The sequence below is a fragment of the Lolium rigidum genome, chromosome 6, assembly GCF_022539505.1.
Source record: "Lolium rigidum isolate FL_2022 chromosome 6, APGP_CSIRO_Lrig_0.1, whole genome shotgun sequence".
NCBI lineage: Eukaryota > Viridiplantae > Streptophyta > Magnoliopsida > Poales > Poaceae > Lolium > Lolium rigidum.
The window spans coordinates 29468894-29538916 of NC_061513.1; the positions used below are offsets into that span (position 1 = coordinate 29468894).

At 45.4% G+C, this 70023-nt stretch overlaps 6 protein-coding genes across 6 annotated transcripts; all 6 read right to left on the reverse strand.

The window, feature by feature from the left end:
- Nucleotides 1-4209: 4209 nt before the first annotated feature.
- LOC124662365 (probable glucomannan 4-beta-mannosyltransferase 6) lies at nucleotides 4210-8706 on the reverse strand. The gene is made up of 9 exons (XM_047200212.1): nucleotides 8697-8706; nucleotides 8216-8613; nucleotides 7962-8060; nucleotides 7595-7847; nucleotides 7350-7460; nucleotides 7122-7258; nucleotides 6928-7041; nucleotides 4797-5182; nucleotides 4210-4369 (listed from the first exon to the last, which is right to left on the reverse strand). Exons 1-9 carry the CDS (start codon nucleotides 8704-8706, stop codon nucleotides 4210-4212), a joined length of 1668 nt encoding a protein of 555 aa, XP_047056168.1.
- Nucleotides 8707-22509: 13803 nt separating this feature from the next.
- Nucleotides 22510-23343, reverse strand: LOC124668028 (glutathione transferase GST 23-like). The gene is made up of 2 exons (XM_047205232.1): nucleotides 23023-23343; nucleotides 22510-22934 (listed from the first exon to the last, which is right to left on the reverse strand). Exons 1-2 carry the CDS (start codon nucleotides 23338-23340, stop codon nucleotides 22557-22559), a joined length of 696 nt encoding a protein of 231 aa, XP_047061188.1. The 5' UTR covers nucleotides 23341-23343; the 3' UTR covers nucleotides 22510-22556.
- A 2650-nt stretch (nucleotides 23344-25993) lies between these two features.
- LOC124667988 (glutathione transferase GST 23-like) lies at nucleotides 25994-26903 on the reverse strand. Its single transcript, XM_047205201.1, has 2 exons — nucleotides 26583-26903; nucleotides 25994-26482 (listed from the first exon to the last, which is right to left on the reverse strand). Exons 1-2 carry the CDS (start codon nucleotides 26898-26900, stop codon nucleotides 26105-26107), a joined length of 696 nt encoding a protein of 231 aa, XP_047061157.1. The 5' UTR covers nucleotides 26901-26903; the 3' UTR covers nucleotides 25994-26104.
- Nucleotides 26904-56397: 29494 nt separating this feature from the next.
- Nucleotides 56398-57373, reverse strand: LOC124668149 (glutathione transferase GST 23-like). The gene is made up of 2 exons (XM_047205336.1): nucleotides 57053-57373; nucleotides 56398-56936 (listed from the first exon to the last, which is right to left on the reverse strand). The coding sequence occupies exons 1-2, from the start codon at nucleotides 57371-57373 to the stop codon at nucleotides 56559-56561; spliced, it is 699 nt and encodes a 232-aa protein (XP_047061292.1). The 3' UTR covers nucleotides 56398-56558.
- A 2468-nt stretch (nucleotides 57374-59841) lies between these two features.
- On the reverse strand, nucleotides 59842-60725 carry LOC124667199 (glutathione transferase GST 23-like). Its single transcript, XM_047204512.1, has 2 exons — nucleotides 60411-60725; nucleotides 59842-60325 (listed from the first exon to the last, which is right to left on the reverse strand). The coding sequence occupies exons 1-2, from the start codon at nucleotides 60723-60725 to the stop codon at nucleotides 59948-59950; spliced, it is 693 nt and encodes a 230-aa protein (XP_047060468.1). The 3' UTR covers nucleotides 59842-59947.
- A 10-nt stretch (nucleotides 60726-60735) lies between these two features.
- Nucleotides 60736-66450, reverse strand: LOC124662366 (rRNA 2'-O-methyltransferase fibrillarin-like). Its single transcript, XM_047200213.1, has 4 exons — nucleotides 66280-66450; nucleotides 64880-65129; nucleotides 63588-63650; nucleotides 60736-60921 (listed from the first exon to the last, which is right to left on the reverse strand). The coding sequence occupies exons 1-4, from the start codon at nucleotides 66448-66450 to the stop codon at nucleotides 60890-60892; spliced, it is 516 nt and encodes a 171-aa protein (XP_047056169.1). The 3' UTR covers nucleotides 60736-60889.
- Nucleotides 66451-70023: the final 3573 nt, after the last annotated feature.

Consider the following 70023-nt stretch of genomic DNA (forward strand, 5'->3'; position numbering starts at 1 on the left):
GGGGATGGCGGGACTCCTCCCTGTCGCCATGAAACTCCTTCAAAAACCCGTCACCAGGGGAGGCCGGAGGTGGCGAGATGGTCTCCGTCATCCACCGACAGCTCGAGCGGCACCGACAACCATGCCCGCGCAACACGACAAAAATAGGGCCGGCGCCCGGCCCATATCTAGGAGCTAGCGACAGCCATTCTATCTCTGTTGCATCGCCATGCTGCGCTGCCGAGTGCTCCCTTCGCCACGACGCTGCAATGTGCGGGGCTTAGGAGTTTCAGCTTAGGAAACGCGAAAGACCACCTGGTGAGCTGTTGTTGGTCGCTGTTTTGGGCTTAGGAGTTTCAGCTTAGGAAACGCGAAAGACCACCTGGTGAGCTGTTGTTGGTCGCTGTTTTGGTAATTGCAATCAGGCTGACGGATGCTCGCGGAATTAGACAAATATTAAATACGAAAAATCGAGTTATACTATAGGCATGCCTTTTGGTAGATTGAATGGAAAGGAAAGTTGTGTAGGAAAAATTCATCCTTAAATCATATCAATTATGTGCGGTGTGTTCCTATGCAGAGTGATGATCAACACACATTTTGCACACAGCTATCATTCACGTTTTTCGTCATGCTCCTGAGCTGGTTGTTACGCATGTCTACCTTTTCATTATCCACATAGTTTTATTTTCTGGATTTTGTATGACTCCGATATCTCTTAGAAAAGTTTATTGGTCCCTCGATCTAGTTCACGTTACGCTAATATTCTACATGCATATTCAGGTAGCACATGCTGGAGACCAGTCCATTTCTCAATATCGTTGGAGTTTGGAGCACGCAAAACTAGTGGAAAAGAATCTCACCACCCTATTATACTAAACATTTTTTTCTTATTATAGATTACTTACTAATAAAATTTATTAGTTTCATCGATGCAATCTTGGTTGCTATTATTCTATTGTATCTACGGCACAAACATCATGCAACTCAAAATCGACTAATATCGAATTCAAATGTATGCCATTGCAAATACATACATTACAATAGAACTATATTCATAAACATTGTGTCAATTTTTAGTTTTAGTTAAGGACATTTCAATAAACTATACTGTTTCTAAGAATACCAACCCTTAATTCAGATGACAACATCACATTCACCTATGATATAGTTTGTGCAAATGGATTTGCACGCTGTGTTTTTATGTGCATATGACCATTTTTCATATGCTTAAATGTAATAGTAATCTCCTTACAACGCATAGCCTAATAAATATCATAATAGAGGTTTCTAAAGTAGGAGTGTGGAGCTTTTTTATAAGTTAGAATTCTAGAATGCGTGAGATACCAACAAAGTATGTTGTCATCAGATTCATCTCTTACCCTCGATAGTTTGTATCAGTCTTTTTCACGATGGTCAAATAGTTGCTCGTTCCCTTTCAGAAGTCATTGAGGGTCAACAGGTATAGGTTCTATGTAAATAGTCACGTCAAGTTTTAAAGTTTTGCAGAGCTCGATCGCAGCGCCGTGCTGGACTATTTGGTGTGTGCTGGTTTCAGCCGAGTTATATGGTTATGGATTGGTGGAAGTTGATTTTATTTTGATGCTTGTATGCATGTTGTATATAAATTTATGGCCTTGCATCGTGCGCTCTCTCCGTGCCTTCAGCCCGTACTCTGGCTCTTGCGCCTCCGCACCACTGCTACCAGTGAGGCCGCTGTGGTTGTGAATGGCGCGGAGTGGGTTTCCTTGATTAACAGATCAAGGTATGGTGCACAATTTCATTGAATTGCATCTGTTTAGTCGATCAATCGGAACATATTTCCTAAATCGACTAGTCTGCGCGTCATAATATTTGAAATACATTTCTTCGTTGTATTTGTGTATGCATCTTCAATGATGGTTTCCACTTACTATTTGGTCTTGTACTAGTTCACCCACTCGCTCCCAATTACCTTTGGGCTGGCCTTGTGCATCCGTTTCCGCTTCCATGGACCAGAAACAGCAGTCCCGACACTAGGACTTAGCACCGGCGCGGGCATCAATATCTTCTGAGCGGCAGATGTAGCGCGATAGATAGTCTACAATGCTGCCCTGGCAGGCGTAGAAGTTTTCCTTGGTCCACTCTTCCCGCCACAGATCGTAGGCGCTAATTCTTGGTTTGCAGTGTGCCCCCTCGCCTATTTCTGTACACTCGTATATTGTGTCAGCACAGATGGATGCGGACAGCCCGGCGTGCACCGATAGGGCATGACCACTGCCGGCGCCAAAGTGACAGACAAACAAGGCTCGACCATGCAGCCCGATCATGGGCACCATCTTCCCCTCGTCGAGATCCACCAGGTACACATCGTACTTCTTTGGATAGTTTAAACCATAGTTCTGGCGGACCAAAATCATTTGGCCATCATTATCCACAAGGTTCACCTTGACCGCCATCATTATCGTACCTCTTTTGTATGGGCAACAGAAGTCTTTGTCCACCTTGACCGCCATCGCTAGCTGTGGCCGCTTCTTGGCGTCGGTGATGTCCACCACCATGAGGCCCATATCGGTGAAGCAATAGAAGCGATTGGCAAAGTATAATGTTGAGTAAGTGCGATACATGTATTGAGAACATCGGCTCCACCTCTCATCATTGGGCTTGGCGACGGCTAGCTCATGGTACTGGAAGTGAAGCGCTAGCGTTGAGCTGTCAGCAAGGCCGGCGCTGAACGCCTGTAATTCCTTCAACTTGATTGATCCACTGCTTGATATCCACGTGCTATTCTTGTTATTGGGCGAACATAACAATGAGGTGGCGTTGGGGAGGGTGGTGAGCTGCCGGGTGAGAGGGTTCAGGAGGCGGACGGCGCCCGTGCCCTTTTGGCATAGCAGGATAAGGCCGTCAAAGGTGTGCCCGAACACAAACTGGTACCGGAGCCCAGGGATGTCCACCCGTATGCGCTCCCCAGTCAAGACGTTCATAAAATCGCGGCGCTTGACTTGGGTCGCAAAGACCTCGGGGAGCATAATCCACCGTCGGGGGTGGAACCGGCGGTCCAAGATGTCCACGCGCGGGGATAGGGTGGAACGCCGCCATGAGGCGCACACAGCACGGAAGCGTAGGTAGGTAGCGACATCATCTGCGAGGATGCGCTCGATGATCAAGCCGGCTGGCCCGGCCGTGAGGTTGGCCCAGTCCCTCCTGAAAGCCACAACGAATCATCTCCTGTCAGTCTTGATATCGATGAGAGACTTTGTTTTTTTCAGGGAATACTGAAAGAATGATGGAGCGAGTAGAAACAGAAACCTAAATTCCTAGTGCGTACCAATTGGTGTGGGTGGCGGAGGGCGCGTCCGGCGGCGGCGGGTCGGCGAGCTCAGTGCGTGCGCGCTTTGCACGGCGGCAGACTGCTCCTACGACCGTGCTGCAAGGTGCTGCCGCCGCCATTGTTGTGCTGCAACAATTTGGCGCGGGGCTGGGTCGTAGGGTTGTATTGGACTAGGGTTTTGCGTCGTGGGTTTCGGCTGAGTTATGTGGTGGTGAGCTGCTCAAGATTAAGGAGTAGGAGTACTATATCTTGCAGGATACGGAAACGAACTCTTCAACAACTCTAGTCCGAACTCCGGAAAGAGTTCTGTGCTATGGAAAACGACTGTGCTATCGATGTTTTTTGTTAAGTTTTTTTTAAGAAAAAAAATCCTGTGGGCGACGAGAACAGTTGTACCGTGAGATTTTCCTGAAAACCGGCTCAGCCGCTCGATCAGGGCTACTTCACCCGCACCAACATAAGCATAGGGCTCTGAAATTAACGCTGTTGAGACATCTACCTAAAAAAAATGCTGTTGAGACATCAAGTTGGCTGTTTGAATGTGAATGTGAAATGTGCCTATATTGTCGGTCCGTATTTTTTCCAACATTCCTTGTCTATTTGGGGGATATCTGGACATTTGTCTCGGGAATAAATACCATGCATGGTCCCATGGGTAGGGGTGTGTCTGCTCGACGAGGAGAACGCGGTGGAGGAGGTGGTGCGGCAGTCACACTGGACAAGGGCTGTATGATGTCCTTCTTGACGCCGAAGAGGGGCATGTTTATGTGTCCACAGCAAAGGCCATGGCGGCACAGAAATAGTGCGCATGTGTACCGTGTGTGCCTTGCACAGAAACATCCGGAATAAAAACATTTGTAATCACTTGGCCTAACATGCATATTTTGGGTGAAATTGCTCGATCTTGCAAAATTTAATCAGCTACAGGCACTGACGCCCAATATCTCAAATCCGATCATGAAGTACATAATCGACTGGGGCAGCGCGAACAGGTAGAAATAACCGTGCCCGTACAAGAAGTCATAGCATCCGGACACGAGGAGCAACGCGCCCATCAACAGCTCCATGCCATGGAACCTGTAAAAAACCAGCTACTATTACATATCAAATACTCCGTATACAATATAAATAGTATGCATCTCTTTGATGTAGAGACCGCATCTCTATCTTCTTCTTTTTTATTTTATTTTTCCTCAAAACATGTTCGTGGGCTCGTATAAATTGTACAACTTCAAAATTGTCATTTGGGTCGTGGAGGTGAATTAGTGATTTAGTTCATGTTAAGCGTAGGTTCTCAATCTATTCTGGTTAATTTGGAACCAGTAGAAGCTGCTAATTGTACTTTCACGTCCTTATGAACGATGATTTTAAAAGTTCCAACACCTTGTAAGACGGTACATACGAATAATTAGAGAATGGAGAACATGTAATGCACTTTATTCTGACATTAGTGCATTTTTTTCATATGTATTCCCAGAGCCAGAATCTGAGAAGAACTAATTACCTTTGTTTGAGGTAATCACCCGGTGTAACGGATTTCACTTTTTGGCCAACATTCCCCGACTTGTGCGTGACGATCCACTCGTTGGCCCTGCCAGCCTCGAAAAGCCCGATGAGGATGGCCTTAAACCTGTGCAACGCCATGGCATTCTCGAACGTCATCCATGGTACGACTAGATGGAGAGAGCGTTGTGGAATCCCAACTGAGTTAAGGAGTGTTGTGACCGTGGGGATGTAGATCATCTCCCATGTTGGGATGGCAACCTGTGGGAACAAGAGCTTGGCCGGGAGTAGCACGCTGAAAAAGAAGAAGGTGAAGAAGGTCGACACGATCCTCCGTGCAACGAAGAAGTCGTAAACGATGTAAAACTTCTTCCAGATTGAAACTTCCTGTATTAAAATTTGAAACGGCTAGGAATTAATACATCAAATATGCAAAAAAGAGAGAGAAATATAGAACACTAGAAGGTCTAAGAGGGACCTTTATAAAAACATTCATAGTACAACTTAACACAAGTACCCAGTAAGAAAAAGGAAATTGCAGTATGGTCCATATGTTTACAGAAAGGACCCCATACTCCGGATAAAAAATGTAACAAGGTTCAACTCCACGAATTTAGGCACGACCGATTGGACCGTTTCCAACGTCGCCACAGATGCGCCACTTTGGACATAGGGACTGCCACAACATCACCACCAGCGCAAGAACACACCAGCAGTAGGAGTTATAGATGCCTCGTTAAAACCACATTGCTGCCTTCCAAAATGCAACCCAAGGAAGAGGAAGAAGATAAGACTAGATCTCCAACGGATCACCTTTCAACTAGAAGAGTCAGCGAGGAGGCATTGTTGTGGATATACTTCATGGGTATGCCAACGAAAAAGACCAATTTTGGCAAGCCCAGGTGGCCCACATATGGTGGATGGGCCTATGATCCAACCGGGCAACCCAATTGTTGATTGACCAAGACAGGGAGTCCAGTATCAGCAGCTCTAGCCGGATCCAGTACCGCCATAACAGGTCGGATCCGTACCGACGTAGGTTAGCCGGATCATTACGTGTATGACAAGTTGTACCAATTAGGTTAGTACTAGTAGAGTCCAACCTGGACTACTCCTTGTAAACCCTAGATCCGGACGTCTTTATAATCTGGATCCCGGGAGCCCTTTAGGCAGAACCAATCCTCTCATTGCAATCACGCACCTATTGCCCTTATAGAAAATTATATTAGCACGTAGGGTTTCGCCACCGTTGCGAGATCTGAAGCTGGTTAACATGTGTCTTGCAGTCCCGAAAGCTCCCCGCGTTACACCCACCTCTCTCTCTACACGCCGTGAGGTACCCTCCATGGGAGACTCGTCATTCGCACAACGACAGGCATAGGCCGACCATCAACATGTAGGCATCGGAGCATGGCCTAGCGCACCCCCAATGATGAGTACCATATATGGCAGCAAATCCAAAATGGAATCCGATATCTGAGGAGCTTATTAAGGGAGATCTGTTACCAGCTCTACCTCTGGCGACCTTCCTACCAATATAGAAGCAGATTGGAAATGCCGTGCATGTGCACTAGGGAACATGGTCAAGACGACACTAAGCGGGACCCAACTGTTGCCCGACCACCTCACCCATCCCCACCCCGATGGAAGAGGGGGGGGGGGGGTAGAGAGGAGGGGGAGACGAGTTACAGGAGCACTGGTGCGTGACTCCCAATACAACAGAACAAGATATAATGTGAAGCGGGACAAAGTAATTGCCATATTAACACAATTTAATGTGGAGTCTTCACAATTTAAGCTTACGGGAACACTTATTTTATACGATTTTACATATATGTAGAACCCTTCAACAAAGTGATACATGGAGCCCGGGAAAAAATTGCGCTCTCTTCGTTTATTCTTGTGGTACAAAAAGAGGCAAAATCACTGTTCATGTATATGTGATGATGATGATTATTGCATTTTTTTTCTTTTGTTATGTTTGGATTTGAGCGGTTGTGTATGTTAGTCATGCAGAAGCCGGTGTAATATTTTCAAAATAACAAAACATCCCTTATCGAAAATATGTAACGATGATGATGTAAAGTTGAAAAAGAAAATTATAAAAAAAAAAGTTGAAAAAGAAGTGTGACCTTAGCGGCGAGGATTTCCCAGAACATTTTCTTGAAGAGGAGAGCGGGCCCGCAGGACCAGCGGTGCTGCTGGGACCGGTATGCCTTGAGAGAGCTGGGCAGCTCGCTCTTGACCTGAAACACACAGTCCGATCTCTAATTAAACCTTAAACTAGTGATCAAATGCTAGTTGCCTGCTTGATCACGGTTGTTACCTTGACGGCGCCAACGTAAACAAATTCCCAGCCGAGGAGCGCTGCTCTGAGTGCCAAGTCCATATCCTCCGCCGTCGTCCGATCATCCCATCCGCCGGATTCCTCGATCGCCTGCCTTCTCCATACTCCGGCACTACCTGATTATTGCTTACGCGTGCACATGAGTACTACTCCAATAACAATCTTAGACGGGGATCAGTTACTATCTGAACTTATCTGAATATATACCGTTGTAGCCGAAGAAGCTGCAGAGTGAGGACCCTGCCTGCTGCTCCACCTTGAAATGGTAGTCCATGGACATCTCCTGCATCCTCGTCAGCAAACACTCGTCCGCGTTCACTACATCGATCAGAGCAGCTTATATTACCACTTCTCGTCAGCAACTACATTGCACCCCAACAGCAACAGTACGTGTAAACTGAATTCAGCCGTTGCACGTACGTACATAGCCGCCGCGGTCGATGTAAACGTACCGAACTCCCAGCGCGTCTGCACGAGCGCGAGGCGGGGGTCGCGGAGGAGGAGAGGGACGGTGTCGGCGAGGAACTCCGGCGCCGGCTGGAAGTCGGCGTCGAAGATGGCGACGAACTCGCAGCTGCGGGCGTAGCCGTGCCGCATCCCCTCCGTCAGGTTGCCGGCCTTGTAGCCCGCCCTGTCGTTGCGGGCCTCGTACCTGACGTCCACCCCGCTGCATGCCCAGCGCTCGCATTCCGCCCTCACCAGCTCCTGCATGAACGCCACGCCGGCCGTGTAAACTTGAAGCGGATCATGCATGCAAATATACCTGAAGTGGCAATTTGAGGAGTGCATAGATCGATCTGATCTGGGCGTATATGTCACCTTGATGGTGGCGTCGGTGGAGTCGTCGAGGACCTGCACAATTAATCGGTCTGCCGGCCACGTGAGCCTGCAGGCTGCACCTATTGATAGCTGGTACACCTGTTTCCCCCCATAGATTTGTCAGTCGCCATGCATCCTAGTAGATTAACTGCTTCTAACCTACCAGCATCTTCAAAGTCTAGCTAACTCGATCACTCTCGAACTCAAGCATATGCAGATCGAAATGCATTCCATGAAAACGTAGCATTGCGTACCTCTCTCTCGTTGTACATGGGGATCTGGACGAGCACCATGGGAAATGACGCAGAGCCGCCGCCGCCAGCCTCCTCGTCCAGCAGGACGGCCGGGTCGACGCCCCTTCGCACGCTCCTCCCCGCCTTCCGCGGACGCCGCCGGCGCCTTCCGAACACGTTGGCGACGCCGGCGACCGTCCCGAGGAAGACCTTCTCGGCGAGCACCATCACCGACATGACCATGCACAGCGTCACCGCGCCTCTGAGAAGCGGCACGGCGAGGAAGCTCCACGCCCGGAGCAGCTGCTCCAGCACGGAGTACACCACGGGGGAGAATGAGACAACTATCCGGTTCACCTCGAGCGCGAACGCGTCGCCGGCGGATGCGAGCAACGCCGCCGCCTGGTGATGCTCACCACCTGCATTAGCTCTGTCATGGATGGTCGCGAGGGTAGCAATGAAATGTCGGCTAGATGTAGTATGCTTGATCGATCGATGTTACCTTGTTGCATGGCTGCGGTCTCGGAAATTGGGATGGAGATATTGCTCGCTGTAGCACTGCCACTTCGCCGGTTGAGGAAGAGCCTAGTGTTGAAGCCGCTTCGTCAGTGCTGAACTTGAACTGCTGATCCGACTTGGACGAGCATGTCTCTTTCTTTTTGGAGTGAAGACGAGCATCGCTCTCATGAAGCTCCAAAACAGCAAAACGGCAGAGATGCTGGCGGGCCCTTGTTGTCTCTTTGCAGGCCCATGTTGCATTATGGCGGTGAAATAGCTGATCCAGACGAAAAATGAAATCGTTTAATTCCAAACATACGGCTGGATATTACTCAAATTCACAGTGAGAGTGAAGAAGTTCACACTATTTGTTTATTTTTCTGTTTTTCTGAATCTTGCATGGGATCATCACGTGTTTCATACTTTCATGGACTAAATTAGCCTCCGTTTATGCTTTCCACTCGATCCCGTGGCTGGCCGTCCGTCGTGCACGGTCATGGAGAGTTGACAATGTCAGCCCCGGATCTGTGATCAGCTGAATTGAGCCCACTCAGGCGCCACCCACGGGTAACGATAGATGCATGGAAATGGGAAAACCAGATCTGCGGCCGCTGCTGACACTGAACGTCCAGTCAAGCAAGGGCTTTGCATTAGCAAAAGCTCTCCTAGAAATAATGTCCGCGCAAGAACTGGCGACCATTTTGTCTTAACGGGGAATGGTCCCCAAGGGCCTGAAAACTGCATTCACTAAAGGGGAGGTAAATAGCATATTAAGAAAAATTTGGTGGGGAAGTAAGAAAAGGAAACGGAAGACTGCCTGGGTGTCGTGGGAAGATATGACGCAACCAAAGAACATGGGGTCGGGACATTGAGCTTTTTAATCTAGCATTGTTGGCTAAGCAAGCTTGACGCATTACCTAGGATCCTAAAAGCTTGGGTTCATCGCCATCCCAAGTTTGGAGAGCGATCTTTGAAGGGAGGAACACTCGTTCTCTAGTTATGATCAAATGGATTGGGAATGGAGAGAACACGAACATTTGGGATGTTAATTGAATCCCAAGAGATTATAACGAGGACCGCAAGGAAGGAAAAGTACATCATAGCCCTGAAAATTAACGAACAAGACCCTACAAAGAAATATGGCAAAGCAATTGGGTCCTTCGTCTTGACCGTTGCAACTACTCGACCGCTAGGCTTGGGCGCCGCCAGGGACGCAACCACTTGGTGCATCGTAGTCTTAGCGCAGAGTGGCATCTTCGGTCTAGGATAACACTTGAGCAAAGCATCCGACGTTGAAGAATCCGATTGTCAACTGCAGTTTTCGGTGGCCTATTTTTCAGATCTCGTACGGACCTTAGACGTGAATCATTGTTCTTTTCCAAAGAGGCCACAAATATTTATTTTTAATATAGCATTGGCTAGGATTTGAACCCAGGATTTTGTAGCTCTAATACCATGTGAAACTGCATGATTTAGCTAGTTCAACCATAAGACCAGTCTAATGGAAGAAACTACACAATTATATTCAACAACCAGCACGCAATAGGTATTCCGCAATAGGTATTCCTTAGGGACACAACCTAAACGCTACTACATCCGCTGATCCGTGGCCATGGAGGTGCCTGGAAGGAGGCAAAAGCTCGAAATCCTCCCGATGTGGAGGCCCACCGAGCTTATTTAGGGTGGCACTGGCGACCATGGTGATGCCGGCATACACACTACTAATTAATCTTTTTCTTTTGAGAGAAAGCCGTTCGCATGCTTTATTAATTCTCAAGATAGTTACATCTTATGTGATCCTAGAAAATAAGAAGGTAGGGGATCATCATCGCAAATACAGTCAATACGATCATATAGTGGTAGTCGTAACCCGTAGACACCATGGTTAGCTCTATAGTTCTTAGTTTAGTTTAGCTTAATACTTCTTAGTTTAGTTGAGTTACATAGTTATTGTCTTCGTTCTGCATGTTTTTTTCTCTACGAGCGAAAGGGAAAACGTGTTGATATAATCCAGGCAAAACTAATTAATTAGGCTATGCATGTATTACTCTGAAAAAATTAGCTGATGAAATTCATGATATGCCTGTCGATTTTGTATTATTTTGTGAAACGCTATTTTGAAAAATAGCGTGCTAGCACGTTATAACTTGCATATCATTTCGAGAAGGACCACCCTATTTTATTTAGCGCCCTATTTTTTTGGCCTTAGAGCAAGAACATCAATCGCCATGAGAGTGCACACCTTATTATTAGATGTCACATTTCTTATTTTTTAATAATATAAAATAAATCATGAACATTGGTTACGCTATATGTTATGTACCTGCAAAAAATGTGTCAAAATATGACCATATGCGACATGTGCAAAAAAAAAAGACATAAGTGAATAGTGTTCTATACTATTGAGACATCAATTGTTCTTTTTGTGTAAGTCACATATTGTCATATTTTTGGACGAAACTTCACAGATGCACAAGATACAACAAAATCTAGATCCATGATTTCATTTTAGATTTTTTAAAAACATCTAAATGTGACATAAAAATAGGGTGCACCCCTAACTAGTTGTGGATTGTAGTTTCTCGTTAAAATTGCCTTGGTCCACACAGGTGCATCAATGGTTTATGGAAATGTGAGGCGCGCAATTCCAGACAATTGTTAAGAGGCTGGAGTGCCGGTCTAGTAAAGGAGAACATGGTCTTGAAAGAAAACTACTTTCTGAAGTTGGGAACTTGGACCTCTTGGTTGATGGTGAAGGTCTAGATGAGGAAGGTTGGGCCATTAGATACCACATGAAGACCAACTTGTTATGCTCGACAAGTTCTGCGGGGAGCATTGGCGGCAGAGGATCCGGGTACAATTGACACTTAAGGGGGACGCATGCACGACGTACTTCCATGCCATTGCCAATGGCCGTCATCAAAAGTGCTCAATCCCACGTATTATGACTGAACATGAGGAGGTCGAAGATCAGTAGGATCTCATGGAGCATACTTACCAGTTTACCAGGGGCTTGTGGGATCCCAAGGAGAGGATAGGGTTTTCTCCTTGACTCTGAACCTATGGGAGGAGGACAAGAAAGTCTCCCCTAAGGAGAATCTTTCACTGGAGGTCAACTTCACTATGGAGGAACTAGACAAGGTCCTCCTTAGTATGAAACCTAACCCGGCGCCAAGCCCGAACAAACTCCCGGTGCTATTCTTCAAATGCTCCTAGGAGATCCTACAAGGGCATATCCTCCAATTGCTCAATGATCATCCGAGGGAGGGTGGATATTACACGACTGAACTTTGGCATCATCTCGCCAATTCTCAGAAATAAGGTGGCAGACTAAATCACATAGTTTAATCCTATTGCACTCATCAACGTCATCTTAAAATTTGTGGCCAAGCTAATGTGATCGGTCTTGCACCGCTTGAACATAGGACTATAGACCGTAGCGAAACTGCTTTTATTAAGGGTTCTTGCCTTGCATAAGATTGCACATGAGCTTCGAGCAAGGAAGCTAGGGGGCTTGCTGCTCAAGCTTAATTTCGATAAAGCATATGATCGGGTGAACTGGTAGTTCGTTCAAGAAATTTTGCAGCGTAAAGGTTTCTCGTGCATGATGGTACATCGTCTGATGCAGTTGGTCATGGGAGACCAGATTGCCATCAATGTCAATGGAGAAGTGGGGCCCTTCTTTCGAAACGTGAGGGGAGAGCGTCCAAGAGGCCAACTATCCCCCACCCTCTTCGACTTTTTGGTCGACGGCCTGGCTGCAATGCTATCTAGAGCCACTGATGCTGGCCACATCAAGGGGGTGGTATCTCATCTCATTCCAGGGGAAGTGCCTCACCAGCAATACACATATGGCACGATGATTCTGGTTGAGCCAACTGATTTGGGAATCGCGAACCTCAAGCTCCTTCTACTTTGCTTCGAGAACATGTCAGTAAATTTTGACAAAAGCGAAGTGGTCATAACCTAGGTTTCGACAATTGATAAAAGGCGGGTGGCAAATATGCTAAACTGCAAATTAGCCATGCTACCCAAGAAGTATGTGGGTTTACCACTGACTGACGGTCCGCTTAGGCTACCGGACCGGGGCTTTCTTCCTAAAAAAGGTTGGTCATAGGGTCAAACCATAGCAGAGCCTTACCCTTGCCTCGGCATGGAGATTCAAGCTGACAAATCGGTGAGTCCAGTCTACCCATGTTCGTAATGGGAGTCTACCTCCTGCACGATTCAACATACTACCTCATGGACATCTCGATTCCGCTTCTATTGGGAAGGAGTTGGGAACCAGAAGAAATACCACATGGTGGATTGGGCTACGCTTTGTAAGACCAAGGAACTCGGGGGTTTGGGGATCCTCAATACCAAAACTATGAATGTAGCACTGATGCTCGAATGGATATGGAAGTTGTTTTCAAAACGCAGAGAGACTGTGGGCTGATCTTATCCGTGCAAACTGCGAAGTACCTCGAGGTATGTGACATATTCTCCAAGAAAGTGCCAGCGCGCGGCTCCCAACCCTAGAATGCCTTACAGAAAATTAAATGGCATTTCCAATTAGGGGCCAAGTATAGGGTTCATAATGGTAATTTGATCATTTTCTGGCTGGATTGGTGGTCGGGGTCGGCGCCTCTGCAAGCAAGATTTCCCATGCCTCTTTAGTTGTTGCGATGAACCCTTTATCTTGGTGCATGGCATTAGAGTGGTGGGGGAGATTCCAGGAGAACGACGTATTCTCTTCCGCGGATGGTTTGGTCTGGCGGATGTGGCAAGAGCGACGTGGTGTCTTGGTCATTAGTGTCCTCGGGGGCCTTTACCACATGGTCCGTTTACCTTAGCCTATAGCGAGAGGCGGTTGTCACACACTTCAAGGAAGTATGGCGGACTAGGGTACCACTCAAAACTAAGGTCTTATTGTGGCAATTCTTGAAGGTAAATTGTCGTCCTGTGAGCACGTAGCCAAGCGGCGAGACCCCAGAAATGGGCTTTTCTCTTTATGCGGTGAACCTGAGGATTGCTATCATATCTTCTTCACCTGCCACTTGGCGGGATACATGTGGCCTAGAGTTAGGCAACTTCTACGGTGCAATTGGAACCCAGCTGGGGCTGGTTACTTTATTGCTATCTCCAAAGGCTTTTCGGGCTCCCTTCCTAGACTAGTTTGGTTTACCTCTGCGACTTTTTGTTGGACCCTTTGGAACATCTGTAATAAACGGACTATAGAAGGAAAGATGATTGGTAACCCGACTAATTTTTTTTCTTCCAAATATCGGTTCATATGTAGTGTTGGAAGGTTCGGGTTAGGCAGAGGGATCGAAACCTACTAAACGAGATCAGGAGGCTGCATGCGCGACGTAGAGCCTGAGCCGAGCTTCTTTATTTGACCCACTTCAGGGCTTGCTAGCTATATATTATGTGTCTTATCCATCTTAGCTCCCTTGTACTTTAGGTGCTCTTTACGCTTGGTACGACGGATTAATATTTGTGAATTTGTTCTAGGGATTTATCATGTGTGAGTGTGTTGGTGTTTGTATCAGATTATGTCTGCTGCAGTTTGGGCTTTATATATAAAGCGAGGCCAAGAGACCTCATGTTTAAAATGAGAGAAATTGTTGTGTTGTCCACGCCATCCGTCATTGATCCGTATGGAGAAGAACCACCACCACTCTCGCCGTGCTACCGTAGAACGGCGACGCTATGACGCCGGCGGCCCCGCCACTCCTTGGCCCTAGGGCTTCGTCCTAGGCCGACTCCTTCAAGTGAGGGGTGGGAAGAGGAGGATTGGAGGTACTTGCGGCGGCGGCTTTTTTTAGGGTCCCACCCCCATCGCCCCTTGCGAGCGAGCGAGAGGAACGAGCGTTAGCCTAGACTGGTCATTCGACTTTGACATAATTGCCTCTCCTTCCTATTTTATAGTTTATAAATTTTATGCTAGTCATAAAACTTGCAATTTTTATAGATTTTAAACCATAAGTTTGAACCGCCTAAATATTTGAGTTCTTATTAAAGGGAGCTACAAAATAAGATCAATATTTTTTGATAATTTCAAAAATCAATTTTGAAAACTTAGTTAAACATGGTGAAACTTGTTAATTTTTTTCTTTGAAGCAATTATTTACTCGTTTTAAGCTTGGTTTATCCAAGTTAGAAAAATATTTGGTAATTCTCTAATAGTTTAGTTTGGAGAGACGATTTTTGTCTTTAGCTTTAATGATTTTTTTTGTGCATCATCATATTTGAAATGTTTAGGCCGGCGTAAGCCCGCCATAGTCCGGTAAAAGAAATCATGTTTGAATGTGTTTCAACATTGAAATTTCGAATTTTGTGAAGTAAACTTTGTAAGGATTAGGTAAGATATCATTCAGAGAAACACATAAATTTAAACTGATTGCTAATCTGTCGATTTAAACACATCTCCTTCCTCGTCGTGAAATGTGGGAGCAGCTCCTCCCTGTCCGTCAAGCAAGGGCGGAGCCCATTGGCCAACCCTGATGCACAGGAATACGGGTCGAACTTTTTTTTAGTAGTACTTACCATCTCCAAAGGGCCGGTGCATCGGGCTGGCCTTTGTGTCGTGCATCAGGGTCGGGCTGGAAAAAAATCCTATGAAACCAGGTCTATCATCTCAGCAGGATAGACCCACCCCGATGGATGACACCTGGCCACTCTAATCTAAAAGCACGCATGTCTCACTTACCGGCTCCTTCCCATCCTATAATTATGGTAATCGTAATCGTGATTTGCAGCCTTTGTTTTCTCTGAGTGGCCTCCAGACGAGAGAATATACAACGTGTAGAGTTTGTTTTCCTCCAGACGTGCTACACCAGGATTCGTAAAAACAAAAAACGTGCTACCACAGGATAGACCACACATACATCTGGCCGGCAAATATGCAAAAAAAAAAACGTGCGCGATGGCACTGCCATGCAAAGAATTGCATAGTACAAAGTTTCACCACTAGTAGAAACAAGGGCTTTGATTTTTTGCTCCAAAGAGCTTTTGCGCCGGATTTGGTACGTGCAGTCTAGACGTCCATAGGACCAGCCGCGACATTAGCACCGGTTCATGCTGGACCTTTTGCACCGGTTCGTAACCGGTGCAATAGGTCTACACTTTTGTACCGGTTCGCACGAACCGGTCCAAAAGTTTTTTCTGCTCCCCACGCACCTCCATACACCCCCCTCCCCCCGTGGATCGCCTGGTTTAACACTGTAAAATAGAAAAACAATGATAGAAAATTCAAAAAATAAAATCTTTTGAGATTCCTGTATGTTATGCAACCTAGTATTAGGGAAAATTAACAAATTTGAATTTTCACATTTATTGCAATAAATGTTTGAAAAATGGTAAAACCCCATTAACTTTTGCATACGACGTCGAAAAAAACGTATAATATATCAAAATCATCGTGGGAAAAAGTTACATCCGAATTCACCTGGGTTTACCCGGTTAGCTAATTTTTAGATTCTAAAAATTCCAAATGAAAATATGAAAGCAGGAAGATTTTAGCTTTTTTCCAGAAATTTAGGATTTTATATATTTTTTTGTTTTCTTAAATTAAAATTAATAATTGCATCCTGCATAAAGATTGTTATTACTTTTAGCAAATTATAAGATTTTCAAATTTTTAGGTTTTAGGTTTGGCAAAAAAAATTTAAAAATTTAAAAATTGAAAATAATTAAAAATAATAGAAATTATAAATTTAATGTTTATTTATTTATTCAAGATTATTCTTACAACATTACTTTGGTTTATTAAAATAATTATTTGAAATTCGAACAATAAAGAAATATGACATCGACCGACATGTTAATAGGATTGATATGATACTAGTATCAGATACATGCGGGATGGAAAGGAACTTGGAAGTTAAGCGTGCTAGTGTTAGAGTAGTGGGGGGATGAGTGACCGTGCGGGAAGTTTGAGCACGAGTAAGTAATTGGACTAGAGATAAGGGTAGATAGAGACTAAACTTGTGAAATAACTAAAATATTAGAAATTCTGAAAAAAAGAAAAAAAAGGGAGTAGAAAATAATTCGAATTTTTTTTTACGGTAGCGGGGTTCTACCGCGGCAGCGTTTTGGGGCGTTTTTCTGCCGCGGCAGACCCTTTAGCACCGGTTCGTAACCGGTGCTAAAGGTCCTCCCGCTCGGACGCCCGGCAGCCGCCACGTGGTGCACCCTTTAGCACCGGTTCAGACTGAACCGGTGCAAAAGGGGGGCTTTTGCACCGGATTGTTTGCACCGGTTGGGCATCCGGTGCATATAGCCCTTACCAACTCCACTAGTGCGCGATCAGCCTAATCCACAAATTTGATCGCTATATGTTTACCTACTGACATTAATATGTTAAGTTGTCCACATAATTATTTTCCCAAAGCATCGATGATGTTGTGCCAACATAAGCCTATTTCAAAAATTAATAATGGAGGACTGAAATCTTAGTCCGTATATAAAAGTAATTAGACAATAACGATGTGATCTACTCTGATTGATATTTTCTATAAAGAGAGAACATGCGGTTAATACTCCCCCTGTCTTGAAATTGTCAAACATTTATGTAAATTCAGATGTGCCTAAACAATATTTAGTGTACAACTACAGATACATCAATATTAAGACACATATATATACATCCTTTTCGGAACGAAAGAAGCACATAAAATTGCCACACATTTTAGGCACGAACTTACATTTTGTCAACAAAAAAAAGGTGATCATTGGTCATCTCATGAAGGCGCGCAATCCTTAGTTCGCTGATCGTGGCTGAATTTTTTAAAGAAAATCAGCTAGAAGATCCAAAAAAGAGACAAAACATATCGCATGCACTTTTTTAGAAATAATATTTTATAACCGCTAGATTTTTATGACTTTTATTAGACCGGTTATATCTTTTAATCCCTATCATGTTCGTTTTAGCGCCATCCAAGCATCTGGTCTGGCCTAGCCCTAGCACATTATATTGCGATTACCACCTTGAGAAAATCAGCTAGGGAACTATCCATCATTATTCGTCCCGCTGTCATGGGCAAATCAGACTACCACCGATAGAAAATCAGCAAACAACATCACCCACACAATGATTCATGCATCGATATTCACCCCGCTGTCATGGGCAAATCAACCAAACAAAGAATACCATATAAGCCATGGATCGATGCATCGCATCAGTCAAGCATGGTTTGACCTTCGACTCAGCAGCAAAAGTTCATTGATTTTCGTCTTTCAGAATGCTAATCATAAGGCACTGTTGATGTTTTCCGCCAAGGAAATTGAAATGTGATGGTTTGATTAAGCTATTGGTGGATGATTAAGCTACTGGCAGAAGAATCATTAATCACATCTCACTAATCGTGAGGAGGCAACTCAATAGGCACATTGATAGGGTTCCGCTGCAAAATCTTATGCAACGTTGGTGCCTCCACACATTACATGGTTGCGAAGAGCTGATGTTCGGCTCATCTAGAAATTATAAATTATGGTGAGAAAATTAAGGTGAATATCTAGCTAGATGGAAAGTTTATGCGTACAAGGAATGCAAGTCTTTCATGGAATATTAAGGTACATGTTTCAACTAGATACACGAGGTTAATATAGTTTTCATGTTTAGGTATTTGAAACATGGAACCAACCAATGGATATGCCATGTTAGTTAATTTTTCGTGCTCAGGTTTTTGAAGCCACATTTTGCTTACCGGTTGTAAAAAATACTTTTATTGCATATACATACAAATCTTGATTCCAATAATTAGGAATTTAACCCTCGAAGTAACGACCGGAAGACCTTCGCATGGGGTAATGTATGTCAGCTAGTTATATGCCTCAGTGATTTGTTTGATCACACTCTAATATTTGTTTGAATTGGCTTCCACTTCATGTCTTTCGGTTATATCTTTTATATATACTTAATTTCTGAAATATCGTTAAATATTTAATGATGAGGTCCTTGATTTCTTGGATCATGAGTGTGAAATAATTTGATTGAATATTGAATATAGCTCTAGATACATAGACACTTTGATTTTTTTACTTATGTTCAAAAATACAAACCTAAAAAATGTGATGTTGAACATATCTATTTGTAATGCTAATTCAAAGATTTTCAAATTTGTTCAATAAAAAGTATACATTATGAAGAGTTGAAATTGTTCAAAATCTAAAAGAATGCAAGATGGTGAGGTCACCGCCTTATCTCTACCGTGACATCGAGAGTATCAGAACAATAAGAAATAGAGATTCAATATAATGAAATTTTCTTTTTTGAGTAATGGATATCACAATATTTTTCATTCAAATGATTGATAAATTTATTGTTTAATTTTTACTATATAATCAGAATTTAAAATAAATAATAAATATTATTATACTACAGATGATGCCCTCGCATTTGAGAGGGCCACCTTGCTAGTTTTTGTTAAAGATAATATCATTTCTAACCCTCCATATAGACCAACATAAGCAGAGACCCCAATCCAGATAAAAGACTTAGATTGTCTATCTACTCCATTCAACCAATTACCAAACATATTAGTAGTATTGGTTGGACGTGGAAGATCATATCTGAAATTAACTATGCGCCAAAGAAGCTTAGCTAGAGCCTAGAGGACACTCAAAGAAAAGGTGTTGAATAGTTTCCTCATCTCCACAAAAAACACATTTCGTGCACCCATTCCATTGTCGTTTTGCCAGATTATCTTTAGTTAACAGAACCTTATTACTCAGAAACCACATAAAAAAATTTATCTTGAGAGAAATTTTAACCTTCCAGAGATACTTTCTCGAAAAAGGGGTGTGGTCACTTATAACATCTTCATACATAGACTTGACCGTAAACAAGCCATTTGGTGAGAGATTCCAAACAAAAAGATCCTTTTCTTCATTCAAGTTTACCATCATTAATTTGCGACACAATTGTAACCATGAAATCCATTTGTTACCATTCAGCACCCGTCGGAAACTAATATTCAGAGGGGTTTGAGCTAACACATGATCTATTGTTACATTTTTGTGATGCATAATATTATACAAAGACTGGTATTGCTGAGCTAAAGACACTTTTACTAGCATATATCTTCCCAGAAATGGGTACCTGTTCCATTACCTACTTTAAAGAATCTTGTAGAAAGGAAATCATCCTTAACCCCCATCAATCCCTTCCAAAAGGGAGAGTCGATAGGCTTAGCCTGAATCTCAGATAGGGTCTTCTGTCTTAAGTATTTGGCCTGTAGCAATTCTTGCCACACCCCGTCTTCATTAAGAAGTTTAAAAAGCCATTTGCTCAATCAACATCTATTGTTGATTTCGAGAACCTCAATACCTAAGCCCCCTTGAACTTTAGGTCTGCATACAATGTTCCATTTCGTGAGTCCATATTTCTTTTTTTGTTCATCAGACTGCCAAAAAAATCTAGATCTATAAATTTCCAACCCTTTCCTTACCCCAACAGGTATCTGTAGGAAGGACAGCATAAACATAGGTAAGCTAGATAAAACTGAATTGATAAGGACTAGTATATCACCATAGGATAATAATTTCCCTTTCCAGCATCCCAACTTGCTCTCAAATCGGCTTTCCACCGGATACCAATCAGAATTCCTGAGCTTTCTATAATGAATTAGAATACCCAAGTATCTAACGGGGAGTGAACCAGTGTCGCATCCAAAGATCTATCTGTACTGGTCCTCCTCATCCTTCGCATTTCCAAAACAAAAAATCTCACTTGTATGAAAATTAATTTTAAGTACCTGGAGCTCTTCAAACAGACATAAAATTAATTTCATATTAACCGTGTTTTGTAAATCATGTTCTAGAAAAAGGATCGTATCATCAGCATATTGTAATATAGAGATACCACCCTTAAAAAGATGAGGGATAAGTCCTCCTACTTGACCATCTTCTTTAGCTCGCTAAATCAAGATGGCCAGCATATCCACTACAATATTAAAGAGCATTGGAGACAGAGGATCCCCTTGTCGCGACCCTTTTTTGGTCTGAAAATAATGACCAATATCATCATTAACCTTGACACCCACTCTCCCCCTTCAACAAACTGTTGAACTAATCTACTCCACTCCGGAGCAAAACCCTTCATTCTCAATATTTGTTGCAAAAAGGGCCATTTCACCTTATCATATGCCTTCTCGAAATTAATTTTAAACAAAACCCTAACCATTTTCTTATTGTGTAACTCATGAATTGTTTCATGAAGAATGATCAACCCTTCCAAAATATTTCTACCCGGCATAAAAGCTGTTTGTGTTGGTTTTATAATTCTTGGGGCAATCCCCGTTATTCGATTAGTATCAGCCTTTAGTAAATATTTTAAAACATACATTTAGCAAACAAATAGATCTATATTGTTGTATTTGAACTGCATCTTCTTTCTTGGGAAATAATGTGATTACGCTAAAATTAAGTTTGTAAAGAGGCAAATCCCCTTTACTAAACTGAGTGAATTCTCTGTGCCGATGTGCATTTCAAGCTTACTGGACCGGAATTTGCTAGAGCTAGAGAAGATGAGAGGTGAACTATTGCGGATAGACTGGAATTGACCTTATGCTAGGGCTGTAGTTGATGTTTCATGTAGCACTTGCGGCCTTCCTCTATTCTATCTCCTGTTTCTGTGATAGTTCAATAGCTTTGATGATGTTTGAAGTGAGTTAGCTGTAGCTCGCTATGGCGTGGACTTGGATGGTGTTACTTTGGTTGCATTTTAATAAAATGGAACCGGGGTTGGGTGGGTGGGGTGGGGGGGAGGGGGTCTCCCCTTTTCTCTAAAACAAATCCCTCGCCGTGCTGCAGCAACACCGCTCCCTGACACTCTGTGAACACCAGCGAGACGACCGCTACCCGCACACCTCTGCAGCAACACCGCTCCCTGGCACTCCCTTGCCTAAAGATTTACTGTGAACATGGCCGCTACCCGCACACCTCTTCTTCCTTGTCGGGTTAGGCAGAGCGATGCCGAGCTGGGCATGCTAGGTGGTGCCACAACCGAGCTCTCAGCTGGTAGGTTCCAATTCTTCCTCATTGGGCTAGCGGTCGAGCGGGATGGGGCTAGTTGCCGCCGAGCTATGCGAGCGGCGGCCTGCAAGCTCTGCCTCGGACGTCGGACAATTAATTAGGGAGAAAGATGGGTTGGGGGTAGAAGATGAATCTGATATGTGGGCCTTTGTAGTTAGTGACACAATAGTTATCCCTGGAGTGAATTCTATTTATGCATTTGTGACACTAATTACCCCGTCGAGTGAAAATTTGTGTAGATTACCCATTTTTAAAGCTTTCGACTCTTCTTTTCGGATGTGTGTCAATTGGGCAAGGTGGTTGGTGATGATCGGGATCCAAAAACATCAAGACGATAGCGAGGAATGGAACATATGTGTTAAAGAAGCTTGGACATAATCGTCCATGAGGACCTCCGATATTTAAATATTTTGTGGCTCCTCATCGATTATCTTTTCTACCCTATCTAACAATAAATTTAAGGTCTCCTAAATGGGATATTTTGGTAGAAGTTCCACTAAATGGGGTAATATGTGTCATAAATGCATAATTACATAGTAAAAAGTGGAATTCACTCTTATCCCTGTGTAGGATTGTTTCCTTTTTCGGTGCGCCAAACTCCTCTAGGGTTCAATTTTAACTGAGATTGACTAGTTCAGGGTATAAACGACATGAATTTGTCGTTTGAGGTTCATTTGGCCGAACTACTAGTGTTCGGGTTTAAAATATACTTCATCCTAAAAGGACAACCTTTTATTCCATCACATCCAACCACGGATAGATAACACTTTTTTTTGGAAGTCACAGCAAATCTCCTTCCTCTCGTGAAATGTGGGAGCAGGTCCTCCCTGTCAGCCAGAGCACACTACTTTTGTGTAGCCATTGCCTTGGCAATGGACACGAACGTGTCTCTCTTCGGCGTCAAGGCAGCAAGCAGGCGGTCCCTGTCCGGTAGGCACTGCCTCACGATCTCGTCTGCAGTGGACGCCCTCGCCCACCGGCGCAGCGCCTGGTGCTCTTCCTCAGGCAGCAGCGGCACCCCGGTGATCTCCTCGAACATCTCCATCCAGTGCGCGATCCCGCCGAGGACTATGTCGAGGTAGCCGACAGAGTCGCCTCCGAAGAACGTTTTCCCCTCCGGCAGCTGCCCCTCGATGAGCGTCAGGTTCGCCTTCACCTCCCTCGCAGCCACCACCTGAGCCTCGCCGTCCGACGAAAACATAGCGATCCAGGACTCCCTGAACTGCGCGCGTACATATGCATGGAGGCAGCAAAACATCAGTGAAAGATTGTGTGTGTAATTCTGTACGTGCACCAGTGATTCAGCTCACCTGCTTGTCCACGAAGCTAGCCCAGAACCGGGCGGCGGCGCGGGCGAGGGGCTCGGACGGGAGGAGCGGCGGCCCATCAAACGCCTCGTCGACGTACTCGACGATTACCAGCGACTCGCAGATGGCCGGCCGGTCGCCGTGGAGGAGCACGGGCACCTTCTGGTGGACGGGGTTGTGCTTCAGCAACAAGTCGCTCTTGTTGCTGAGGTCTTCTTCGACGAGCTCGTAGGGGACTCCCTTGAGACGCAGGGCCACCTCGGCGCGGAGCACGAACGGGCTGCCGAAGCAGCCGATGAGCTTCACCGCCGGTTCCGACATCGTGGCCGGTGCTTCCGATTCTGCCTGATTTATGCGGGGTATATGTTGGTCTCTGCCCAATTTGATCGTCAGGTTAAACCAAAAACTGAATAGTACTAGACTTGCTAGTACTCCATACAAGTATGGCCGAGAGAAACTTCATGGCAACTTCGCGTCAAATTTTTGTCTCGATTTGTGACATGATCTTCCATGGATGATAGCTACGGGAAGCCCTTGCAGATTGAACCAGTTATTAGCTCGAGAATATTGTGTCTCACTGTACCAATGAAAAAAAAATTCGCATCGTCAGTGTACCGGTCGTCTCACGTCCTCGTCCATGACATTATCTTGAACGCCATGGCACGGCAGCAGGTTCAGAAAGGCAGGGTGGGCCAACGAATGAATAAAAGTCATGGAATGTTCAAACACAAAAATCGGTTAAACAGATATAGTTACTATATCAGACACATGTATTATCATTTTGATGAAATGGAGATGGAGAAAATAAATGCAACTTTGAAAAACAAGGAAAAAAACCTTATCATTCAGTTCAAATCTTGAGAATTCAGAGAAAACAAGGAATCTAAAAAGGTAAAATAAATTGAATGGCCTAGTTTTTTTTTTTTTACATTAGACTAGACTCCTTTAATCTACTCCCACCCATCCATATAATTATGGATCGGAGGGAGTAATTCTTATTTTTTTATATAAAATTGGCAATATGCATAGTCTTGAAGGTTTCTTATATAAAGAGTTACATATTAGAAATTCCATCCGTGTCTTTGGACTTTTAATATATTTTTGATTCATTTCTCAATAGTGTTTTGAAATTATTTTCACAAAATTGTTCGTATTAGTTCCTATTGTACATATTCTTCTCTATATTTTATCTATTTCAGCAATTTGGCAGTGTTCTTTTTTCAATTATGTGATTATTATTATTATTCATATTGGTATGAACATTTTTATTCTCTTGGAAACAATGGGTCAGCACATACATCTATGCTTGGAAGATAAATATTTACATATATGTTTTGTCAACTGAAGTGATTGATATTTCGGAGAAAGGGGGCAGAGTAATTTTATTCGAAATGGCGTACAGTATATATATTTTTATACTTGAATGCATCTCTAAATTTTTCAAAGTTGTTCCGCCAATCGAGCAAAGTTGGGTATCGGTATACATCATCCTTGAGGACTAAGTCTTGGACTATATTTTGGTAAAAGAATTGTGAAAGATGAAGTGCCGATGCAGACAAGTTTTTGTTGAATAAGGACAAACCGATGGAAAGGTTTAGGCAACATGGCTTGGCAACTTATTTTAACTCTTAGACGCGAGATCGATGATAGATCGTAACTATTTTACATTAATGGTGCGTTTTGCAGGATTTTGGTCCCGATGCCTTGTGGCTCTAACGTGCTAGCCAACTCGACCAAAATTCCGAACTGATGGAAAGGGTTTGACAACGTAATTTAACATCTAAGTCATCCTTTTTTTGCCTAGATGTTATGCTTTAAGTAAAATTTTGAACTAAATGACTTGTTAGACAACATTAGTGAGATCAGACCCTCGGTCTGCGCCATGCCATCCACCCCCGCCTCTCGTTGGTGCGTGGAGGCGATCTCGGGCATCTTCCGCGACACGAGGGCGCCCGAGGCAGCAGCCTTGGGTTTGACGGAGGAGGTGGCCTCTTCTTCGCCGGAGAGGGTCGGCCTGCGGTTGGTGGTGGTGGATTTTGATCTATCATCACCATCCGGCGGTGAGATGGAGGTGCATGGAAGCCGGCGATGGTGTCGCCGGTGGAGGGTTGGGTTGGCCAGCCCGGGATGGTCGCCGACGTGGGGGTCCGGCCTGAATAAAGGCGGCGGTCCTAGGACCTCTCTTGCGTGAAGAGGAGGACCTACCGGAGGCCTGGACTCGTGATCTGGCCGGAGGGTTGAGTTCCGGAAGGCTCCGCCGGTGAATGTAACAGTGCTTTGCCTGGAGTTTGCTGGATCGGAGGTATTCGGTCGTGCGCACCCATGCGTTTATTCCGACCGTTTGGTTCTGGAGGGAGCGACGCGAAGCTCTTTTTCGGTGTTGACATCAAGTGACTATGGATCCATGATGAAAGTCGGAAGAAGAGAATTTCATGAAGGCCGGAGGGGAGGACTAGCTAAGGGAGGTTCAAGTCTCCGCGTTGTTGAGGGGCTTGCTTGGTGTCCGGGCTTCACAGCAGCGGTATGAAAGTGGGGGCGACAACACATGTGAAGCGCGAGTCCTACCTTTCAGGGTGAAAACCCAAGGTCTGGCCTTAACTGGTTGTGCCTGGCAGTGACCTTGGTGGAGACATTGTTTTGAGAGTGGGGACTATCTTCAGGGTGAAAACCTAAGATCTTTGATCGGGCGACGACGGTGTTGGAGCACTGTTCCCTTCTTGGAGGCGTCGTTTTTTGGAGAGTCTGCAATTCAGGTGTTGTCATGGTGGTGGATGTATTGCTGTTGTTAGGTCCGTGATACTGTAGCGGGACTTTTGTTTCTTAGTTTTCTTTTCCTTTTTTTGGCTGTGTGCATCCGTAGTGCCATTAGGGTGGTGCGTTGTTGCAGAGGCTGTGTGTAATTGGTATCTCTCGATATTAATATATTCCCTTTATCAAAAAAAAAAAAATTAGTGAGATCATGCTTACACCCCTATTATAGTGTAGTATATGAGCTTTGTTCCAAATACAGAGATCACCTGCAAAAAAAAATTTCCGCAGAATGATCACCTGCAATTTACATATCCAGTGTTACAGTTCCAACATACTATTTGTGTGCAGACATCGTCTTGGCAATGGACACGAAGATGTCCCTGCTTGGCGCCAAGGCAGCAAGCAGGCGGCCCCTGTCCGGCAGGCACTGCCTCACGGTCTCGTTCGCCGTGTACTCCCTCGCCCACCGGTACAGTGTCGGGTGCTCCTCCTCCGTCAGCAGCCGCACTCCAGCAATCTCTTCGAAGATCTCCATCCAGTGCGCAATCCCGCTAACGGCAATGTCGGGGAAGCCGATGGTGTCGCCTCCGAAGAACATCTTCCCATCTGGCAGCTGCCCCTCGATGAGCGTCAGGTTCGCCTTCGCCGCGCTGATGGCACTGGCCTGCTCCTCGCCGTCCGTCCACAGCGCCATCCACATGGACTCCCTGCACTGTGTAGGCACAGCAAAGCAGAGTGAAATTCTGAAATTTGGTTACTGATCGAACTAGTCCAATTCTTGATATATATGTCATATGTGCCAGTTCACTTACCTCCTTGTCCATGAAGCTGCCCCAGAACCGGGCGGCGGCGCGAGCGAGAGGGTCGGCCGGCATGAGCCGCGGCCCACGGAAGGCCTCGTCAACGTACTCGACGATGACGAGCGACTCGCAGATGGCCGGCCGGTCGCCGTGGAGGAGCACCGGCACCTTCTGGTGAACGGGGTTGTGCCTCAGCAGCAACTCGCTCTTGTTGTTGAGATCTTCAGTGATGAGCTCGTAGGGAACACCCTTCAGACGCAGGGCCAGCTCAGCGCGGTGCACCACCGGGCTTCCGAAGCAGCCGATTAGCTTCACCGGCTCGGACATCATCACCAGTGCTTTGCTTGCTTTGGTGTCTCACTAATTTCTTTGAGATATAAAGCTTCAGCCGCGCGCTTTGATCACCACACGCGAAAAAAGTAAACTAAATATATCTTTCGTCCTCGTGCAGTCCTGCCCACGATTACAAGAAAATTCAGAGCAGCTTTGGTCAAACCTTATGGCATGTTTTCCACGGCTGAAAGCCACTGGAAGCTTCGCAGCTCTAAACAAAACGGTTACATAATGATAATGTGTCAAGATGTACAACCAAAAGAAGGCTTTCGCATCATTTTTTTTTTTTTGAACAAGCTTTCGCATCATTTGGGAACCCCATCAAATATAACTCCTTTCTCGCCGTCAGTGCGGCAACTATAGGCGACAAAAATAGAGAAAATAAGCACAAAAGCTTAAATTTGTCAGTAATCATAAACCAAATTGCAAACAATAAAAGTTAAATGGAAGGTAATAATTTTGATTTGATCTAGATGTGTCTGGTTGTTTTCTACAACAATCTCAATAAGAGAAGTGAAGTATTAGCTAGAAAATTTGAAATGGCGCATTAATTAGAAAGTATTTCGGCATTTTTCAACGTTTACAATTTCAGATACTTATCATTTTCCCTAGCTATGGTATTTTTTCGGTACTGAGTCCATAAGCGGGACCTGACTAGGAGCATAATATTTTTAAATATGTATCACGGTAAACTGATATTTTTCTTTTATAGGTATCCCCAAACATTAATCAGAATATAATATACATGAGATGTTATATAAATATTTCTGTATAGTTTCGTTAAAGGAGATGCACGAAGCCTATTGGTGTGCGTTTTTTTCGTCGAGCCTTCGTCTTTGATATTGTCTCATTTCTGAAATGCCAAGAACCTTATTGCCATGGACTTTGTAACTTGACTAGGCTGGACTTTCGATCTTGACTACTGTCCAAGTACTCACTCCTTCTCAAAATATGATGCATATATTTTTTTTGGTCAGAGTCAAACTTAATGCACATAATATGAAAGAATATTTCATGATCATTCTAACAATATTGCTTTGAGATTATGTTTTTCTATATAGTTTATCAAACTTCAAGAAGTTTGAATTTAACCAAAAACTATAGGCATCCTATTTTGAAAAGGAGGGAGTAGATGCAATATCTTTTTAAATCCGGCCTAAATAAATATTACTATTTTCCACGACAAATTTCTTAATCTTCCATGACTTATATGCAAGTGTAACTCATGTCAAACTGGTAATATGGTACTCCCTGCGATCCATGGTAAGTGTCGGGTTTTAGTTCCTTTTTAGCTATGTCACCATCCGTAACCACTATTGTAGCCCCATTCTACATGAGCTACCTCTGTTACTTGTCAACAAAAAATCGAGCAAAGATGTTGGCTTGCTGGTAAAAAAACCGAGCAACATGCATGGGCCACCCTTCAACCATAAATTTGAAACCTAACTTGGCATGCCTCTGGTGATCAGCTTCGGAACCGAAGAGCAAGAAGTGATACTCGATTAGTTGTTAGCACAAAGTCAAAATAAACTTCAATCCGAGTACAATACTAGTAAATTTCTTTTTCATTCTTTTTTAGGGAAAACAATTGGCACTGCTTTCATTTGACTAGAAGAAAATGGGGTATACCACGCCTGAATTACAGCAGTCATAATAGGATCGATGAAACTACTAAGCAAACCATACATGTGAGATTTGTAAAAATTTGAATGTATATATAGACATTGAATAGAATCTAGATTCATCTAAACTTAAACTTTGGCAAATCTCACACAACCTTTATGGGGCGGAGAAAGTACAACATACTGTGATTTAGTGAAAAACCCGAAAAGAAACAAGGCAGGGATGTACTGCCAACAGCTTTACCATTGCCTGTGTGAAGCCCTGAGAACAGCCTAGTCTGGCTCCCTTGGTCGATGAGCCAGCTGATCCGGAAGTGATCTTCCAGCAAACAACCAAACTGCCGTTTCATCGACAATTTTGTTGAACACAGCTACAGGTGTGCAGTGTATCTTGATTTGCTTGATAGCTGATGGCGTGTAACTCACACGTTCGTTGGGAACCCCAAGAGGAAGGTATGATGCGCACAGCAGCAAGTTTTCCCTCAGAAAGAAACCAAGGTTTATCGAACCAGGAGGAGCCAAGAAGCACGTTGAAGGTTGATGGCGGCGGGATGTAGTGCGGCGCAACACCAGAGATTCCGGCGCCAACGTGGAACCTGCACAACACAACCAAAATACTTTGCCCCAACGAAACAGTGAGGTTGTCAATCTCACCGGCTTGCTGTAACAAAGGATTAGATGTATAGTGTGGATGATGATTGTTTGCAAAAAACAGTAGAACAAGTATTGCAGTAGATTGTATTCAATGTAAAGAATGGACCGGGGTCCACAGTTCACTAGAGGTGTCTCTCCCATAAGATGAATAGCATGTTGGGTGAACAAATTACAGTCGGACAATTGACAAATAGAGAGGGCATAACAATGCACATACATGATATGATGAATATTGTGAGATTTAATTGGGCATTACGACAAAGTACATAGACTGCTATCCAGCATGCATCTATGCCTAAAAAGTCCACCTTCAGGTTATCATCCGAACCCCTTCCAGTATTAAGTTGTAAAACAACAAACAATTGCATTAAGTATGGTGCGTAATGTAATCAATAACTACATCCTCGGATATAGCATCAATGTTTTATCCCTAGTGGAAACAGTACATCCATAACCTTAGAGGTTTCTGTCACTCCCCTAGATTCACGGAGACATGAACCCACTATCGAGCATAAATACTCCCTCTTGGAGTTAAGAGCAAAAACTTGGCCAGAGCCTCTACTAATAACGGAGAGCATGCAAGATCATAAACAACACATAGGTAATAGATTGATAATCAAAATAACATAGTATTCTCTATCCATCGGATCCCGACAAACACAATATATAGAATTACAGATAGATGATCTTGATCATGTTAGGCAGCTCACAAGATCCGACAATGAAGCACATGAGGAGAAGACAACCATCTAGCTACTGCTATGGACCCATAGTCCAGGGGTGATGAAAGTATAGAGATGGTAAACCTAGAGGGGGGGGTGAATAGGTTTCTACAGATTTTAATTCTTTCTTTGCAATATTAGGCTTTGCGGAATATAAAGGTGAGCCTAATGCAAACTAGGTGAAGCAACCTATATGAGGATACAACTAACTCGAGCACGAAGGCTCTCACAGGCGATTAAATCACAAGTAAGGAGTTCGGTTAGAGATAACCGATAGCACGCGGAGACGAGGATGTATTCCCGTGTTCCCTTGCTTTGCAACAAGGTACGTCACGTTTGGAGGAGTGGAGGTCCCACGAAGGATTCCCCGCGCCACGAAGGCTCACCCTATTCTCCGGAGCCTATCCCACGAAGGAATAGCTCACTCACTTGTGGTAGACTTTGAGGTAGCCTCCAAACCTTCACAATCTTGCCCGGAGCAAATCCACAGCCCGGATGCTTCCGGACTCCTCTTGCCCGCCTAGGGTTTCCAAGGAACCCTAGGAAGCAAGCTTCTCAATGAATACAAGGGGGAATGAGATTTGGCTTGGTAGAACGGTAGATCGGGTCCTCCTCTAATGATTCCCCGGAGGGATTTGAGTTTGGGTGGAGGAGGAGGAGATCCGAGGCTTTTGGTGTTTCTAGCAATGGAGTAAGAGGAGAGAGCTCAAGAACAGCTTGTAGTATGTTGCCTAACTGTTCAGAGGTAGGAGAATGCCTATTTATAGTGTTCTTCGAAAAATGGCCGTTGGTCAACTTGCCACATCAGATTTTCTTCGAGGAATCCGGTTGACCGGGTTTGGCGCCGGGCCGGCCGGCGCACAGGCCGGTCAAACCGGGCTCTCGGCCGGGCCGGCCGGTTTCAACCGGAGCAGGGACCGGAACTTGACCGGAGGAGCTTCGGACATACTTGGAATGCGCCCGGATGGCACAAGCGCGAAATCTGGTTGGCGCCGGGGCAGCCGGTCGGTAGCCCGGTCCGGCCGGGCCGGTGACCGGATGCGCCGGTCCCTAACCGGGCTGGAGACCGGGCGGCGACCGGAGGGCTTGCCCCTTTCTCGGATCCTGCCCGGATGGCACAAGCGCGGAGCCGGTCCTGACCGGGCTGGCCGGTGCCGAGGCCGGACCGACCGGGCCGGTGACCGGCCGGACACAGGAAAATCCCGTTGATTCTTTCGTCGAATTGGGGGGTCTCCATTGCCTTCTTCTTCCATTGATACACCTTTATACCTCTTTGGCTAATACACGGGAATCATCTTGTAGCCATGTATTAGTCCAAATACACTAGCACGGTGTCATTGTTACCAAAATAATGGATAAGGGTAAAATACCCTTACAATCTCCCCTTTTGGTATACGATGACAAACCGAGCTAGAGTCACAAATAGATATTATGAAAAGCTCTAAACCTTGATTCCATATAAGATATTACGAAAGCTCCCCCATAATGTGTGCACTTGGAGAATTTGCGTTTGAATGCAAAGTGCATCATTTGTGAAATATGAGAAGCTCCCCCAATATCTTTAGGAAACAAGCATGGTATGGAGATGTGCATATCAAGATATATAAGCATAGCACACATAATCATCCTAACATAGAGTAGCACACATAATAGTCGTCCATACACATCCATACACGAATTATTGGAAATAGCAAATGGTTCTTGAAAAAAAATCAAAGTAAACAAGCACAAGCCATATAAAATCCAAATAAAGCAACTCCCATGGCTTGTGGCAACACCCCGTGAATCCTAGACTCTACTCTATTCTCCCCCTTTGGCATCGGAACACCAAAAAGGCAAAGAAAAAGAGGAGAGATGCTAGCGCACCCATCAAAAGATCTCATGCCCAGCGGAGTATGAGCTCTCGCCATCATCACGCGTATCAGTAGCACCTTCATCTTCTTCATCATCATCATCAGTAGGGACACGAGCAGGCTGAGGAGGAGGACCGCCAAAGCCGTACCATGTAGGATCAAAGTTCTGGAACATCTGATCAGTGAGAGGAGGCATCTCCCAGTTAGGTGCATGAACAGGCTCCAACTCAGGGCCAGGAGGAGGAAAAGTGATATTCCGAGTGGCCATGTACTCATTCTGGCGCCTTCTCGTCTCTTGGGTCATAGCAAGGCTTTGATGTGCAACATCATTAGTATTCTTGCACATCTGCCACATGGAGGAGAAGAACCTAGAGATACCATGCTGCGGGCGCCGAGTGAAGCTGGAGCTAGTAGGGTCATGGCGTTCCTTGGACCGGCGCTCAGGAGGTGTCATGTCGGGGACATCTGGTCTATCACCTTGGACAGGAACCTTGAATGCTTCCATCTTGACCCGTTCACCATGCGTATTGAGAGGAGCAGGCACAACCTTGTTGATGAGGAGCTGGATGTATTGAGCATAGTTCGGGGTCATCCTGTCGCGAACACATCTCCTCGGCTCGAGTAGATGAGATCACATCCATCAATGCGTCGCCGGTGCTCGGGGTTGCGGTAGTACATCAAGTTCAAGTGATATCCTCGGCATTCACTTGTATCGCCTGACTTGGCGATGAGAGACTCTCCGAATAACTTGGCAAGCGGGAGATAGGAGTAGAACATGCCAGATATGGTGGGAGGACGAGCGGTGGGCTCCCGAGGATAGCAGAAAGCAATGTCTCCTTTGTTGAACTTCTGCTGAGAGTAAAGCTTGAAACCGTGAGCACGACCTCCACCAAACCCAAGGGCATCACACAAGTCAAGATAGTTGCAGGAGTACTTCTCTTTGCCTGTCATCCATGTCATGGTACGGACTGGATCATCATGGAAGTACACAGTGCAGTGGAATTGCCTTACCAAGAGTGGGCAATAGCATCCATCAGAAGGCGTCAGACATACAAGCTCATACAGCCCCATGTTCTTCAAAGTCTCAACCACAAACCGATGTGTGGTGGCTGCATGCATCTCAATAACATCCTTGACAGCCTTGGGCATAACAATGCAGCCATTCTTCATGTGCTGTCGGGAGTCATAGTACTCATTCCACATCCTCTGCTGACTCCGGGTCCAGAAGAACTTGTCGCCCCGGGGTAAGTGGGAGCCTCAAAGCGATAGTGATTGGTTTCTCGAAGCCTTTTCCATGCACCAATATGGACATCGCCAAGATTGAAGTACGGCAATTCCTCATCATCTCCTTGTACAGCGTGCTTATCTTTCCTCTTACGGGCAGTGTTCTTGGTGCGGCCTCCAGATGAGCTGCCACCAGTAGTCTGAGGAGCACGACCAGTAGAGCGCCGTGGTGGAACCCCTGAGTGCCTCCCTCGCTTGGCAACAGTGCCACGGTCCTCATCACTCCAATCAGCATCTGTGAATCAGCAAAATAGAGCGAGGATAGCAAAGAGGTAAGTGTACATGTCATCAATGAGGGAGAAACCAGAAAGCATAGCATATATCCAAGTGTATTGATGAGATTGTGCGAAAAACTGGGCAGGCCGGCGCACAGGCCGGTCCGACCGGACTGCAGACCGGGCGAGCCGGTCGACAATCCGGTTGACCGGGCCGCGCGCCGGACCGGCCGGTTGAATGGCCGGTTGACCGGGCTGTGAACCGGGTGGTGATGATTTGTGATGTTTGCCCAGATTTTCTACCACAAATTCATGCAAAAACTCGAAAAACTTGAGTACATGCTATAGCAATAGAGTGGAGTATGTGCTTTGTGTTGAGAGACACTCTAAAGGCATGAGGACTTGCAAACCCTAACCCTAACTCTAAGATTTCCTCAAATTTTGGCAAGAACTTGCAATGTGTGAGGAGGACTAGAGATTAGGGAGGAAAGGAGAGTATATTACCCGAAGACATTGTCCTTCTTGATCAAGGGAGCAAGAAGAACACGAGGTAGGGCTTGAAAACCAAGAACTCCAAAAATTCCCAAACTAGTTGGAGAGGGACCAAATCCTTCGGTGGAGATGTTCCAAGGACCCCGATCTATGGTGTGGTGGAGTTTGGGGAAGTTCTTGTGGTGGGAAGTGCCTAGATCTTGGTGAAGGTGCTGAGGGCGCCGGCCATGGAGGTGTGGGAGTTGGGGAAGAATGAGGAAGATGACCCCAAGGGGTAACCCCCTCAAACACATATCAGGCCGCGCGGCCGGTCGGGCGCCCGGTCGACCGGGCCTGGAGCCGGCTGGCCCGGCGCAAAGGCCGGTCCAACCGGGCCAGAGACCGGCATTTGTTGCCCAGTTTTGTCTAGTTTTGCCTCTTTTTGCCCCTATTCTTTGTGTAAATGTGTATGAATGCTCAGATGATGACATGTACATATAGATAGATAGACGATGATGAGATGAGCATAGACATGGGGTTGGAAAACACAAAGTTCTCTAGGCATACCCATTGGAGTGAAAATGCAAACAAGATACAAATAGCTACAATGGGCATGATTCGAAGTATATCAAGAATCATAAAAGCATTTTGAAATAGTTTTGGCAATAAGATCATTTGGCCTTATATAGTCAAATCAAGTTGTAATGAAGGCTCAATGAGGGGCGGGGGATTACTCCCCCTATGTGAAAGCGCAAATGTCATGAAACCTCGAAGAGACATGCTTGGGTCCATATAATGACATTGGGTCTATTTATGTTGCACACATAGGTATGCATCATACCAAGATATGGTAGAATGACTATCCCCATATGTGCTATGCCTCTAAGCTAGATAGCAAGATAAATGCAAGAATATAGTGCAAGAAGTTAATCAATCCAAGTTTTTAGGATCAAGAATACCAAGTTCTCCTCTCAAGTTAACAAAGCGGGCTTCATCCAAAGGCTTAGTGAAAATATCCGCCAATTGGTAGGTTGTTCCCACATGAGTGAGATCAATATCCTTATTGGCAACATGATCACGTAGGAAGTGATGGCGAATGTCAATATGTTTGGTGCGACAATGTTGAACCGGGTTATTGGCGATCTTAATTGCACTTTCATTGTCACAAAGAAGAGGCACCGTACCAAGAGACACACCATAGTCTTTCAAGGTTTGCTTCATCCATAACAATTGAGTGCAACAAGATGCCGCGGATATGTATTCGGCTTCGGCGGTGGATAAAGCGGTGGAGTTTTGTTTCTTGGATGACCAACTCACCAATGACCGGCCAATAAATTGGCAAGCCCCGGAGGTAGACTTCCGGTCAACCTTATCACCGGCCCAATCGGAATCCGAATAGCCAATGAGTTCAAAGGTTGACCCCTTTGGATACCAAAGCCGAGAGTAGGAGTGAGAACAAGATATCTTAGAATCCGTTTGACCGCCATTAAATGGCTCTCCTTGGGAGCGGATTGAAAACGAGCACACATCCCTACACTTAGCATGATATCCGGCCTAGAGGCACAAAGGTAGAGCAAGGATCCTATCATGGAGCGGTATACCTTTATGTCCACATCCTTCTCACCGTCACATGAACCAAGTTGCCCCTTTACGAGCATGGGTGTCTTCATTGGGCTTGCATTGGTCATGTTGAATTTCTTGAGCATGTCCTTCACATACTTTTCTTGAGAGATGAAGGTGCCTTTTGCAAGTTGCCTCACTTGGAAGCCTAGGAAGAACTTCAACTCTCCCATCATGGACATCTCAAATTTCCTAGTCATCAATAGCTCAAAAGCTTTGTTATGATTGGGGTTAGTTCCACCAAAAATAATATCATCAACATATATTTGACATATAAATAAGCCACCCCCTTTAACCCGCTTGGTGAAAAGGGTGGAATCGACCGTACCCATGCAAAACCCATCATGTAGTAAGAAATCCCTAAGGAACTCATACCAAGCACGTGGAGCTTGCTTGAGACCGTAGAGTGCCTTATGGAGTAAATACACGTGGTTGGGTCAGCATGGGTCTTCGAAACCCGGGGGTTGAGCCACATATGCGGTTTCTTTTAGAGGACCATTCAAAAATGCACTTTTTACATCCATTTGAAATAGTTTGAAATTGTGGAAAGATGCAAATGCAAGCAAAAGACGAATAGCTTCAAGACGGGCTACCGGCGCAAAGGTATCCTCAAAGTCCATACCTTCTATTTGGGCAAACCCTTGCGCCACTAACCTTGCTTTGTTTCGGATGACAATGCCATTCTCATCTTGCTTGTTCTTGAATACCCATTTGGTCCCTATAACATTGATGCGATGATCCTTGGGTCTCTCAACTAGAGACCACACTTCATTGCGAGTGAAACACTCCAATTCTTCTTGCATGGCAATTACCCAATCCGGATCGACCAAGGCTTCATGTACCTTAAGTGGTTCAAAACTAGACACAAAAGCATGATGTTGACAATAAGTGATAAGTAATGCATGGTGTCTACGAGTTACCACTCCTCTTGAGATGCTACCAAGGACTTGATCCACTTTCATGTCGCTTGCCCTTGTAGCGGGCTTGATCTTCCGAACGGTTCCTTCATGATCTATGAATTCATCTCTTGCTAGTACTTGATCATGAGGGACCACTTGAGCTTGATCATGAGTTGAGGATGTTTCTTGATCGTCATCATGATCTTGCTCCATGGAATGAGGATCTTCTTCTTGTTCTTCGGATTGAGACTCATCTTGAGTAGAGGATGGTTCTTGAGTTGCACTTGATGGTTCGGCTTGAGTTGAGCTAGGCTCCACTTGTGGCGTGCTTGAAACATCTACTCCATCATCTTGATCATCATTATGAACCTCCATGGGCCGGATGTGTCCAATGCCCATATGCTTGACACTAGATGGATCATCATCATTACCTGCAACACATGGAACAACTTGCTCCACTTGGGAGCCATTATCCTCCAAGAACACCACGTCACAAGATACTTCAATAGTCCCGGAGGACCGGTTGTAGTATCTATAGGCGTGAGAGTTCTCCGCATATCCAACAAATATACCCTCTATGGTTCTAGTTTCAAATTTACCGAGCTTTCCTTTGTTGTTCTTAACAAGGCATTTGCATCCAAAGACACGAATATACATGACATTAGGCTTGTTACCGGTAAGGAGCTCGTATGGGGTTTTGTTGTGGAGGGGACGGAGGAAGAGCCGGTTGGAGTAGTGGACGGCCGTAGAGATGGCTTCTCCCCAAAAGTTGTGGGGTGAGTTGAATTCACTCAACATGGTTCTTGCCATCTCAATGATAGTCCGGTTCTTCCTTTCAACAACGCCGTTTTGTTGAGGGGTGTATGGCGCCGAAAACTCATGCTTGATGCCCTCATCATCAACAAACTCTTGCATAGTGTAGTTCTTGAACTCGGTGCCATTGTCGGTCCTAATTGCCTTGATCTCGGATTCATACATACGTTGAGCTTTCTTGGCGAAGGTGATGAACTCTCTATGGGTCTCGTCCTTAGACTTAAGGAGAAAGACCCAAGAGTATCTTGAGTAATCATCAACAATGACAAGTCCATACTTGCTCCCACCAAGAGTATCATAATGTGATGGCCCAAAGAGATCCAAATGAAGGAGCTCCAAAGGCCTAGATGTGGTAACAATACTCTTGATGGGATGCTTCTTCTTGAGTTGCTTTCCGGCTACACATGCACTACAAACACGATCTTTCTCAAAAGAAATGCCGGTTAGTCCCACAATATGCTCACCCTTTAGGAGTTGTTTAAGATTCCTCATGTTAACATGACCAAGGCGGCGATGCCACAACCAACCTTCGTCATGCTTGGCTGCCATTAGACATGTGGAGAAGGAGGGGCTCTCTTTCGAGAGGTCAACCACGTAAAGGTTGTTCTCCACATATCCAACAAGGACCAATTTGAGATTGTCACTCCTAAAGACTTGCACATAATATTTAGTGAAATATGAATTGTAACCGGCATCGGCAAGATGATATATAGAAAGTAAGCTATAGCCAAGGTGTTCAACAAGCTAGATAGGGAAGGTGGAGGTTCCATTACCTTGATTTCCCTTGCCATAAGACAAGAGCCAACGATTGTAGAGGAGGAAGAGTCATCGAAGTCATCATCTTGAGTGATTCTTGCCATGAAGGAGGAACCAACATCATTCTCCGTGGAGTAGTCCTTGGAGTAGTCATATGTGAAGAGTGACCCGGGCTTGGAGTAAGCCAAACCGGCCACCTCGGCCTCCTTCTCCTCATCTTCTTCTTCATCATCGGACAAGTACTCGGCTCCAACAAAAGCTCTTCCCTTGTTCTTCTTGAATCGATCGTTGATTGGGTTTGGCTTCAATCTTGGCTTGACCCCTTTGATGAATCTTGGCTTGTCTACCCTTTTCTCATAAGGGCACTCATTTGCAAAGTGGCTATCTTCATCACAATTGTAGCAAGTTCTCTTCTTCTTCTTGTCATTGAGGAGCATAGGCAACTTTCCCTTGTACTTCTTGGCAAAGAAGGCAAAGTCGATGACGATGTCACTAGTTGAAGTCATCTCCTCATCTTCTTCAATTTCATATTCTTCTTCTCCTCCATGGTCAGCTCTAGCCTTGAGAGCAAGGTTGTGTGACGCTTCATGGTTGTGTGAGGCTTCATCAACACGGTTCATTGCCTTGAGCCTCTTTCCGGCTTTGGCCATGCTTTCATTGGCGGCCACATAGGAGACTAGATCATCGGAGTTGAGATCGGCACTCTTGGTCATGATTTGCAAGTTGAGAGCAAGGTTGGTGTCTTCTTGTTTGACGGCAATCATAGCAATGACCTTGGATTTTATGAAGGCTTCATTCATCTCGAAGCCGTCATTGTACTTCTCAGCACCAAGTCCCTTGACTCTTACTCTAAGAGCACCAAGCCTAGCATAGGCATCGGATACGGATTCTCCATCTCGAATCATGAACTGTTGGGCCTCTTGCTTTGCGATCTCATAAAGAGCTGATTGGATCAAATTGGTTCCCTCTTGGAGTACTACGATCCGATCCCACAACTCTTTAGCGGAGACAATGTCATCGACTTGATCAAGGAGCTTGCGGTTGATGCCACTTCTAATCTTGTCACGTGCGGAGGCATTGAGTTGACGGTTGTAGAACTCGGTGGAGGTCAACCGAGTAGGATCTTGTGGCTCCCGATGTCCATGAACAATGAGCTCCCATAGCTCCACACTGCATGCTGCGAATATGAGATTCCATAGCAGATTTCCAGCGTGGAAAGTGAGTTCCATCAAAATGGGGAACGGTCCCACTATGGTTTATATGAGGCATGGGTGAAGTGTTTTTGGGATAGTCATGGTTAGCTTCATGGTAGGTTTCCTTAGAGACCGAAGCCCCACTAGAAGTTCCACCGGCAGGTTAAGTTCTTAAGCATGGCAGTCATTTCTGTCATTTGTTTTTGTAACTCATCCTCCTTTTTCTTCTTCTCGGCATCATATGCCAAGAGTCTAGATTTCATCTCTTTAACCGAAAGGTTAGAGTCGTCATCTAGACCCTCGAAGAGTTTATCCATCTCACTCTTAAGGCGGTGAAGCCCTTAATAAGAGTCCAGGCTCGATACCAATTGAAAGTATAGAGATGGTAAACCTAGAGGGGGGTGAATAGGTTTCTACAGATTTTAATTCTTTCTTTGCAATATTAGGCTTTGCGGAATATAAAGGTGAGCCTAATGCAAACTAGGTGAAGCAACCTATATGAGGATACAACTAACTCGAGCACGAAGGCTCTCACGAGCGGTTAAATCACAAGTAAGGAGTTCGGTTAGAGATAACCGATAGCACGCGGAGACGAGGATGTATTCCCGTGTTCCCTTGCTTTGCAACAAGGTACGTCACGTTTGGAGGAGTGGAGGTCCCACGAAGGATTCCCCGCGCCACGAAGGCTCACCCTATTCTCCGGAGCCTATCCCACGAAGGAATAGCTCACTCACTTGTGGTAGACTTTGAGGTAGCCTCCAAACCTTCACAATCTTGCCCGGAGAAAATCCACAGCCCGGATGCTTCCGGACTCCTCTTGCCCACCTAGGGTTTCCAAGGAACCCTAGGAAGCAAGCTTCTCAATGAATACAAGGGGGAATGAGATTTGGCTTGGTAGAACGGTAGATCGGGTCCTCCTCTAATGATTCCCCGGAGGGATTTGAGTTTGGGTGGAGGAGGAGGGAGATCCGAGGCTTTTGGTGTTTCTAGCAATGGAGTAAGAGAGAGAGAGCTCAAGAACAGCTTGTAGTATGTTGCCTAACTGTTCGGAGGTAGGAGAAGGCCTATTTATAGTGTTCTTCGAAAAATGGCCGTTGGTCAACTTGCCACATCAGATTTTCTTCGAGGAATCCGGTTGACCGGGTTTAGCGCCGGGCCGGCCGGCGCACAGGCGGTCAAACCGGGCTCTCGGCCGGGCCGGCCGGTTTCAACCGGAGCAGGGACCGGAACTTGACCGGAGGAGCTTCGGACATACTCGGAATGCGCCCGGATGGCACAAGAGCGAAATCCGGTTGGCGCCGGGCAGCCGGTCGGTAGCCCGGTCCGGCCGGGCCGGTGACCGGATGCGCCGGTCCTAACAGGCTGGAGACCGGGCGGCGACCGGAGGGCTTGCCCCCTACTGGATCCTGCCCGGATGGCACAAGCGCCGGAGCCGGTCCCGACCGGGCTGGCCGGTGCCGTGGCCGGACCGGCCGGGCCGATGACCGGCCAGACACAGGAAAATCATGTTGATTCTTTCGTCGAATTGGGGGGGTCTCCATTGCCTTCTTCTTCCATTGATACACCTTTATACCACTTTGGCTAATACCTGGGAATCATCTTGTAGCCATGTATTAGTCCAAATACACTAGCACGGTGTCATTGTTACCAAAATAATGGATAAGGGTAAAATACCCTTACAGGTGAACTACTCACTCATCACTCCGGAGGCGACCATGGCGGTGAAGAGTCCTCCGGGAGATGATTCCCCTCTCCGGCAGGGTGCCGGAGGTGATCTCCAGAATCCCCCGAGATGGGATTGGCGGCAGCGGCGTCTCGATAGGTTTTCCGTATCGTGGCTCTCGATGCGGGGGTTTCGCGACGAAGGCTTTAAGTAGGCGGAAGGGCAACGAGGGGGCCACACGAGGGCCCCACACGCCGAGGCCGCGCGGCCGGGTCCCGGCCGCGCCGCCTCTGTTGTGTTGGCGCCTCATGGCCCCACTTCCTTTCCCCTCGGTCTTACGGAAGCTTCGTGCAAAAATAGGACCCCGGGCGTTGATTTCGTCCAATTCCGAGAATATTTCCTTTGTAGGATTTCTGAAACCAAAAACAGCGAGAAAACAACAACCGGCTCTTCGGCATCTCGTTAATAGGTTAGTGCCGGAAAATGCATAAATACGACATATAATGTGTATAAAACATGTAGATATCATCAATAATGTGGCATGGAACATAAGAAATTATCGATACGTCGGAGACGTATCGGCATCCCCAAGCTTAGTTCCTGCTCGTCCCGAAGCGAGTAAACGATAACAAAGATAATTTCGGAGTGACATGCCATCATAACCTTGATCATACTATTGTAAACATATGTAATGAATGCAGCGATCAAAACAATGGTAATGACATGAGTAAACAAGCTGAATCATAAAGCAAAGACTTTTCATGAATAGCACTTCAAGACAAGCATCAATAAGTCTTGCATAAGAGTTAACTCATAAAGCAATAAATCAAAGTAAAGGTATTGAAGCAACAAAAGGAAGATTAAGTTTCAGCGGTTGCTTTCAACTTGTAACATGTATATCTCATGGATAATTGTCAACATAGAGTAATATAACAAGTGCAATATGCAAGTATGTAGAAATCAATGCACAGTTCACACAAGTGTTTGCTTCTTGAGGTGGAGAGAAATAGGTGAACTGACTCAACATTAAAAGTAAAAGAAAGGTCCTTCGCAGAGGAAAGCATCGATTGCTATATTTGTGCTAGAGCTTTTATTTTGAAAACAAGAAACAATTTTGTCAACGGTAGTAATAAAGCATATGTATCATGTAAATTATATCTTACAAGTTGCAAGCCTCATGCATAGTATACTAATAGTGCCCGCACCTTGTCCTAATTAGCTTGGACTACCGGGATCATCGCAATACACATGTTTTAACCAAGTGTCACAAAGGGGTACCTCCATGCCGCACGTACAAAGGTCTAAGGAGAAAGCTCGCATTTTGGATTTCTCGCTTTTGATTATTCTCAACTTAGACATCCATACCGGGACAACATGGACAACGAGATAATGGACTCCTCTTTAATGCATAAGCATGTAGCAACAATTAGTATTCTCATATGAGATTGAGGATATATGTCCAAAACTGAAACTTCCACCATGGTTCATGGCTTTAGTTAGCGGCCCAATGTTCTTCTCTAACAATATGCATGCTCTAACCATTAAAGTGGTAGATCTCCCTTACTTCAGACAAGACGGACATGCATAGCAACTCACATGATATTCAACAAAGAGTAGTTGATGGCGTCCCAGAAACATGGTTATCGCACAACAAGCAACTTAATAAGAGATAAAGTGCATAAGTACATATTCAATACCACAATAGTTTTTAAGCTATTTGTCCCATGAGCTATATATTGTAAAGGTGAAGAATAGAAATTTTAAAGGTAGCACTCAAGCAATTTACTTTGGAATGGCGGAGAAATACCATGTAGTAGGTAGGTATGGTGGACACAAATGGCATAGTGGTTGGCTCAAGGATTTTGGATGCATGAGAAGTATTCCCTCTCGATACAAGGTTTAGGCTAGCAAGGTTATTTGAAACAAACACAAGGATGAACCGGTGCAGCAAAATCACATAAAAGACATATTGTAAACATTATAAGACTCTACACCGTCTTCCTTGTTGTTCAAAACTCAATTCTAGAAATTATCTAGACTTTAGAGAGACCAAATATGCAAACCAAATTTTAGCAAGCTCTAGGTGTTTCTTCATTAATAGGTGCAAAGTATATGATGCAAGAGCTTAAACATGAGCACAACAATTGCCAAGTATCAAATTATTCAAGACATTTTAGAATTACTACATGTAGCATTTCCCGATTCCAACCATATAACAATTTAACGAAGAAGATTCAACCTTCGCCATGAATACTATGAGTAAAGCCCAAGGACATATTTGTCCATATGCAACAGCGGAGCGTGTCTCTCTCCCGCACAATGAATGCTAGGATCCATTTTATTCAAACAAAAATAAAAACAAAAACAAACCGACGCTCCAAGCAAAGTGCATAAGATGTGACGGAATAAAAATATAGTTTCAGGGGAGGAACCTGATAATGTTGTCGATTAAGAAGGGGATGCCTTGGGCATCCCCAAGCTTAGACGCTTGAGTCTTCTTAGAATATGCAGGGGTGAACCACGGGGCATCCCCAAGCTTAGAGCTTTCACTCTCCTTGATCATATTGTATCATCCTCGTCTCTTGATCCTTGAAAACTTCCTCCACACCAAACTCGAAATAACTCATTAGAGGGTTAGTGCATAATAAAAATTAACATGTTCAGAGGTGACACAATCATTCTTAACACTTCTGGACATTGCATAAAGCTACTGGACATTAATGGAACAAAGAAATTCATCCACCATAGCAAAAGAGGAAATGCGAAATAAAAGGCAGAATCTGTCAAAACAGAACAATCAGTAAAGATGGATTTTATTGAGGCACCAGACTTGCTCAAATAAAAATGCCCAAATTGAATGAAAGTTGCGTACATATCTGCGGATCACGCACATAAATTGGCATATTTTTCTGAGCTACCTACAGAGAGGCAGGTCGAAATTTGTGACAGCAAAGAAATGCATATGCTAGCGCGAGTAATCTAAATCTAGTATGAACCTTACTATCAAAGACTTTACTTGGCACAACAAAGCACAAGACTAAGATAAGGAGAGGTTGCTACAGTAGTAAACATCTTCCAAGACTCAAATATAAAACAAAAATACTGTAGTAAAAATATGGGTTGTCTCCCATAAGCGCTTTTCTTTAACGCCTTTCAGCTAGGCGCAGAAAGTGTGTATCAAGTGTTATCAAGAGATGAAGCATCGGCATTACCTTGGGCTTTACCCTTACCTTTCTTGTTCTTTTTCTTACTCTTTGGTTTAGGGAATATATGTCTACCTCCGGGTGTAGAGGTGAATTTTAGGGTACCTTCTCCCATATCTATGACTGCTCCCAATAGTTTCAGCAGGGATCTTCCGAGTGTGATTTGTCCTTGTTCCTGCACATTCAATAACAAGATAATCAATGGATATTGTTCTCCCAAGAATGGTTGTATGCACACCCGCAGCTATTCCTTTAGGAATTATAACGAGTTATCAATAAGAGTTATTCCTTCTCCCCTTCAACAAATCCCCAACGTTTCAAAGATTTATGAATACTCTTAGGCATTAGGCAAAATTCAGTCATAATATCACAATTAGCATGAAGAGTTTGGTCACCTATAACAATTTTAATAGTAGGATCCCATAATGAAGGTTCGAGTTCACTAAAACTTGATCAAGACGGTTACGAACATATCCATAATTTTCATTCAAGCGAGATGCACTTGTCTCAAGAGTGTTTAATCTATTATAAATGCTAATAAGGGCTGAATCAAAGTTATTAGCTGAATCATGTGATGCAACCAATTTCTTTATGGCATTAAAAGCTTGATCCCCATTGCAATGAAGGAAATCTCCTCCCACTACAGCATCCAAGGCATATCTATAGCGAATCATAAGACCAAAATAAAAATTACTAAGGAGCAAACTTAGAGTCATTTGAGGTTCGGTTTTACGATAAGAAGTAAAAATTCTGGACCAAGCATCTTTAAAACTCTCCTCATCCCCTTGTTTAAAAGTGAAGACTAATTCCTCGGGTGAAGAAGTAACAAGTGCAGAACTAGACATGGTAACAAAAGTAAAATGCAAGTAACTAATTTTTTTGTGTTTTTGATATAGAGTGCAAGACAGTAAATAAAGTAAAACTAGCAACTAATTTTTTTGTGTTTCGATATAAGTGCAGCAAACAAAGTAGTAAATAAAGCAAGACAAAAACAAAGTAAAGAGATTGGATTGTGGAGACTCCCCTTGCAGCGTGTCTTGATCTCCCCGGCAACGGCGCCAGAAAATATGCTTGATGGCGTGTAACTCACACGTTCGTTGGGAACCCCAAGAGGAAGGTATGATGCGCACGGCAGCAAGTTTTCCCTCATAAAGAAACCAAGGTTTATCGAACCAGGAGGAGCCAAGAAGCACGTTGAAGGTTGATGGCGGTGGGATGTAGTGCGGCGCAACACCAGAGATTCCGGCGCCAACGTGGAACCTGCACAACACAACCAAAGTACTTTGCCCCAACGAAATAGTGAGGTTGTCAATCTCACCAGCTTGCTGTAACAAAGGATTAGATGTATAGTGTGGATGATGATTGTTTGCAGAAAACAGTAGAACAAGTATTGCAGCAGATTGTATTCAATGTAAAGAATGGACCGGGGTCCACAGTTCACTAGAGGTGTCTCTCCCATAAGATGAATAGCATGTTGGGTGAACAAATTACAGTCGGGCAATTGACAAATAGAGAGGGCATAACAATGCACATACATGATATGATGAATATTGTGAGATTTAATTGGGCATTACGACAAAGTACATAGACCGCTATCCAACATGCATCTACTAATAACGGAGAGCATGCAAGATCATAAACAACACATAGGTAATAGATTGATAATCAAAATAACATAGTATTCTCTATCCATCGGATCCCGACAAACACAACATATAGAATTACAGATAGATGATTGATGGCGTGTATTTCACACGTTCGTTGGGGAACCCCAAGAGGAAGGTATGATGCGCACAGCAGCAAGTTTTCCCTCAGAAAGAAACCAAGGTTTATCGAACCAGGAGGAGCCAAGAAGCACGTTGAAGGTTGATGGCGGCGGGATGTAGTGCGGCGCAACACCAGGGATTCCGGCGCCAACGTGGAACCTGCACAACACAACCAAAGTACTTTGCCCCAACGAAACAGTGAGGTTGTCAATCTCACCGGCTTGCTGTAACAAAGGATTAACCGAATTGTGTGGAAGATGATTGTTTGCAGTGAAAACAGTAAAACAAGTATTGCAGCTGAAAGATCGAGATGTCGCCTAGAGGGGGGGGGGTGAATAGGCAATTACAAACTCTTGCGGATTTGTCTTGTAAGAATGCGGAATTAAACTATCGTTTAGTTTACAAGCACAAACCCTAAATATGCTAAGCTCAACTAAGTGTAACAATAGCAACTAGATCTAAGCAAGATAGGCACAAGATATATGTAGCACAAGTGATAGCAAGATATATGTACTTCAAGCACGATGGCTATCACAAGGGAAGAGAGCTCGGGTATAGAAATAACCGAGGCACGCGGAGACGAGGATGTATTCCCGTGTTCCCTTGCTTTGCAACAAGGTACGTCACGTTTGGAGGAGTGGAGGTCCCACGAAGGATTCCCCGCGCCACGAAGGCTCACCCTATACTCCGAACCACACCCACGAAGGATTATGGCCCTTTCCTTATGGTTAGCTTTTCCTCCGCTCCGGAGATGGCAAGCTCCACAACCACTTCACAAGCTCCACGAAGGAGAAGCCCGGGCCTCTTCACAATCTTCTTGAAGAGATCACCGGAGCACCAATCACCAAGCCAACTAGGAGGTCACCCTCCAAGAGTAACAAGCTCACGGTCTCTCACTCGAACAAATCGTGGTGGAGAGCTCAACACTATGCAATGATGGAAAGCAAGAACACCGGAGGTGTTCAAGTCCTTCACACTCAAATCCCACCAAAGCAACGAATGCTAGGATGAGATTGGAGAGGAAGAACAAGGGGGAAAGTCAACCAAAGACTCCAAGATCTAGATCCCAAGAGATTCCCTCACTTAGAGAAGAAACGGTTTGGTGGAAGTGTAGATCTAGATCCCCTCTCTCAAATCCTCAAATATGAGCAAGAATGGTTGGAGGATTCAAGAGGAAGAGCAAGTTCTTCAAATAGTAGCAATGGAGGAGAGAGAATGGGAAGAACTGCTCGGCCCAAGGTGGAAGAAGGGCTATTTATAGCTCAAGAGCAAATATAACCGTTGGGGAAAAGTTGGGCTGAGTCAGCCGTCGAGGAGGCCGGTCAACCGGGCCTGGGACCGGGCCGTCCGGTTCAGGACCCGGTCAGACCGGGCCACTGAGCCGGGCTATCCGGTCCACAGACCGGTCGACCGGGCTAGTGACCGGACCAAGCTGAAAAGCTGCATCGGATAGTGCCCGGATGGCACCGGTCCGAGGGCCGGTTTGAACCGGGCCATCCGGTCGGACGGCCGGTCACGCCGGGCTAGAAACCGGACCAAGATTAAAAGCTTACTTGGATAGTGCCCGGATGGCACCGGTCCGAGGGCCGGTTTGAACCGGGCCATCCGGTCAGACGGCCGGTCACGCCGGGCTAGAAACCGGGCCAGCAGGAAATCATGTTATACAAAAACTGTGATAACTTTTGTGTCCGGACCCCGATTGACATGAAACCAATTTTGTTGAAAAGATAACGACGAATAGAACCCCAACAAAAACTGGAAATATGGAGACTCCTCACAGAACATTTTTAGATGATTTTAGAGAGGGAGTCTCCCACCGTCAAGAAACGGTGAAGACGTCCAAACTCGAAAACGCAATAGAAGATGCATGCGGATTCCGTTTTCGATGAACTTGGGCTTGTTGTAAAGCTAGCAACAAGCTCAAGAACCTCACATAGAGAAACACCAAGAAGCAATAGGGATATGCAAAGTATGCAAAGGATTGAGCTCCCTAAGACGATGTGATCAAGTTACCCAACCGAAAGCCCCTCTTAATAGTGCGGCTATCTATCCTATAATCCGGTCTCCCAACATCCACCTTGAGACCGGTAAAAGGAAAAACCTAGCAAGTCCATACCTTTGCCTTGCGCATCCCGCTTGATCTTGATGATAACTCTTCAAGCTTCACTCAAGCCGGAATGCCTCACTTGATCAATGTTGCTCCGTGAAGACTCACAAATACTCCCCCATACACTATGATGGGAAAGCCCCATTGATGCACATCTTCACATGTCCATTACCACCAAATGGACGGCAAGCTTCAAGCACGTGATTCACTCAAGATGCTCATCTTGAACTTGCCCAACTCAACCTTGTATCTTCTCATACTCTCATAAGATAGAGCATGGCTAATATTGAGTTCCACATAAGAACTCCATCTTCATTTCTTCTTCTTGATCATATCACATATATATCTTCATACCGATGAAATTGATGCCAATACACAAGGTATACCTTTATATTCATGGCATCCATACTTGAATCCAACACATGGAGTACAAGTAGTACCTATGGAATATTCCTTCATATAAACTCAATGAAAACATTAGTCCATAGGGGTTGTCATTAATTACCAAAACCACACATAGGGGCAATGTACCCTTACGACGACTAGATTTGTATTTCGGTATTAAAAGAATGGACCGGGGTCCACAGTTCACTAGAGGTGTCTCTCCCATAAGATAAAAGCATGTTGGGTGAACAAATTACAGTCGGGCAATTGACAAATAGAGAGGGCATAACAATGCACATACATGGCATGATAAGTATAGTGAGATTTAATTGGGCATTACGACAAAGTACATAGACCGCCATCCAACCGCATCTATGCCTAAAAAGTCCACCTTCGAGGTTATCGTCCGAACCCCCTCCAGTATTAAGTTGCAAAGCAACGAGACAATTGCATTAAGTATGGTGCGTAATGTAATCAACAACTACATCCTCGGACATAGCGCCAATGTTTTATCCCTAGTGGCAACAAGCACAACACAACCTTAGAACTTTCGTCACATCGTCCCAGTGTCAATGCGGGCATGAACCCACTATCGAGCATAAATACTCCCTCTTGGAGTTAAAAGCAAAAACTTGGCCGAGCCTCTACTAGTAACGAGAGAGCATGCAAGATCATAAACAACACATATGTAATAACTTGATAATTAACATAACATGGTATTCTCTATCCATCGGATCCCGACAAACACAACATAGAGTATTACGGATAGATGATCTTGATCATGTTAGGCAGCTCACAAGATCCAACAATGAAGCACAATGAGGAGAAGACAACCATCTAGCTACTTGCTATGGACCCATAGTCCAGGGGTGAACTACTCACTCATCACTCCGGAGGCGACCATGGCGGTGTAGAGTCCTCCGGGAGATGAATCCCCTCTCCGGCGGGGTGCCGGCGGAGATCTCCGTAATCCCCGAGATGGGATCGGCGGCGGCGGCGTCTCGGCAAGGTTTTCCGTATCGTGGTTTTTCGCATCGGGGGTTTCGCGACGGAGGCTTTAAGTAGGCGGAAGGGCAGAGTCGGGGGCCGACGAGGGGCCCACACCACAGGGCGGCGCGGGCCCCCTTGGCCGCGCCGCCATGTGGTGTCGCCACCTCGTGGCCCCACTTCGTATGCTCTTCGGTCTTCTCGAAGGTTCGTGGCAAAATAGGCCCCCGGGTCTTCGTTTCGGTCCAATTCCGAGAATATTTCGTTACTAGAATTTACGAAACCAAAAACAACGAGAAAACAGAACCGGCACTTCGGCATCTTGTTAATAGGTTAGTTCCAGAAAATGCACGAATATGACATAAAGTGTGCATAAAACATGTAGGTATCATCAATAATATGGCATAGAACATAAGAAATTATCGATACGTCGGAGACGTATCAAGCATCCCCAAGCTTAGTTCCGCTCGTCCCGAGCGGGTAAAACGATAACAAAGATAATTTCTGAAGTGACATGCCATCATAACCTTGATCATACTATTTGTAAACATATGTAGTGGATGCAGCGATCAAAACAATGGTAATGACATGAGTAAACAAGTGAATCATAAAGCAAAGACTTTTCATGAATAGTACTTCAAGACAAGTATTAATAAGTCTTGCATAAGAGTTAACTCATAAAGCAATAAATCAAAGTAAAGGTATTGAAGCAACACAAAGGAAGATTAAGTTTCAGCGGTTGCTTTCAACTTGTAACATGTATATCTCATGGATAATTGTCAACATAGAGTAATATAACAAGTGCAATATGCAAGTATGTAGGAATCAATGCACGAGTTCACACAAGTGTTTGCTTCTTGAGGTGGAGAGAGATAGGTGAACTGACTCAACATAAAAGTAAAAAGAATGGTCCTTCAAGGAGGAAAGCATCGATTGCTATATTTGTGCTAGAGCTTTTATTTTGAAAACATGAAACAATTTTGTCAACGGTAGTAATAAAGCATATGAGTTATGTACATTATATCTTACAAGTTGCAAGTCTCATGCATAGTATACTAATAGTGCCCGCACCTTGTCCTAATTAACTTGGACTACCGGATCTTTGCAATGCACATGTTTTGACCAAGTGTCACAATGGGGTACCTCCATGCCGCCTGTACAAAGGTCTAAGGAGAAAGCTCGCATTTTGGATTTCTCGCTTTTGATTATTCTCAACTTAGACATCCATACGGGACAACATGGACAACGGATAATGGACTCCTCTTTAATGCATAAGCATGTGGCAACAATTATTATTCTCATATGAGATTGAGGATATATGTCCAAAGCTGAAACTTCCACCATGAATCATGGCTTTAGTTAGCGGCCCAAAGTTCTTCTCTAACAATATGCATGCTCCAACCATGAAGGTGGTAGATCTCTCTTGCTTCGGACAAGACGGACATGCATAGCAACTCACATGATATTCAACAAAGAATAGTTGATGGCGTCCCCGAAGCATGGTTATCGCACAACAAGCAACTTAATAAGAGATAAAGTGCATAAGTACATATTCAATACCACAATAGTTTTTAAGCTATTTGTCCCATGAGCTATATATTGCAAAGGTGAATGATGGAATTTTAAAGGTAGCACTCAAGCAATTTACTTTGGAATGGCGGATAAATGCCATGTAGTAGGTAGGTATGGTGGACACAAATGGCATAGTGGTTGGTTCAAGGATTTTGGATGCATGAGAAGTATTCCCTCTCGATACAAGGTTTAGGCTAGCAAGGTTATTTGAAACAAACACAAGGATGAACGGTACAGCAAAACTCACATAAAAGACATATTGTAAACATTATAAGACTCCATACCGTCTTCCTTGTTGTTCAAAACTCAATACTAGATGTTATCTAGACTCTAGAGAAACCAAATATGCAAACCAAATTAGCAAGCTCTAAGTATTTCTTCATTAATGGGTGCAAAGTATATGATGCAAGAGCTTAAACATGAGCACAACAATTGCCAAGTATCAAATTATCCAAGACATTTTAGAGTTACTACATGTAGCATTTTCCAATTCCAACCATATAACAATTTAACGAAGAAGAAACTTCGCCATGAATACTATGAGTAGAGCCTAAGGACATATTTGTCCATATGCTACAGCGGAGCGTGTCTCTCTCCCATAAAGTGAATGCTAGGATCCATTTTATTCAAACAAAACAAAAAACAAAAACAAACCGACGCTCCAAGCAAAGTACATAAGATGTGACGGAATAAAAATATAGTTTCGGGGGAGGAACTCGATAATGTTGTCGATGAAGAAGGGGATGCCTTGGGCATCCCCAAGCTTAGACGCTTGAGTCTTCTTAATATATGCAGGGGTGAACCACCGGGGCATCCCCAAGCTTAGAGCTTTCACTCTCCTTGATCATATTGCATCATACTCCTCTCTTGATCCTTGAAAACTTCCTCCACACTAAACTCGAAACAACTCATTAGAGGGTTAGTGCATAATAAAAATTCACATGTTCAGAGGTGACACAATCATTCTTAACACTTCTGGACATTGCATAAAGCTACTGGACATTAGTGGATCAAAGAAATTCATCCAACATAGCAAAAGAGGCAATGCGAAATAAAAGACAGAATCTGTCAAAACAGAACAGTCCGTAAAGATGGATTTTATTAGGCCACCAGACTTGCTCAAACGAAAATGCTCAAATTGAATGAAAGTTGCGTACATATCTGAGGATCATGCACGTAAATTGGCTTAATTTTCTGAGCTACCTACAGGGAGGTAGACCCAGATTCGTGACAGCAAAGAAATCTGGAACTGCGCAGTAATCCAAATCTAGTACTTACTTTACTATCAAAGACTTTACTTGGCACAACAAAACTCAAAACTAAGATAAGAAGAGGTTGCTACAGTAGTAAACAACTTCCAAGACACAAATATAAAACAAAAATACTGGAGTAAAAACATGGGTTGTCTCCCATAAGCGCTTTTCTTTAACGCCTTTCAGCTAGGCGCAAAAAGTGTATCTCAAGTGACATCGAAGGGTGGTGCACCTACAGCGGGGTTTGGAGTTTTCTCAACCATGCATAGTATATTAGATACATAAGTTTCAGCGTCTCCCTTCTCATTAGTCTTGGGCTTGCTACTCTCATCGAACAAATTTTCAGGAACAAGCCAAGCATAGTTATGTTCTAGTGCATCATTCATAGCTAGGAGTTTACATGGTATCGGTGCTTTGATCTCCCCACCATCATTAGCATTATTAGTGTACCTTATTCTATCCATATCCATTTTTTCAAGGAGACCAACAAAATTAGTATGAGAACCAAGCATATTAAATTTAGCGAAGACCTTTCTAGCCTCTCTTGCTAGACCACCAAATTCTCTAAGAAGGGTTTCTAAAACAAAATCTTTCTTTTCCCCCTCTTCCATATCACCAAGTGTAAGAAACATGTGTTGGATTATAGGATTGAGATTAACAAATTTAGTTTCCAACAAGCGAACTAAAGCAGCAGCAGCAATTTCATAGGTAGGAGCAAGTTCTACCAAGTGTCTATCTTCAAAATCTTCAACGGTACTAACATGGGTGAAAAATTCTTCTATATTGTTTCTCCCAATGATAGACCCGCGTCCTACCGGTATGTCTTTTGTGGTAAAATTAAAAGGAAACATGATGAAATAAATAAAGTAAATGCAAGTAAACTAATTTTTTTGTGTTTTTGATATGGCAAACAAGACAGTAAATAAAGTAAAGCTAGCAACTAATTTTTTTGTGTTTTGATATGATGCAGCAAACAAAGTAGTAAATAAAATAAAGCAAGACAAAAACAAAGTAAAGAGATTGGGAAGTGGAGGCTCCCCTTGCAGCGTGTCTTGATCTCCCCGGCAGCGGCGCCAGAAAAAGAGCTTGATGGCGTGTATTTCACACGTTCGTTGGGGAACCCCAAGAGGAAGGTATGATGCGCACAGCAGCAAGTTTTTCCCTCGAAAAGAAACCAAGGTTTATCGAACCAGGAGGAGCCAAGAAGCACGTTGAAGGTTGATGGCGGCGGGATGTAGTGCGGCGCAACACCAGGGATTCCGGCGCCAACGTGGAACCTGCACAACACAACCAAAGTACTTTGCCCCAACGAAACAGTGAGGTTGTCAATCTCACCGGCTTGCTGTAACAAAGGATTAACCGAATTGTGTGGAAGATGATTGTTTGCAGAGAGAAAACAGTAAAACAAGTATTGCAGCAGATTTGTATTTCAGTATTAAAAGAATGGACCGGGGTCCACAGTTCACTAGAGGTGTCTCTCCCATAAGATAAAAGCATGTTGGGTGAACAAATTATAGTCGGGCAATTGACAAATAGAGAGGGCATAGCAATGCACATACATGGCATGATAAGTATAGTGAGATTTAATTGGGCATTACGACAAAGTACATAGACCGCCATCCAACTGCATCTATGCCTAAAAAGTCCACCTTCAGGTTATCGTCCGAACCCCTCCGGTATTAAGTTGCAAAGCAACAGATAATTGCATTAAGTATGGTGCGTAATGTAATCAACAACTACATCCTCGGACATAGCGCCAATGTTTTATCCCTAGTGGCAACAGACACAACACAACCTTAGAACTTTACATCACTTCGTCCTGGTGTCAATGCAGGCATGAACCCACTATCGAGCATAAATACTCCCTCTTGGAGTTAAAAGCAAAAACTTGGTCAGAGCCTCTACTAGTAACGGAGAGCATGCAAGATCATAAACAACACATATGTAATAACTTGATAATTAACATAACATGGTATTCTCTATCCATCGGATCCCGACAAACACAACATAGAGTATTACAGATAGATGATCTTGATCATGTTAGGCAGCTCACAAGATCCAACAATGAAGCACAATGAGGAGAAGACAACCATCTAGCTACTGCTATGGACCCATAGTCCAGGGGTGAACTACTCACTCATCACTCCGGAGGCGACCATGGCGGTGTAGAGTCCTCCGGGAGATGAATCCCCTCTCCGGCAGGGTGCCGGAGGAGATCTCCGGAATCCCCCGAGATGGGATCGGCGGCGGCGGCGTCTCGGTGAGGTTTTCCGTATCGTGGTTTTTCGCATCGGGGGTTTCGCGACGGAGGCTTTAAGTAGGCGGAAGGGCAGAGTCGGGGGCTCGACGAGGGGCCCACACCATAGGGCGGCGCGGGCCCCCTTGGCCGCGCCGCCATGTGGTGTCGCCACCTCGTGGCCCCACTTCGTATGCTCTTCGGTCTTCTGGAAGGTTCGTGGCAAAATAGGCCCCTGGGTCTTCGTTTCGTCCAATTCCGAGAATATTTCGTTACTAGGATTTCCGAAACCAAAAACAGCGAGAAAACGAGAACCGGCACTTCGGCATCTTGTTAATAGGTTAGTTCCAGAAAATGCACGAATATGACATAAAGTGTGCATAAAACATGTAGGTATCATCAATAATATGGCATAGAACATAAGAAATTATCGATACGTCGGAGACGTATCAATGATCTTGATCATGTTAGGCAGCTCACAAGATCCGACAATGAAGCACATGAGAAGACAACCATCTAGCTACTGCTATGGACCCATAGTCCAGGGGTGAACTACTCACTCATCACTCCGGAGGCGACCATGGCGGTGAAGAGTCCTCCGGGAGATGATTCCCCTCTCCGGCAGGGTGCCGGAGGTGATCTCCGAGAATCCCTCGAGATGGGATTGGCGGCGGCGGCGTCTCGATGAGGTTTTTCGTATCGTGGCTCTCGGTGCGGGGGTTTCGCGACGAAGGCTTTAAGTAGGCGGAAGGGCAACACGGGGGCCACACGAGGGCCCCACACGCCGAGGCCGCGCGGCCGGGGTCCGGGCCGCGCCGCCCTGTTGTGTCGGCGCCTCGTGGCCCCACTTCCTTTCCCCTCGATCTTCCGGAAGCTTCGTGCAAAAATAGGACCCTGGGCGTTGATTTCGTCCAATTCCGAGAATATTTCCTTTGTAGGATTTCTGAAACCAAAAACAGCGTAGAAACAACAGAATCGGCTCTTCGGCATCTCGTTAATAGGTTAGTGCCGGAAAATGCATAAATACGACATATAATGTGTATAAAACATGTAGATATCATCAATAATGTGGCATGGAACATAAGAAATTATCGATACGTCGGAGACGTATCAATAGCCCTATTGGGGATTTCAAAAAAAATATATGGAAGATCAAAGTTCCACTTAAAATCAGAATTTTTATGTGATTCCTTCACAACCGGGTCATTCTCACAAAAGATAATCTCAAAAAACGTATTTGGCAGGGGTGTTCTAAATACTGCTTTTGTGATCAAGTTGAGTCAATTCATCATTTGTTTTTTGCTTGCCCCTTTGCAAAATTTTTATGGCATATTATCTACATGATCTTTAATATTCTTGCACCTGCAAATGTGACTAATCTGTTTGGTAACTGGTTAAATGGTGTCTCTAAGAAAGATAAAGGCCACATCAGAGTGGGTGTGTGCGCTTTACTTTGGGCAATCTGGAATGTCCGATTTCGTCTTTAACAAAAAAAAGTTTTCCATCTTTTCTGCAAGTTGTTCCGCTGGTTACCCATTGGATCCATATGTGGTCCTATATCCAGCTGGAGGATGTGCGCCAGGACATGGATATTGGGTGCAACCGTTTGGCGATGGTAGCACGGGATTTCTACAGCCGGTGCGGCTGGCGATCTGATAGGCGGCTCACATGAAGATCTTGTGGCGGCTTATTTTCCTTTCTATGTTTAGATGGCTGGTTCACGTCAAAACTTTGCGTGATCATTGAATTGTAATAGTTTTGTAACTCTGGAATCATAATAAAGTTAAAAAAAATCGTATGTATCAATTGATGCAGAGGCTGGGGTCCTCCCCTTATCGAAAAAAAGGTGTGCAGTGAAGATTATTGAAAACTCGTGCATTCTTTCTTTCCGGATAGACCACCAAATCAAAGTGACAGCTGAATTCAGAGAACAAACATCCATCTTGGTCCTCCTGCCCAATAGTTGCTCCATCCACCATTGCCCAAGATCAGAAGCATCTCTAAGCTGGGATCTGAAGGTAATGTTGTTTTCATTCTATCATATCATATCCGCTTCCGCACGACTCTACAATCTACATGTATTATATATAAACCTCTCATTCCTTGTTATGAAATGTAAGTGTTCTGATTACCACGGGGGTACTTGCACTTTTATTCCAAATGCAGATGATTGCTTTAAATTACATAACCACTGCTACAAGTCCAACATAAATCTCTTCGCTTTTTTTAAATGGTTGATTCATGTTTCAACCCTTTGTGATCCATAAAGTGTAAACGCTGAAACTTTTAATAAGAAAATAAGAAGCCGTATGCATCAATCGATGCTGGGGCATGCTCCCATTTCGAGAAAAAAAAACTGCTACAAGTCCAACATACAGAGAACTACCTCTGTGTGGCCATTGCCTTAGCTATGCTTATATACAACTCCTTCCTCGGCATTAAGGCGGCAATCACGCGGTCCCTGTTCGGAAGGCACTGCTTCACTGTCTTGTTGGCCTTGTACTCCCTCGCCCAGCGGCATAGCGTGGGGTGCTCCTCCTCTGTCAGCAGCCGCGCTCCGGAAATCTCTTCAAACACCCCCATCCAGTGCGCGATCCACCCGAGTGCTATGTCAAGGTAGCCAATGGCGTCGCCCCCGAAAAACCTCTGCCCCTCTGGCAGCTGTCCTTCGATCAGCGTCAGGTTCGTTTTCGTCTCCCTCGCTGCCGCCGCCTTCGCCTCGCCGTCTGTCCAGAGCGCCATCCACATGGATTCCCCGCACTGCTTTTGTAGCAAAGCAGAGTGAAGATTAGAAGTGAGTTACCGAAGTAAAGAAGTTCATGTGACAAAAATGAAATTCTCATGAAAGCCATATGTCGATATGTGTGTTAGTTCACCTCTTTATCCATGAAGCTGGCCCAGAACCGTGCGGTGGCGCGAGCCAGAGGGTCCGCCGGCATGAGCAGCGGCCCTTGAAAGGCCTCGTCAACGTACTCGACGATGACGAGTGACTCGCAGATGGCCGGCCGGTCGCCGTGGAGGAGCACGGGCACCTTCTGGTGGACGGGGTTGTGCCTCAGCAGCAGCCCGCTCTTGTTGTTGAGATCTTCAGTGATGAGCTCGTAGGGGACTCCCTTCAGACGGGCTACCTCGACGCGGTGCACCACTGGGCTGCCGAAGCAGCCGATGAGCTTCACCGGCTCAGCCATCATCGTCATTGTTTGCTTGCTTGCTTCGGTCACCCACTTATTTCTCTGGGATATAGAACACTCCGACCGGCTTGATCACTACGTTTGCAAGAAAATTCAGAGCAACTTTTAGCGGCGATAAATATATTTATATATGTATGACATGTTATGTTTTTCCACGCATGATAGCTACCGTATTGTTTGGCAGCTCCAGAAAACAATCCTTAGCAAGCGATAATGTGACGTGTGTTTCACTTTACCAGCCGGTTGAAAGCTACAAGGTATTTCTTTTCTCTTTCTTCGCTTGGAAATTTGGTATAGGCGATTTTTTTTCTGTATGTTATATTCTTTTTTTCCATTTTTTCTATACTTTGGTGAAATCCCTTTTCCACACGGCAAATAATTTACCTTATGTTCGCTTACGGTAAACGATCACAGCAAATTACAACCGGTAAATCAGATAATTGCCGAGAGCAAACAATCGGCCACACGGGAAACAATTTACCGTGAGTCTTGCTTTCGCTCCCAGCAGACAAACCAAGGAAACGACGTCAAGATATTAACGGCAGTTTTGACAGCGGGACCCATCTATCATTTTTTTACGGTGTGTTTTAAGAATTTCTCATGTTGGGTCGTTGACATGTTAATTCACCTTCTGTGGGGCCCACCTATCAGTGCCTCCATGATAGAGTGCTGCACGTTAGAGGCTTCCATTGCACCCAAACAGAGAGGTCCTAAAGGTAGAATGGGCCAAGGAAGAAATTATCATACCCAAGTCCTAGAATATTGAAACAGTAAAAATAAATTAGTTTCAAGAGGGGGATTACCTCCCGACCTCTGAAACCTGGTATACATGCAACTAAGAGCATCTCCAGCAGACGAGCGCTAAAACAATTATAGAGCACCGTTTTCTTAGTTTTAGCGTGCTTCTGCGAATCGCTTCACCAGACGCTGCAATGTTTAGCGCGCGCAAAGCGCGTTGATTCCAGACGCTGTAACTTGCAGCGCGCTGGCGCATGCACAAGTAGAAAACAACAACTAGAAAATGCTATGAAGATCAAACACAATCATGTAAATCAAATATAAATAGTTTATTATAACAATATGAAATAAAAATTTGTTGTTAATAGAACAACCTGTGAATAAATAAAATACAACAACTACAAATGAGATATAACTACTGTTGGCCATTCCATGTCGACCACTCTTCGATCAGATCATTCTGAAGATCAAGATGAGTTTCCTCCTTCCGGATAGCTTTGTAGGAGGCAATAATCTTGGCAACTCTCTCTTCTCTCCTATGCAATCGAACTAGTCGACTCATCAACTTGTAGTGCAAGTAGTCATTGTCTTCATCACGCTCATCTTCGATGATCATGTTATGCATGATGATATATGAATTCATGATGTACCAAAGAACCTCTTGATCCCAAAATCTAGCCGGTCCTCTGATAATAGCAAATTGGGCTTGCAAAATCTCATATGCTCTCTCAACATCTTTGTTTGCCGTCGCTTGTGCATTGTGGAATTGAACTTTTTTTTACCAGATGGTTTCACAACTGGCTTCACAAATGTTTACCATTTTGTGTAAATGCCGTCGGCTAGGAAGTACCCAAAGTTGTATGTGCACCCATTGGGTTGAAACTGAACTGGTGGAGTATCACCCAAAGCAATCCTGCTCATTAAGGGTGACCGTTGGACAACGTTGATGCTTCAGCCTCTTCTTTGCGCGTATATCCCATAGCATTGCCATCTCTTCTTCTTCTTGAATGTCCCATTCTTCATCGCATGAATCGTATGTAGAACTCATCTATCCATTAAGCGCAACAAATTCAACAAACGAACTTCAAAATCTAATTAAAAGAAGACCAGCGCATACCTTCGAGCACTTTGCGGGCGCGCCGGATGCAGGGAAGTCACAGCGGCGATTTGGCGATGGAGGAGCGGCGATTCGGACGCGTGGATGCGCTGCGGCTGCAGGGAGGTGGCGCCTCGTCATTTTTCCGTGTTGGAGTCGTCTGGTAGGCGCCACAAATCCATCGGAGAAGAAAGGGGTGGAGGTTTCGCCGGCGGCAGAGCGGCACCTGGAAGTTTCAGAGCGGCGCCTGGAACTTTCAGAGCGGCAGTTGTCTTTCACGTGCTCGCCTTTCCTTTTACCGTGCGTGGTGCCGCGTGCGCCAAATACCCAGCGCGTTGGGCCGGCAATTTCGCGCGCCCAGAAAAAAATAGCGTGCCACGTCTGTTGGAGCGAATTATTTCGGTGCCGACGCGCTAAACTAGCGGTTTTTACCGCGCTGGCGCCTTTTCGCACGTCTGTTGGAGATGCTCTAATACATTAAGCTTGGGTACTTAGCTCAACTGCTAGGGCACATCAAAAGAACATACTCTGTCCTTTCCTATTTAGGATACATATTAATTTTTTAATTTGCTCGGGAACTGGTCGAGATTTCTCCTGCGCATCCTCGGGAATTCTTTTTGCCGGGAGCCAAAACCTTGGCAATAATAAAATAAGAGGCAATAATAAAATATGATTACAAGGGAAGTACATGTGTTTTACTCCAAACAAAGAGAGCACCTGCAACTAAAGACACAACACAGAGGGTACTACTTCTGTGCGGCCATTGCCTTAGCTATGCTTACATACAGCTCCTTCCTCGGAGTTACAGCAGCAACCACGCGGTCCCTGTCCGGAAGGCACTGCCGCACAGTCTCGTCCACTGTGTAGTCCCTCGCCCACCGGCATAGCGCCGGGTGCTCCTCATCGATGAGAAGACGCACCCCTGTGACCTCTTCGAACACTCCCATCCAGTGCGTCATCCCTCCTACGGCTATGTCGAGGAACCCGATGGTGTCGCCTCCGAAGAACTTCTTCCCCTCCGGCAGCTGCCTCTCGATGAGCGTCAGGTTCGTCTTCATCTCCCTTGCGGACGCCGCCTGCACCTCACCGTCCGTCCACAAAGCAATCCACATGGAATCCTTGCACTGGGGATATATGACGAATATTTAGAATTGGTTAAAGAACTTATGAAATTCCTGCAAGACTAGAAGTATATGTGTAGCAGTTCACCTCCTTGTACATGAAGGCGGCCCAGAAGCGGGCCATGGCCCTTTCATAGGGGTCAGATGGGAGGAGCGACGGGCCGCTGAAGGCCTCATCGACGTACTCAATGATGTTGAGGGACTCGCAGACGGCCGAACGGTCGCCATGGAGGAGCACGGGGACCTTCTGGTGGAAAGGATTGTGCTTCAGCAACAAGTCACTTTTATTGTTGAGATCTTCTTCGATGAGTTCGTAGGGGACTCCCTTGAGCCTCAGAGCCACCTCGACGCGGTGCACGAACGGGCTGCCGAAGCAACCGATGAGCTTTACTGCCTCAGCCATCGTCGCCGGTACGGTGTGCTTGCTTCAGTTTCTGACTGGAATTTCCTAGGTATATATAGCTCCTGCCGCCTTCATCAGCACGCCAAAGAACAACACACAGAATATATGGCTCGATCGTGTACTCAGGCAGTCGTCTGTACGTTTGCAAGGTTTACTGTCAAGGTTTACGGCTGACTAGCTGAATGCCTGCGCGTTGCTGCGAAATAATAAAACAACATAATATAGACATGTTTGAATAGTAGTTAATTTCCCTTAGGGACATGATTTTGAGTTGACAACATAATTTAAAATAGGAGTATCTAATCCTAGTGCAATTGTATAACATAATCTTCAAAATTTAAATTATCCCACAGTCATGCCATGAATTTAGCTATTATAAAGCCGGTTCATCTAGTTGGAGTGCGCTGATCGTCCTATTGGAACCACAAATATGAAGACAATCAGATCAGGTTAATAGGAACCACAAATATGAAAACAATCAGATCAGGTTAATAGGGATGCTGTAAAGTTCAAACGAAACAATCACCACAAAAGCATACTCGTGACCTAAGGATGTCGACACGACCGCATAAGTTGAATCTGACCATGGCCTTATTGGAATCGCGAACAGAGCTGGTGGAGCGCGTCGACCACCAACAACTCCAGCTATTGTTCCACATCTGTGTTGCACATCGGCGCCCAGCGGATGGTACCGGTCCTAGCCACCGTCGAAGTTCCTAGCCACGCCGATAGAGAGAGAGAAAGGAGGGAGAAGTCCCGCCGTCGAAGTTCACTGTTCGCGCCGGTACAGAAAAAGTAGGGAGAAGCCCCGCCGAAAACGTGCGCCCCTTGGGCGGCGAAGGTGGGCGACGCTCTGAAGCAAGTCGGTCTCCAGCAATCGCCCGGCGAGCGGCCCTGCGTCACCCGAAGTTCTCCCTCCGCCGAGGCGTGCCATCGCTTATCGCTTGGAGCAATCCCTGAGCTGAGTCGTTCTGCCTCGATGTCGAGAAATATTTTATGATTTGCACCAATGTCGATCTGGGGCTTGGATTGAGAAACTCGGTTTATATTAAACTACGATGGGCTGGGGCGAAACTCTTGTCTGCAACAGGTTTAGCCCACATTTAGAAAGGAAGTAGAAAACGTGGAGAAGCGGAACGACGTACGAAACTTTCCTTTAAGGTTTTTTGTTTCTTTCTTTGCTGATTTTCTTCTGTAGCCGGTTTTCCTTTTTTTTTTCCTGTCCTACTATCGTTGGAGCCAGCCAGGGATAATGTTATACTCCCTCCCATTTTATAGTGCCTATAATTTTTTGGCACGGAAATTAGCTGTGGGGGACCCCGGAGGTCAGGGCTAGAGAAACCAAGATATCAAATCTGCCATAAGCCTAACTTAGATCTCTAGGGCTTATAGGGTGAGAATTGACTCTACGACTGAAAGCAAATATATTACAACTCTTAGCAGAGTTAAGATCCAAATTTATTACACGCAGAGGTCACTGACCACAATAAAAAAAGCAACGGAAAGAAAATTATGTTATCTAGATAACAAGACTGCAAAGGGCCTAAGAGGCCATAACATAAGGCGACGTTCCTGCTCATAAGTCCGCCTGAGGAACTCCGAACTACTCGTCGACGTCGAGGTAGAAACCACCATCAGTTGGAAGAACTTCTTCTGAAACAAAGCAGGCAAGGCTGAGTACAGGGACTCAGCAAGACTTAGTACAACCTTTTAGCAAAGCGGGTATGCGAGGCTTTATGTGGAGCTTATTTTGCGGAAAGCTAGTTTTCCTTTATAAACAGGAGGGAGCAGAAGCTCGTCTATTCAAACCATTTTCAAAAGGGGATAAGAGAGCAATAAAAACTCTAGCTCTAAAATCATCATGTTGAATCCACCGAATCTTCATCATCACCTGAACCTATCACCTAGGATCACCCCCTCGACACCCTAAGAAGGGATCCTTATTCACACATAGATATCAAGTTTTACGATTAGGTTCAAGTTGTCTTGTCTATGATCACAGAATCCATCACCAAGTCATCTGTAAATGTGGACACGGTTTTTCGAAAAGATTTACCCTGCAGGGGTGTATAACTTTACCCACACGCGCCGACTGGCTCTTAGTGCCACTAGATTAACACACTTCCTTGGTGTGCCGACAGAGGGTGGTCGACCAAAACCATTCCCTTACTTCGCCTATTCCATGAGTCAAACTAACTGGAGAACTCCGTCATCGTAGGTAGCCATGCTCCGAGGCTGTCCCGGTCATTTTGTGCAGGGGATCCAGTTAAGTGCCTCCAACATCCTTCACCCCGGCCACGCCCTGTATGATGCACTTTGAAAACCTTTTCCACCTTTTCCCCATGCATATGGCAAATGGAACTCGCAAACTAATTGACTCATGGGTAAGCTAGGCAAGTTCGGGTCAAGGGGTTCCCATGGGCTCCGTGTGGTTGTACGCTCAGTCTTGGTTCCGAAGGCAAAAACTCAGGTCCTAGTATTGGCAAGAACGAGTCAAATCACCACATCCCCATGTGGCGGCCCATCCAAGCCTTTAAACATGTTTATTAACATCATCACCGATCTTACCACGTCATCCTATCCAACTAGGTTCATTCGTAGCTCTGATTCATCAACCGGATGGATCAGACTTCAACAGCTAAGCATGGCTAAGCATATCATATATACGGCTCCAGCGATGCGAACGAGCTCAGACCTAGTTTTGCTGGGAGGGGTGGATCAGAAACTTTGGGCTACAAAGATGGAATATGCACACATAGGATATCTACAACTGCCAATAAAACATATTTAAAGCGAATGCACTATGTAAGAACCAGAAGTAAAAGCATTTCGAAACCATATATGAACCAGGTTAGGGCTTGCCTTGTCCCTCCTTGTTTGGGTGCTTCTCTTCGGTGGCGTTGATCTCAGGCTCACGTTCGGTCCCTATCGAAAAGAACCAAATACCGGAAAGGAAGAGCACAATTAAGATATGGCATAATGCAATGCGCATACAATATGATGACATGACATTTTAATGCTTCCAAAGTAGCCCTAGAACTAGATCACCGTATTAATTGGAGTGGAAATGCTCAAACTGTAGCATTCCCATAAACTCCATATTTAAAGAAAGGGTTCGAAAACATCCTTATTGACACAGTATTGTATTTGAGTTAAATATGCATGATTTTGACATAAAGAAATAGAGCTTCTTTTTCTGAACATTTTGGTATCTTATTTGCAATTTTCTGAATTTATATGAATATTCTGCGGATTTTACAAGTTCGCTCATTTTTGGACATTTACTGGACAGAACAACACACGGTAGCTGAATTACTTGAGCTAAACCAGCTTCAAGCCTTTGTAACGACTGCTACACTCAAACTGTTCAGCTTAAAAAGCTACAGGAAAGCTAACGTCTGGAAAGAACAATATATCTGACAGTAGTTGGTTGGTTCTATCTCCCAAACCATGCATTACTAAACTTCTTTCTAGTGGAGTACTACTTCCCTGAACTAGCAGTACACAAATACGACAGTTGGAACTGGGAAAACCTGTGACTATTTAGACTACAGAAATATAGATTAAGATGCAAAGGTTTGGTCTGGATATCACAAGGACTAAAGCTGAAATTAGTTGAACTGATTCCAGTGTGCTTAACTGAAGGTCAGCGACGCAAATAACTGATGATTCATGAAAAGCTCTACTGCCAGCACTAAAATTGTCTCAGCTAACTTTCTTTGGCAGCAATTATTTTGAAACGTATGTGTAGCCAGTATACTGAAACACGGACACTGCAACTAGTGCAAAAGCCAGGCTAACCGGATAGTTTCCTGAGATTTACTTCAAAACCTGGACCTAGGTACTGAACTACAACTAATACTATGAGAATTAACATCTTTCTACTTGTTTGTAGAACCTGAAACAATACATGGTTCAGTTTGGCAAGTATTGGCACAACAGCAAAAGGATTTTCAGTGGAAATGGACATGCTGGAATGATCGATGCTCCCTTCCTCGCTTCCTCTTACAACTTAAACTCTCTATTGTAGTTCTTCTCTTATTTCCTTAATTACTCTTTTCAAATCTGGGCATCCGTTCATCCCAATAGGAAAAACCATACAGCAAGACTGGAACAAGAAAGGAAAGATTGAGAGTCTCACACACAGGCTGTACCTGTTCTGAAAGATAATGAAGAAGAGATCGGAGATGGCCCTGGTCGTTCCTTCTTCTCTCTCCTTGACTCCCCTGATGTCCTCTTTCCTTTCTTCCTTTGGTCCAGCAACTGGTCCGGCGGCTGTCCGACCTTCTCCCTGGACTCCTCTGCTCCCTCGACTAAAATAGATCCTCTCCAAACTAGGTCACAGCCATGGCCCTGGTTCTTGGCTTTCTCCCGAGGCGACGAGGCTGGGTGGATAAGAATGGTCTATGGTATGCTAGGTGCTACGCTGGGAGTAGTAATACTAGTTGGTCACTTCACCTGGAGTCAAGTGCGGTACTCTCTCTTGATATTTTGGATAGCTGGTACTGTAGCTCGTCTCTATCAAACCAACACTACTCCTTGTAATTTAGATCTAGGTACTGGATTTAGTTTCAGCTACAGCTTGTCTTTTTCATACGACTAGGTGACTTCAAAATATTTACACCTTTACAAAAACCAACACATATGTAGTTTATTTTTGTTTATGAGTTAAATTAAATGCAAGCTATGCTCATGAGTGCAAGATCTCTCTTTAATACGAACATTATTTATTAAACAAGTTTGGGATGTTACATTAGCGCAAGAGTATTCTTTACGTAAGACCCCCTGGCTTAATGATTTGAGATCAGAGTAAAATGAGGGAAATCGATAACTTCCCAAATGAACATAACAAATTCCACAAATCTCTCTGGTTGACTCTCCATATATGTGCAGCCAGGTACTACTATTAAGGAAAGAAAAACAATGCTTCCTAAATCTAAGGAATCGTTGAGATCATGCATTAGGAATCTCAATTAATTGTTATCTTTTTGTATGGATATTTTTCATACATGTTGTGTGGGAGCTGACCGGTAGAGGGGGTAATTGAAAAAAGCCAAGCTACAACCTTATATTCTGAAACAAAAATGCCAAAAATCTATAGGCATTATAAAAAGAACGGAGGGAGTATATGACATGGAGCCTCGTGTCGTAGATGGATTGGAGTCTGGGCAGGGATATTTTCACGATCGGGGACAGTAAACCGTACAGGGATTCAAACTCCAGCGACCGTGTACAATGCTAAAAACGTTAGAGCATGTCTAGTAGAGCCCCTAAACCCTTAAATCTGTAAAAATAACCGCTTTTTTTATAGTTTTTGACGAAAAAATCGCAAAGACTAGAGCCCCTAAAACTGTAAAACTGTAAAAAAATTCCCAGGTCCGACCTGGGAATCTATTCTTGGCCTGTACAAAACCGGGTTGGAGAGGGGTTGACCCTCTAAACTGCATTTCCATTTCGTTTCGGGCGGGAGGGAAATTTCCCAATCCCACCCACCCGCCGCCGCCGCCCGTCGCCCCGCCCCCGCCCCGCGCACCGGCCGCGCCGCCATGGACGCCTCCCCCGCCCCGCCCGTGCCGCCCGTGGCCGCGCCGCCGACGGCCCCCGGCCCGCCGCCCGCCCCGCCGCCCGTCGCTCCCGCCCCCGCCCCGCACCGGCCGCCCACCCGCACGTCGCCGCCGTGGTCGCTGCGACCCACGTCGGCGCGAAGCGGCGGCGTGCGGGGCATCACCTCGTGCCGGCCGTCGCCCCCGCACCGGCCGTCGCTCCCGCCCCCGCACCGGCCGCACCACCCGCACCTCCCCGGGCACGGGCGAAGGTGCCCTCCGGTGGTCCTCGTGCTGCCAAGGCCAAGGCGGCTTCCTCCCCGGCGCCGAGGAAGGCCGTGGCCAAGAGGAGGGCCCCGGCGAAGCAGCCAGTGGCCGCCGCCGTGCCGCCCGCCCCGGCCGCCCCGGAGGTGTTCGACGAAATGGCCACCCCGGCCGCCGCCGTGCCGCCCGCCCCGGCCGCCGTGTCCTTCATGGACATGCTCAATGAGGTGGAGGTGGACATCAACGCTCCACCGCTTGATCCCTTAAGTCCGCAATGCTTGACATGGATGATCCGGATGTTGAGGAGAGGAACTTGAACAAGCCCGAGGGAACCAAGAAGGCCAAGCTTAGGGTGAAGATGGAAGGAGAGGCGGCTAGCCTAAGGGAGAAGATGGATCATATGATGAAGGCAAGAGAGGCTTTGGCAACCAAGGCGTTGGAGACAAAGCTTCTCATCACCGAGCAAAAGAAGGTGGTCAAGCTTGCACACATTGAAGCAAAGCGTGAGGAGGCAGCCCGCAAGGCCGACTTGGAGGAGAGGATGCATCCATGATTATGTGATGTAAAAACTACTAAACCATGCATCCATGATTATTACTTTTGTAGTATGTTTGATGATTCATTGTGTTTTTGTGTCATATTGTGATGAATATGTGACAGGTTTAGAGGTTGGGGTTGAGGCAAAGAATAGAACCCCTAAACCCAAGTTGGGTTTTAGGGGTTCTATTCTTTGCCCCTGTTTTTCAACCTGTAAATGTGTCCAAAACTTGCAAATCTCGGCCTGTAAATCCTAGAAAACTTTTACAGTTTTAAGGGTTCTACTAGACATGCTCTTACTTCCTATTCGATGGAAAAAAAGAGTGGAATCAGTTTGGGATATCTGTATCTACAGAGCACGACGGACGGATGACAGATCCGGTTTTCTTGACCTAGCCTACAAAGAAGGGAAGCAAACTTTTTGACGTACTAAAGATTTTAATTTAATTCGTTTTTTTTTACGAATGAAAATTTATTTCGATTTTTTTGACCTACCAACACCACCTATCCGTAACTTATTAGTAGAGATTATATAATTTTATATCTACTAGGACAAGTTCATCCATGGCTGAAAGCTACCAGGGTTTTTGGCAGCTACATAAAACAATTGTTCCTTCGTTAGCAAGTGATGAGGTTCTATTATCCCCAGCAAACACAGCAGCAGCAGATTTTCTGCTGGACGAGAGCTGCTGCAGGGAGGAACCCGCTCCCGTCGCCCCCCCGAGGATGGCCGGGGCGCCGCCGCCTCCAAGTCCAGGCGTCCCTCTCCTCCCCCTTCCCTCGTCACCGCCGCCGGCGGGAGCCGCCGGGCAAAGCCCGAGCGGTGCTGGCGGCGGCGGCCTCCCTCTCTCCCGCTCGTGGTGGCGACCCGACGGAGCGGGCTCGTCCCTACGGCGGCGGAAGGCGCCGGCTCCGGCCGGGCCTGGTCCCCTAGGGCCGGGTGCGGGGATCTCTCTCCCGTGCGCTTTGGCGGCTCGTCAGGGCGGGCTCGCCCTGGCCCCTGGCGCTGCTCCGGCCGTGGGTGGCTGTGGGGTTGACGGCAGCTGCGTGGTGGTTCTCCTGCGCCGCGCCGCCTGGTCCTTCGGCGGCTTGGTCGCCTAGGGTTGGCCTGCGGCAGCGGGATCTAGGCTTGTGGGACCAGATCTGGGCCTGCCAGGGCCTGGCGGCCATGGATGCTCCTGGTGGCTCCTCCACTGCCTTGTGGATCTGCTCCTGGCAGGCCTGGACCCGGCGACCTGGTTCGCTGCCGTCGGAGTCCTGCTTTCTCAGGGTTCTCCAACGGTTGGATATCGCTTGGGGGTGAGGTCCTTACTGGCTATCCGGGATGGGTCCCTGGGTCGGCGCATACTTGCCGGGTTGGCAGCGTGCCCAGTACTGTTGCTGCTCCAACGGCGGTAGTCTGGTTTCCCTCCGATCAGTTTGGTCGTACTAGTGCAGGTGCTGGCGGGGGGATGGTGAGGTCGCTGGTTGCCACCGTTCTAGTGTCGTTGACATCTAGATCTGGGTCTAGCCGGGCATTGCCAGCCAGCGTGTGCTTTCACCCTGCGGATGAACCTAGTCGGGGCTAGTCCATAGTGCGGCAGTGGTTGGGGGCGCGGCAGTGATTACTGTGATGTCTACTCTACGCCCTCGCGATGGCGACCAAAATTTCGATCGGGTTTGTACCTCAGCGAAAACTGCACATGGTGGTGGCCTGTGCCGGTGATGACGGCACCTGCGGGTGTCGCTCTCTTGTTGAAGGCGTCCCGATGATGTCTCTCCTATTCGAAGTGATGGACTGTCTCCCTCCGCCCCAATCTGCCCTCTTAGGGTCCTCACTTTGTGCAAGCTTCTCTAGTAGTGTCTTGTGGTTCACCATGTGACCTCGTGTTGGTGTCGCAGCCCTTCTCGCAGCGTCGGTCTGGCTGCTTTTACACGGTCTGCTGCGGTAGCTTTTACACGGTCTGCTGCGGTAGCTTTTACACGGCTTTGCTAGGGTGGCGTCTGGTCGTAGCTCTTGCCGGTGTGCTTATCCCAATGCCAGGGGAAGATGTTGTGTTCTGGGGCTGGACCTAGCCCAAGCTCCAGAGGTGGTGGCTCTCGGGTCTGGGTGAAAACTTTGCAGGACCTTGTCTCTGCCGACAACGATGACGCATGCTTGCGCCATTCACCTTCATCGAGGGGTCGCCACAAGACCTCCCTCCTTTGGTTCCTCAAGCTCTACTAGGTGGCCGGCCCGTCGTTGAGTTCCATGTGGGTTGCAGTCTTGGTGCGGTGGAGGTTGTGTTGGTGTGGACATGGTCGTGATTGCTCCGGTGCCGTAGAAGACAAGGCTCCCTCCTCATGGTTCAAGCTGGTGCTTCGGCTCGATGTTATCTGTGTTGTCTTCTGTGTGGGTTTCTTTATGCGTTTGGCGCGTGTGTGTTGTAACTTCTGCTGTAACTCCTAGCCGGTTGATGGTTTCGTTAATTCAAAGCCGGACTCATTTCGAGCCTTCCATCTATGTTAGCAAGTGATGACGTGATATGCATGCGTCTCACTCTACCAGCTATAGAAAACAGTTGTTCAAAGCGTTGATGGGCGATGCACGTTTCTTTTATGTTTCTTCGCTTGGGAACTTGGGAAACACGAAAATGTAAGTATCCATTATTCTCCGCTTCCTGTTACTTTATTTTAGTATCACCACTTTAAATTCCTGCCCTCATTTCTTACTTGAGGGCATCTACAACGTAATATCTATATCGGTTTAACTTACTTTTCAGTTGAGTCCTACACCTATCATGATTTGTGCACTTGAGTTGTAAGTTTGGTTGTAAGTGAGATTTTTTTAGTTGAAGTGAGGTTGCAACTTTAAAAAAGGCCTCAGAACCATTAGATTTTCTTCGTACTAATTGTGTGAAATTCAATGACATCATTTGGCTGAGACTAAGTTAGTTCTCTATGTATATTGACCCCTATGTATATTGACACCAATC

Excerpts from the sequence above, each read along its gene's own strand:
- LOC124667988 (XM_047205201.1), bottom strand. The coding sequence starts at position 26,900 with ATGATGTCCGAGCCGGTGAAGCTAATCGGCTGCTTCGGAAGCCCGGTG. Across the intron at positions 26,483-26,582 it reads GCAGCTTCATGGACAAGGAG|TGCAGGGAGTCCATGTGGAT; the intron begins GTAAGTGAACTG and ends GTGCCTACACAG.
- LOC124662366 (XM_047200213.1), bottom strand. The coding sequence starts at position 66,450 with ATGCCCCGCACGCCGCCGCTTCGCGCCGACGTGGGTCGCAGCGACCAC. Across the intron at positions 65,130-66,279 it reads GCACGGGCGGGGCGGGGGAG|ACCATTCTTATCCACCCAGC; the intron begins GCGTCCATGGCG and ends AGCATACCATAG. Across the intron at positions 60,922-63,587 it reads CCCAAACAAGGAGGGACAAG|CAACGCGCAGGCATTCAGCT; the intron begins GCAAGCCCTAAC and ends ATTATTTCGCAG.
- LOC124667199 (XM_047204512.1), bottom strand. The coding sequence starts at position 60,725 with ATGGCTGAGGCAGTAAAGCTCATCGGTTGCTTCGGCAGCCCGTTCGTG. Across the intron at positions 60,326-60,410 it reads CCGCCTTCATGTACAAGGAG|TGCAAGGATTCCATGTGGAT; the intron begins GTGAACTGCTAC and ends ATATATCCCCAG.
- LOC124668028 (XM_047205232.1), bottom strand. The coding sequence starts at position 23,340 with ATGTCGGAACCGGCGGTGAAGCTCATCGGCTGCTTCGGCAGCCCGTTC. Across the intron at positions 22,935-23,022 it reads CTAGCTTCGTGGACAAGCAG|TTCAGGGAGTCCTGGATCGC; the intron begins GTGAGCTGAATC and ends GTACGCGCGCAG.
- LOC124662365 (XM_047200212.1), bottom strand. Across the intron at positions 7,042-7,121 it reads TTTACGTTGGCGCCGTCAAG|GTCAAGAGCGAGCTGCCCAG; the intron begins GTAACAACCGTG and ends TGTGTGTTTCAG. Across the intron at positions 5,183-6,927 it reads GGGAAATCCTCGCCGCTAAG|GAAGTTTCAATCTGGAAGAA; the intron begins GTCACACTTCTT and ends ATTTTAATACAG.
- LOC124668149 (XM_047205336.1), bottom strand. The coding sequence starts at position 57,373 with ATGACGATGATGGCTGAGCCGGTGAAGCTCATCGGCTGCTTCGGCAGC. Across the intron at positions 56,937-57,052 it reads CCAGCTTCATGGATAAAGAG|TGCGGGGAATCCATGTGGAT; the intron begins GTGAACTAACAC and ends CTACAAAAGCAG.